The sequence below is a fragment of the Abrus precatorius genome, unplaced genomic scaffold, assembly GCF_003935025.1.
Source record: "Abrus precatorius isolate BTA unplaced genomic scaffold, Abrus_2018 Scaffold3, whole genome shotgun sequence".
NCBI lineage: Eukaryota > Viridiplantae > Streptophyta > Magnoliopsida > Fabales > Fabaceae > Abrus > Abrus precatorius.
Genome location: NW_020874373.1, coordinates 25,349,222 through 25,421,310, shown reverse-complemented (window position 1 = coordinate 25,421,310; position 72,089 = coordinate 25,349,222). Strand labels below are relative to the sequence as shown.

General features: G+C 28.1%; 3 protein-coding genes and 1 pseudogene across 5 annotated transcripts; 2 read left to right on the top strand and 2 right to left on the bottom strand.

Annotated features, from left to right (window-relative positions):
* The first annotated feature begins 4,206 nt into the window (after positions 1–4,206).
* LOC113863178 (E3 ubiquitin-protein ligase PRT1-like) lies at positions 4,207–7,944 on the top strand. 3 transcript variants are annotated; one of them, XM_027496647.1, is made up of 7 exons: positions 4,207–4,339; positions 4,891–4,919; positions 5,005–5,184; positions 6,063–6,434; positions 6,546–6,749; positions 6,940–7,034; positions 7,623–7,944. In XM_027496647.1, the coding sequence occupies exons 1-7, from the start codon at positions 4,260–4,262 to the stop codon at positions 7,932–7,934; spliced, it is 1,272 nt and encodes a 423-aa protein (XP_027352448.1). In that variant the 5' UTR covers positions 4,207–4,259; the 3' UTR covers positions 7,935–7,944. The 3 variants fall into 3 exon arrangements, with proteins under 3 accessions (XP_027352448.1, XP_027352450.1, XP_027352451.1); XM_027496650.1 differs by having other exon boundaries at positions 4,236–4,339; positions 5,084–5,184; positions 6,546–6,729; positions 6,938–7,034; XM_027496649.1 differs by having other exon boundaries at positions 4,217–4,339; positions 4,891–5,184; positions 6,546–6,729; positions 6,938–7,034.
* A 22,885-nt stretch (positions 7,945–30,829) lies between these two features.
* LOC113863524 (cyclin-dependent kinase inhibitor 4-like) lies at positions 30,830–33,867 on the top strand. Its single transcript, XM_027497129.1, has 3 exons — positions 30,830–31,355; positions 33,090–33,281; positions 33,439–33,867. Exons 1-3 carry the CDS (start codon positions 30,958–30,960, stop codon positions 33,506–33,508), a joined length of 660 nt encoding a protein of 219 aa, XP_027352930.1. The 5' UTR covers positions 30,830–30,957; the 3' UTR covers positions 33,509–33,867.
* Positions 33,868–41,032: 7,165 nt separating this feature from the next.
* On the bottom strand, positions 41,033–44,737 carry LOC113862382 (annotated as a pseudogene).
* Positions 44,738–54,406: 9,669 nt separating this feature from the next.
* Positions 54,407–58,228, bottom strand: LOC113863205 (cytochrome b5-like). Its single transcript, XM_027496700.1, has 3 exons — positions 58,139–58,228; positions 55,057–55,123; positions 54,407–54,663 (listed from the first exon to the last, which is right to left on the bottom strand). The coding sequence occupies exons 1-3, from the start codon at positions 58,223–58,225 to the stop codon at positions 54,407–54,409; spliced, it is 411 nt and encodes a 136-aa protein (XP_027352501.1). The 5' UTR covers positions 58,226–58,228.
* Between the last annotated feature and the right edge of the window lie 13,861 nt (positions 58,229–72,089).

Sequence of the window (72,089 nt, the reverse complement as noted above, 5' to 3'; positions counted from 1 at the left end):
TTTACAACAGTGGCTGCAAGTAGAGCTCCTAATACAAAATTTCTATATGATAATTACATCAAAACTTTAGATTCACACTAAAACCTACACTGCTAAAACTAAATACATATCCCAAAATCTTCGGTCCAGACTATTCTTTAGCCAGACTCCCCAACAGGTAAATTAGACAATTGACTTGTCACTCCTGCTCACGTACCATAGTACGATCATGGCAGCATACACGTAACAACACAAACAAATACAAAGGTGAGTTTATATAAATAAAAATCATAATTACAGAATATGAGTACATCAAAATCATCAATACAATTTATATAATTCACAACAATCAGCATAATAACTTCAATCAATTTATGCAGCATGTCCAGCCCATTCCCAGCCCATCTAATGCAAATACAGCAATTCAGTTTCCATCTCGTTTCACAACCTAATTAATCCAGAGGAACTGTTCTGGTCTAGAAGCGACTCATCCCGGTATCTAGATCCAGATAAGCACAGTTCAACGATTTATGTAGCTATGGAATAATGAAAATGAATGTGGTACAGCACAACTAAATCTATATGGTACAGCAGAATCAAATCTAATTTCAGTTTCAGCGATACAACAATGTATTCATTTTCATCCAGTATTGACAACACACCCATACATATATTATCACAGCAAAACTAAGCATTTCGATATACAACACACAGTAAAATTAAGCATTTTGCAGTATTATTTAAACATTCTAACACTTATCGCATAATAAAATTAAGTCACTTAAAATATTATTTAAGTATCTTTGCGTATTTAACATCCTCGGCATGGACAACACAACATTACAACACATCATGTTCTATCACAACTTTCTAAATCATTATCATACAACAGAGAAATATACTTAACCATATATATTTTGGGTTTTATCCTAAAACTTGTTCGTATAATAGTTGGTCCTCAGCTAATACGAAATTATCTATCTCAGGAACCAAAACAACTTAGATAAGCAACTAAGAAATCTATTCAATTATACTACTCTGGATTTTAATCTAGAATCTGACTGTTCAGCGACTTACTCTCGGCTATGACAGGACTAACTTCTCAATTAACTCCGTAATTGTTAAACGAATAACTCAGCTTAGATAAGCTCCCTTACCTGGAGTAAGTTCCAAGATCTTGTTTCTCATGAGTTCCCAAAGAGATAACTCAAGGGTTTGAGTACGAGATACAGCTCGAACAGTTCAGATCTACTCAAAATGACATGTATAAGTCTCTTGAGAAAGAGAAAGCAGGAAACAAGAGTAAAGACGAAGAACTAAGCTCCAGAAACTCACCTAGATCTTGCTGAGATAGAAGATCTCACTTCAATCGGGAAGAAATTCGACTTCGAGAAGATTTTCTCTAAGAAGAAAAAGTGAGAGAACAGAAAGAAACGAAAGAGAGAAGCTATTTGGTGAGAAAATGACCGTTTCTGGCGCTGAGACCCTTTAAATACCCCTACAGATCCGCGCGCACTCACCTGAGCGACATAATTCTTGCTTGAGCTAGCTTCTCTCTCGTCTGGGCGAGCTCACCCTTGCTTAGGCGAGAAAACCAAACAGTGGAACCTCTCAGATTTCTGCAATTCTTGCTTGAGCGAGGAACATCTCGCTTAAGCGACCAGTGTTCTCACTTGAACGATATCGGGTCCAGAGAGCCACGCAGTTTCCTGCTACTCCTCGCCTGAGCGAGTTTCTCTCGCTTGAGCGAGGGTGCCTTTCGCCTAAGTGAGATCCTTTCTCGCTTGGGCGAGGGGACAGTTGGAGTGATCCTATTTTGTCTCACTTGAGCGAGACACTCAGCATCCTAAACTCTCAATTCTTTCTAAAATGAAACAACATAAGTACTTGGCTATAATTCTTAAGTTATCACACGTACAACATGCTTAAAACTCAATTCCTAACTCACACTACCAACCACTTTCAACAACACCATCATACATCACTGCGAATACATTGTTACCCATCCAGCAATTATACAGCTTCCTCATAATCTAAGCATATACAACATTATTTAACAATAATACTTGTGTAAAACGTTTGATATCTAATCAAAACTTTCGGTACTAGTCTTATTCAACGATTTACCATATGGCTCTACAATTCACAACTTCCTCCGGTAACTGCACAACTTATCCATTCATAATCCAGCATATGGAATTACATATTGTCCAAATACATGTATCATGAATTAATAGGAATAATTCATTTATAAATATGTTGGTCTGACAACCATTATTATCGCTATACCTTTTATCAAACTAAAACAACCACAAGAAGATTTGTTAAGTAGTTTTTTTCTCGATTCAAAACAAAAACTCAATGAAATGAAATATGAGCAACATAACGAACAATCTAAATTGGTAATTATTATTTGTATATTCTTATAAATTCATTTTTTTTAATAGGAATGAGCCTCATGAATGATTTTTGTTTCTTATTATATTAGTGTGTGTCCATTTATTTAAGGGCATGAACTCAATTTTTGAAATTATAGAAAAGTGTTGGTTCAATTGTATGAATCAATAAAATTACTAGTCAACATTTTAAACATCTATTAACTTAGGTGACTAATAGTAACTAGTCAAGTGTATGAGATTAGTCTTTTCAACAATTTTAATATTTTATCATAACCTAACCATTGATAAGATACAACGTATAGGAATCATTGATCAAGAGGAATACCTTTGAATGTATTTGAAATATATTCCAACATATCAAAGAGAAGAAATACCAAAAAGATCGATTATTGTATTTTAACTATTTTGTGTCCCACAAATTACAAATTGGTTGTTGCCTTATTAAGAAGTGGCAAATGCAACAGCTAACATTTGAGCCTTCATGAAGCATTGAAAGAGGTATAATTTGCAGAAATGTAGAATTTGAAAACATCAAAGAAAAAGGTATTAGCGACAGAACCAAATACTATGGAGTAAGGGTAAGACCACAACACGCTGAGACGAGCTGCATTTGGTAGTTGATCGCAAGCAGCGTGTGTACTAAGTCGAAGAGTCTTTAATACCTGAGTGAGTAATTAATAATAAAACATATTTACTCAGCATTCTAAAACAAATTATTTATAATACATGCTATAAATTCATACTCATAGAAAGAAATAAAATAATAATTCATTAGTAGTGAATAAAATTATAAAAATATAAAGTACAAATTTTATAATCTATAATAGAATATTAATAAATAATATATATATATATATATATCAACAAAATATTTGATTAAATTATAGAAAAGATTTAATTATCAAATTATGTGTAAATATTTTGTAATTTTAATATTATAATGGCATTGTAAAATTATAATATTTATTTATATGCATGAATAAATTAATAAATTATAGTTAACAAAATAAAAAAGTTTAAGAATGAAAAAAAAATTAATATTAAAAATTAATTTTATTTTGATAAAAATATACATAACTTATAATTGATTTACTTGATGTTTTTTAGTCAAAATGAAAAACCATATAAAATCTGAATATTTTAATAAAATAGCATTCCATGCATAACAATCTTAAATTTAAATATTTTAAAAAAATCATAAACTTTTATTTATAATTGTAAATATATATTTTTAATCTATACTTTGAAATTTAATCTTTTTGATATATATATATATATATATATATATATATATATATATATATATATATAGATGGGGAAAAATCCTTATAATTTTTACAACATTGATGCGCACTTTATTCTTAGGTAATACTGTGTTCATTTTGTTTATCTGTATAGAATGGGAAATTTAATTATTTTTTCAGAATTAATTGCTAATCTTCCTAATCTATCCTTTGTTAGTTGGTGTTCTTTTGATCCTTGAACTATTAAAATAGTATAATATTTTATATGGTCAAAAACATATTAGTAAAAGAATAAAAAATAATATTGTCTTAAACTTTTATATCAATGAAAATAGGAACAAAATTTTATGTTTTGTACAGATAAATTAAAACATGTGTAGTATAATATTATTTTCTTTTATCAATCGTATGATAATCATCACCCAATTATTTCAATTATAAGGATAAGAAAAAGAAACATCACAATTTCAATGTGTGTCCACACCATTCAAAATATGTAATGAATTTATAATTGATAAAAAAAATTTAACTAGACATTTTCATTTTCCAATATAAATATATATTCTTTCACGGCTTCTATGGTTGCAATCCTAAATTTTGTGGCATTCTCTCTCTGCGTTGTAGAACATTTTAGAAAATGGAGAACATCGAAGTTAGAAACTTTGTGGACAACGAATATGAAGAAATCCCCGATTCCTTTACTTGTTGCGTTTGTCTGTAAGTCTCTTTCAATTGCTAACATTTGTTTTCTTGTGGAATTCCTTTGCCATGAAAGAGAAACACCCTTCGCTCGTTGATTATCGAGGTTCAATTTTGTTATTGAATTCTTATTCATATTTCAGAAGGACCGTAAGGGATGCCCTTATTTTACAGAAAAACAAATTAGAAATTTATTCATCAATTAAGTTGAAATGATGCGAACAATTCAAAACTTTTCCTTTTTCTTTTGTTATGATCTAACGTTTGTGTACAACTATACATGCATTGTATATCTAAAATCTTAATTGAATTCACAATTCATTGAACATGTTGCAAATGCAATTAGAAAAGGAATAAATCAAAGTAGTGATTCATCAAAAAAAATTTTCAAATTTGTATTCGGAAAATAAAAATTTGACTTCAGACCCCAAAACATTCTTCTGATACAAGTTGCTTATTCTCAAGCTTTGAAATTTTTTTTTCTATTGTTTAAAGTTTCTTTATGAGCAGCCATATAGTTTTTTGAACAAAATGTATTTATGGACTTTGACTTTACTTTTGTTATGCAGGGATATGCTATACAAGCCAATTGTGCTATGTAAGGAAGCATTATTTTCTACAAATACATATGAATATTATATTAGTGTGATAAATTCTCACTCATTCTCCCTCTCTATTTACAGCTTGTGGTCACATGTGTTGTTTCTGGTGTGTCTATAAATCAATGAATTGTTTGCGTGAGTCTCAATGTCCAATATGTAGACATCAATACTATCACTTTCCAACAGTCTGCCAAATGCTTCACTTTTTGCTTCTTAAGATTTTTTCTGTTGCTTACAAAAGAAGGGAAAATCAAATTCTTGGTGTGTCCCTTTCTCCAATATCTTATGCATGAACTTATTAAATATATACGTGATATATTCCTTTAACAGTTATTATTTTGTAAAAAGATTTTATTTTGAGATAATTTTTGTTCATATGTTGTTCTGTTTGCTGATATTTTTAAATAAAAATTATTTTTACATTCACTTTATCAAAAAAAGAGATATTTACATCAATATGTGATGTTTAATTGTTTTAAGCATTGAATACAATGGTGTTTTTAAACTCACAATTGTAGTCTATTAATGTTGATTCATTTAAGGTGTGTGCTCAATAAATGTTAACATGATTTTTATGATTGGCTACTTGTGTCAAGTCCATTCTCTTTAAGGGTGATGCTGGCTCAATTTAGGATCCCTTGCTCAATTTTCCTATATTTCAATGTTAAGATTCGAACGGGCATACAAAGTAAAATATAATTATAATAATTAGGATAAATATAAAATCATGAATTTATATCACATAGCTAGTATAAATAATCTCTTCTGCTATGTAATTCTATCTTGTGTCTCTTGTTTCTCTACTGTCAACAATATATAATGAGTACATATGCATAGTATATAGCAATCACATAGAAGTATCACCAATGTTTCTTGGACTAAAGTAAAATAACGTGAATAAGTTTTTGTATCTCTATTTTGAAATGTGTTATAGTATTTTATAGATATTTGAAACTTTATTACTTAATTTGTTTTATGGTATTTTAATTATTAGTACTCTTAGTATAGTTGAGAATGTAACTTTATCCTTACTTCCTTGATATCACTTTCTATTAAATTTGTATTTTTCATAGAGTAATATTTTTGTTTAGTTTTTAGGCTGATTTTGACTATATTTCTTCGTGCACGTCTTGCTTTAGAGGAAGAAAAGAAATCAGGCCTCTACTCCCCTCAATTTGATCCTAATACATGTGAATCACAAGCTAAATTTGGTCATGCCAGTATCCCTTCGTCCTCCTCTATTATGAATTCGGCACACAACTCATGCAATGTGAGAACTTCAGAATGTACGAAACAATCAGAGTCCTTTGCCCATAAAGAAGATGAAAGCATCATCAATTATGAGCACTCTTCTGATGGAAAGCCTAACAACATTATTGAGACTTCTATGGAAGGAAAAAATTTGCTTCAGGAAGAGTTTTCTCTGCAACAGAAAATATCAATTGTAGATGTGATGTGTACGACGTGCAACCAATTACTCTTTCATCCTGTAGTTCTTAATTGTGGTCATGGTACTCAATGCATTTAAATTTTCTTTTAATTATAATTGATAGAATCCATTATAGAAAACTTAATTGGTATATTAATTGTTTTTTTTTTTTAATTTTCATCATTTCGTACAGTACACTGTGAAACTTGTGTCATTAAAATAGCTGATGAGATGCTTAGATGTCAAGTTTGTCAAAGTCCACATCCAAGAGGATTTCCAAAAGTGTGTTTGGAGTTTGATCACTTTTTGGAGGAACAGTTTCCTATAGAATATGGACAACGAAAAGATGCTACAGAATTAAGGCAAATCGAAGTCAATCCAAAGGCCCCTTCTTCTTGTATGTATATTTTCCTATATTCTTGTACAAGATTAATAATATCTTCAAGCATTTGTGTATATGACTTATCTTTCATCTTAAGAATATTTTATATAGTTTGACCTATTGAAGTATAGATAGTTTAATCCTCACGCTTATTTGTTCTATTATTTGTATATGCTTCTAGTTATTGAGAATTTTTTTCTTTTAGGTTCATTGGATGATGGTAACAAGGGAGAAAATATAGATCGGTGGTCAAATCTTAAATCAAAGGTTCACATTGGAATTGGTTGTGATTATTGCGGGGTAAATGCTCTAGTGCATTATATCTTGTATTTGTGTTTATATGTTGCTTTGTCTTCAAATTCTTTTAATTTTTGCATATGCTTTATATATATTGTGGGAGAAGGGGGAGTGATTGCTGGGTTTGGTTGATCAGAGTGCAAACGAAAATAAATATTGTTACAGTAAGTCATACACTTAATCAAATTTATCTATTTTATTAACCTAGATAGGTAGCAATTATTATATATGGTTACTTGTCTTTTTTTTTAACTGTAAGTGTTAACAAGTAATTGAGCTTCGACTCTCACATGTCTAGAAAGAAAATTATAAACTATTCTAGTTTAAACTTGTAATTGTAACTTCCTGATTTGCAACATACTGCCAACTTACTAATGCATAATCATATGATTTGAGACAGTCACCTACAATAACTTAACGATGTGACAAATATTCATCTTATTACTAGTTTTATTATTAATATTTTTATGTTATAAAAACTTTCACATGTAATTGCATTGTATTAAAAGTTGTGTATTACTTCAAAGCGATAATTAATATTATCATTCCTACAATTTTTGTAGTGTGGTGATGTTTGACTTGTTTGTACAGATGTTTCCAATACTTGGAGATAGATATAGATGCATTGAATGCAGAGAGAAGATGGGTTTTGATCTTTGTGGTGATTGTTATAAATCTCGCTCCAAGCTTCCAGGTCGATTTAATCAACAACACACCTCAGAGCATACGTTCAAGCATATACAACCAAATATGGTTTATAATATACTGATGAGACTAGCCACAGGGCAATTACCGAGCAGTTCTGTTGACATGGATTTATTAGAAAATTTAGAAATTACTGATAGAATACTTTTGGTTGATGATGATGAAGATAACCAAAATGATTCTGAAGACAGCAATTGAAAGGTTGAGCACACAAAATGTTCGGGTCTTATATTGTGGTTTTGGTGAAAGGTTTAAATAGATATGAGATAAGCACTTAAGGCAATGCCTCAAGGAAGTTTCCTAGTCAATTGGCTAGAAATTCTCAAATCCACAAGGTCTATGTGATTTTCTTAATTTATGTCAAATTGCATTATTTTTATGTTCTAAAGTGAACGTCTCTAAGATGTGGCAATCTATGACGATTTCCAATCATTGTATTAGATGCAGACAATAACAAAATGTATTAATTTTAATATTAATAATAATATACCATATAATAGCAGCATTATCCCTCTATCATTGGAACCCTATTTGAGGCAAGACGAAACATAGAATCAAAATTGAAAAATGTAACAATGCTTGTAGGAACATGTTTTTCTCTCTTGAATGAATACACTTAAGTCTGAATGGTGACCAGTTAGAATCTATTGAATATATCTTAAAAAATTAATTGTTTAAAAAAATGTATATAAAAAATGTGGGAAAACATGATTGAGTAATCTAATGTCAAATCAAATAAAATTTAGTTTTCACTTTTTTTAATAATAACACCCTTTTTATTGTATTTTCTAATAATTTAATTTTAAAATACATTAAACACTTCTAAAATAGTGATGTTCCATGCACTTGATTTTCAGTATTACTGTAAATAACTTTTATTTTGTTCTTCATATTTTTATTTTCTTCGTGTGCACAAAACATTTTTTTATATAAATTTTGTATATTTAAGAAAAATATTTAATTCAACAGTTAAATTAACGAATTTCAATATTTATGAATTATTTGTAGAACAACTTAATCCGAGTTTGTATATATGCATCTATATGATGTTTTGCAATGGCTTTGATGTATTTAAGAACTTTTAATATAATGATTGAATTGATAAAATTTAATGTTTTATAAATAATTATTAATTGGAGTAACTCTTGTTAGAGTTACTCTTGAATCTTGATACAGTTAGGCATTGTTATTAACCTAACAAAAAAGTACATAATTTGAAAATAGTGTAACAATTTCAGATAGATACAAATGGTTCACGAATTTGTTTGATTAAAATGAGCATTGTCAACTTATTAAAGCAGCTAAGTTTTGGTTTGTTAAATTTGAGTTGCTAGTATCTGAATCTAACTACTTGTTTGACACTATTTTTTATTCTGTCTTTTAAAAAGGAATATAAGCTCTAACAATTCTACCTTTATCACCTTGCATTTTAAACTCTAAACCTAATCAATTAATATATAGAATATTTTCATCATTTGAAATTTTTATAAAAATTAAAAATAATTTTTATAAATGTGGAGAAAGAGAGGAACACATTCATGATGTGTCTTTTCTATTCTTATAATACCTACCATCCATAATGAGATTATATGGTTACAATATATTCATCTCACTCTCACCTGAGAAGAACTTTCTCACCTAATACATGGCCCATATATATAATATTAAATATAATCTAAACGTAAAATTGTTTATTAATAATATGTATTATGAATATTTACTAAATAAAATAATTCTTTGTAATCAATATATTATAGTTAAAATATTATTTATTAAAATTATAATAAAATATTAATAAAATAAAATAAAATAATCCCAAAATAGAGGATTTAAAATGTGAGATCTAAATAAAAAATATCATATAACATCTTTCATAATAAAAACATAAATGTTTTACTATATTTTGTTTTTATATGGCCGGCAAAACTTCCCCTCTAAGTTCTTAACATTCATCAGGATTCAGATTATATTACATTAATTAGAAAAAATCTTTTATAATTTTATTTTGAATCATCAACTTCTTTTTCCTTTCTTCTTCGTTTGGCTATGAAGGTAAAAAAGTTAAATGAATTGAAAAATTAAACAAAAAGAATTCTTGGCTAAGGATATATATAACACATCGAGTAGTTTTAATAACAAAGTAAAAGTTGGTACTTCCCTTCAAAGTGATTACAATGTTTGTCAAAATTAATCTCAATAATATATTTTACTTTAAAATATTTGCTATTTTAAATAAGAGAAAACAAGTTGTATTTAAATTATTTATCCAAATATGCATTTTATCAGCATGATCACTAAATTATGTTACTTTTCAAAAGCAACAAACTTTTCTTATCAAGGAACTCGGGTTGAGTTGTTTGCTCAGATAGTACTGTTAATTTGGGTTATTTGGCTTAACATAGGCTGAGCTACATTGAATAGCAAGCTAATGCAAGTTGAGTTTAAAAAGCGTAGAACAATTCAATCCAGTAGCGAGTTTATGCAAATAACACCACTTTATGATACTTTAAAAAAAAAACACTTATTTTATTACGTATTAAAGATAAATGATTTTTATATATTAGTTTTTCATTTCCCACAAATGAATTCATTTAATATATATTGCCTAGAATTATAAAAAAAATAAAAAATTAAGCTACAACATTCATAATTTCATATTAGATTTTGTTTCTAACAAAAAAAATTAAAGATAAAAAGAAGACGAACATATGTGCAAAACAATGTAAAATATTCAAATGTAAAACACCAAGTTAATAACAATCAATGATATAGAGCATAACCTCGAAAATAATATAAAAAATTTTAAAATTACTGGTATAACAACAATATACATGTGTTCACAGATTCACATCTTCATGTAACAGATATAAGAAAAGTCATCACATGCACACATTGACAATTGACATCAAAAATCTCAAAAAAATTCTAAAATTACAGTTCTATATTTAGATGTAGAGAATAATGCTTTAAAATAGGAAAATATATTAAAATATTGGTAGCTTATTTAATACATTATAAAGATTGAAAAATCATAAAAATTAAGAATTTGACATGATTATAGAACCAATTAAATATAATATACTAATAAATATTAAATTAATTATCATATATATATATATCTCGATAAAAGTGTAATCCACATATACAATATTGTGTAAAAAAAATATAAATATACAAAAGTATACATATTTTAAATGTATGACACTGGAATTAATGTAGAAGAGTAAAAGTCATATAAATATTAAAAATAAATTTGTTATAATTAACAAAAGAAAGGATAATAAAAAAGAGTATTTCAAAAATAATACGAAATTTGAGAAAAATAAATATAAAAGTAATGAAGTTTGTAATTTCTAACACACAAAATGCATTTTTAGCGTGAAACTAAATATATGTAATTACTAAATATTTTGATTGAGTACTTCAAATAATGATTAAGTATTATGAATTTTATAAAATTAAACATAAGTAATTATGATAAGTTTATATAAAATAATATAGAAAAATTTTATAAAAAATAAATATAATTATTATAAGAAATTTGAATGTTTATGAAATGTAATAATGTTTTTATAAATATAAAAATAGATATTTATGAAAAATATGAAAGTTTATATTAAGTAATAAAAAAGGAGGAGAATGAATCTCTAATGACAGTAACCAAATGATTATATTTATAGGTTTCCTTAATTATGTATGTTATTAATAATCTTTATGTTGTATTTGTGGTCATGCTGTGTCCAGTAGGAGTTAAGGCTCCTTTTCTCTTGTATTCTGCAGCATCTTACTTAGAGCTTAATGATGACCCTTCATTTGATGGACTAGATGATTACAAAAAGAAGCAAGTGGTGAAACAGATTTATATGTAAAATTATGTTGTTTAAGACTTTTCCACTTAGACCTTCATTTTTCCTTTGATTTGTAATATCCTTCAATAATTTAAGAAAATTTAGGAGCTTTGTATAATACTACTTACTTCTGGACATGACTACTCATATAAATTAGAATTATGTTTTTTCGGTCTCTAAAGTTTACATACCAATAATAAAATGATATAACAACATAGCAATAGAGATGAAATTATTAATAGTAATAGAGACATTTCAGTATAGATTTTCGTACAAGGAACTGAGCATAGAGACAGAGTAGTTGTTAAGTTCTTAGAGAAGTGTTCGATGGTAATGATAAAGTAATTGATAATAATTACCGGCCATGATAGTGTTAGAAGAATAAAGAAAGATAGGAATAAGTAGATGAAATATTTTAAGAATTAAGTACCAAAATGTTTGATGAGTAACAATCTTATGGACAAAAATATGGGTGAATGCAGAGGCTTAAGCTAAAAATATTGAAAGAGAGGTAGCTGAAGTACTAAAGGAAAAAGCAGAAAAGGAAGCTTAATAGAAAACATTTGTGGAGGAGCTAATTGATAATTATGTATTTTAACATGTTTTTATAGTCTATGTATTTATATTTGACTATTATTGTATTTAAGTTTTACATTAATTTATATATTAATTGTGCAGTCTAATATTAAATAATATAATTAAATTTTTTAATATATTTTGAGTCTAAAATAAATAAAAAATAAGATTTTATTATAGTTAACATGTTCATACTTTAACAGCTAATATAAGAATGTTTCGAGCCATATACACGATCATATTTATGATCTTATACAATCTGTTTACCTATGAGAAATCTAATTATAAAAACATATTAGGGTTTTGAAACCCTTTAAAAATAACTTAATTGCAGCAACTTAGACATTTATTTTAAATCTCTCATACCTCACACTCATCCTTTTTACATCTCTCACGTTAATTTGGTTAGTAGTTTGGTTACAAAATGCTACTAAATTGATAGAGAAACTCTTTCCTTGGATCATCAATACTAAGATTCTAACGTGAAAGTCATTCTAACATAGACTTTCATTGTTTACTGCAAATGTGATCGTGTTAGATATAATTTTATAATAAAGGTAAATTTTGGGATGTTAAGAGAAATGAGAGAGTATTTTATACTTTTTTATATATAGAACAGTCTATTAATTTTAATAATAAAATTATTGATATGTTTAAAAAATATATAAATATCATTTAATATTTTAATATAATTTTAAAAATATTTAATATCTCTCAAATTTAAAAACATCATAATATAAAGCTTTTATAAATTGAATAATAATAAAGGAATTCAGTACAGTTGTAGTAAGGATAAAAAGCAGTAAAATTTCAATTGGCTAACGTGAGAAAGTTGTAATCTTTGACATATTAAAATCCACATGTATGATAATAACATCATGAAAAATAAAGTCAAAACTAAATCCTGTTGTAGTACCACTCCTGCCAGTTCCGAACACCCTCTTAACCCTGCATTGCATTCAATGCAAGGACCGAAGAAACGCCATGATTGAAGTGTAGGTACAAATTTGGCTAAACGTCTTTAAAGTTAAATTATAATTAAAATAATATTAAATTAATTTTAATAATATATCACTAAACACACAAATTCATTTTAATTTATAATTTTAAGATCAAGTATCAATAAATATAGTTCTAAATTAAACACTTGAAAATAATTATCAACTATAATAATACTACTTCATTCAGACAAAATTTAACTTCAATAAAAAATAATTTAAATAATCTCTATGATGTTTTATAAATTTAAAAGATATTATATATCTTCTCAATTATTAATTTAAGGAAAATATATAATACACTCTAAGTTTATGAAACCGTAATAAGAGCCAAATATTTATAGTTTAGAAAAAAATTAATAATAAATTTATATTAAAATATGTATTTTTATTTCAAATATATATAAAAGTTATTTTTTCACGGTCAAAACAAACCTGTACTTGGTTGTCACACGCTGTATGTCTTACATGTTCATTCGGATACATGGCTTCATGTACGTTGGCTGAATGCTCAAAAGGAAATTTCTGGCAATTACCATACACTATGGCAGACATGAATACAATACTGAAAGTTTAAACTTTAATGTAACAGTCTTGAGCGACTTTCCGCAAGTCAAACCATCTGCTACTATATGGATATATAATAGTCGATATCATTATTTATTCAATTTAAAATTTTGTAACTATTTAAGAAGTTGCTATTTGATAAGATAACGATTTTAGGTAGGAGTGTTTTATGGATTGGATTTATGAAAAATTAATTTAAATTTATTTTAAATCTTATTTTATGGTTTGGATTTTAAATTAGTTTATTTTAAAAAAAAATCAATTTAAAACTGAATTTAAAATTTAAATTTGATTTAAAATTAGTTTTAAATCCAGTTTTGATCAAAATTAATTTTAAATTTGATTTTAGTTAAAAACCAGTTTTATTTTTATAAATATCAACTATTTTAAGGGAAAAAAAACTCTAAAAAATAATCATATCATAAAATAAATTTTTCTTAACTTAAACAAGTTGAAATCTTAATAATTTTACCACTCAAAAAAGTTTCAGTCACAATACTATGTTTAATCATGAATCTAAATATATGATAGCAGTATTACACTTTTTTTTTTTTTGTTAATTGTCAAAGACTATACATAATGACCAAATGTCAAAGATTTCATACTACTACGAGTAAATCATAAACTTGTAAATGATTTGTTAATACTCGTTTTAAAATTTAAATTTAGCTTAAAATCAATTTTAATAATATATTTTTTTAGAATAAAAAGATTTATGAATATATATATATATATATATATATATATATTTATATAATATATATTATTATTATATGATATTATTAAAAATTAATATATTTTAAATTATTATAAATTTATCTTTTCATAAAATAATTAAAAATATAAATTTTAAATATATTTAATAAAAAATATATTCTGTATATATAATAAATACTTACAAGATAGATAATATAATATTTATTTATTTTCATTTTATTAACACACGATTTCATATCTATTATGATATACATACATGTATAAGTATTACATTTTAAAAATAGAGGAAATGAATTAGATAAAAGAGCATGAAACTAAATATCTGTATTTTTAAAGAAGGGACCTAAACAGCAGTGGTGAATGAAAAGAAGAACAGCGTTACAAAATACATTACTTTTAGAAATATGACTGTGATCCAACTGTTAAAGATGAAAACTGATTTTTAATAAATTAAATTTAGTTTTCTAAAACATGTCTCAACCAAAATAAAAATGGGTTAGATATCTAATTTTTTTTAAAATTATATTTTTAAATTTGGTTTATTTAAGTTATGGATTGAATTATTAAATCTAGATTTTTTGCACACCTTTAATTTTAAGAATATTTTATGATTGAGAAAGATCATATAATGAGTATCTTATATATTCCTATAATATTGTTTAAACAATTATACTATTTTACGAAAAAAAATCAAAGCATAAATACATTTAATATTTTTAATGAAATTCCCATAGAAGTTTTTCATTAATGTGTTGAAAATAAAAGTATTAATATATACCATTCATATATCAAATGCCAATAAAATATATTATTATTTATTAGAATAAATCTTAAAAGTAAAACCTATGTTAATAATTTGATTTTTTTTAAAAATTATATTAATAAATGTATTTTAATAATTAATAATTTTATTGGTTAATGAAGGACAACTTTTTTACAGTGATGTTTTAAGTTTCTAAAATATTAAATATATTTATTGACGCGTTCTATGTGTTTTTTCAAGTCAAGATAATTTATTAAAATTCAGGAAAGAAAGCCGAAGCCAACTAAACCAAAATTTCGCAAGGACTTCAGTTTTTCTCAAGGTCTTAAATCGAATGAAAAGGCAGTAATGCAATATAACACGAATAATAGACTATATATGAAAATCAGTACGAAATGACGTGGCATAACAATATAGTTTAATAAAAAATAGTTTTAAATTAAGTAGCCAAGTAATTGTTATATATGCCCAACAAATTACCAGTATTTAAAACTATTAAACCATTAATATTAAATTACCATAAATTAGAAAAATAAAGAAAGATTTTCTAACTTATATGTTATTATTTCGCGTTTCATTGATTTTAGAAAATAAATAAAAACTTTTAGCTGAAAATTTGTTACTCAACTCTTTGCACCTTAGCGTGTGCCATAAAACTTAATTTAAAATTTTGAGTAATTGTCCTTATTATGTCTTCATCAAATGCTATTAGTGTAACACTTTTTTTTAATTTAAACTCCGCTGCAACTGGGTAGATATATTAAATAAGAGATATTCGCATGAGAAAATTATTTGCAATGTTAATTTGAAGGTATAGTAATTATTTAAAACTAGTTAAAAACAATTTTGATTTTGTTTGGAATTATTTATAATTGCTGATAAAATCTTATAGCTTGACAAATTAGAAGTTGTCAATATCTATTTAGTTTATTTAATTAAAAAAAAAAATAGAGTGAGAGATTGAGAACGAATTATTTCTTTAATGTTCACTTTACTCACTTTCTTGAAGCATCAAGGAGAAGTTTAAAGCCATTCTTAGAGTATCATTTAAAGCTCAAGGAGGAGGAGTTTGCCATTGTGCCACCTATTTTTCTCCTTCTTATTTTTGTGTTTCACACTACAAGGTACAAGGAAGAGGGAGTGTTTTTCATATTTTTGTAGTTCTTTAAACTTCAAATGGGGTCTTACCCTGAAGACTCCTTATGGATAGCTGTAAGAAGTGTCAAATCGTTAGTTTGGAGTTGTTTTAAACTTATTATCTCCTTCATAATCATATATGTTTATGGATGGATGGTTGTTTAAAAATATGATCTTGTGTGATTTGGTTGTTTCAATGAATGTCTTTTTATATTCTAAAGTGTGTTACCACACAGTGTTGCTGTTTGATGTATTCGATGATGAGTATAAGTATGTTGTAATGTGAATGACTAAATCCACACATAAAAGTGTAGAGATGCCATTTTTCTATGTGAAAAATAGTTATTTTCATGAAAAAGAAAAAGTTTGAGAAAATATTACTATAAAATATTTGAAAAAAATTACTAAGAATAAAGGGTAATTTAAACTTTTCTGGATGAAGAGTTGTAAAAAATTAGATAGATAGGAAGGTACATATACTATATTGAAACATTATTTTCGCTACCATAAAGTAATATCTTATAAATGAAAAGTATGATTTATAGCCAAATGTATGAGAAAATAACCTTTTATGCACCTACGATATTATGACAAAGTATTTTACGTAAAATTGTGCATGTTAGTTAATAATTTATTTAAGAAAAACATGACATACATTTGTTCGATAAATTATTATTATTATTATTATTATAAAAAATTTGTGAAAAAAGTTTAAAAATTTATGTAAGTATACATAAATAGGTACATATAAGTTTATGGAATATTTTGAAGGAGATATGTGATTTTATGACTTTTACTTCAAATAAAGTATTTTTCCACACAAATCTATAACTTTCAAAAAATAAGAGATAGACATATGGATGTGGGGTCTTAAGAGACTCAATGAGAATAGTAATATATGTGATGGGTCTTACATGAGGTAAGCAATGCATCCTGGGGAGGATGGCCAAGTGTTCATGTGACTTGCACCGAATGGTATAGTAAAAACTAATATATTAAAGAGACAATAGATGTAATATGGTTGATGAAACATGTATCATGTATGATGTGGTCGTGAAAACTACAATTTGGTAAAATTGTGGAATGTTGGGTGTTTAGGCTCTAGGGTTAACCTGGGTATTGCATAGGAGTAATGTTTCAATGGCACACGGGTTGGGCTCCTACAAAGGTTATGTTCCACACATGCTAACCTTCAACATAATCGTGCTAATTACAAAGCAATTACATAATCTTCGTTCAAGTTATATTGGTAACACAATTGTATTAAAACTGAATCAAACCTGTGATTAAATAATAATAAAAATAAGTAAATAAATATAATACTAATAAATTTGTGAAGTATGCAAAATCATATTATTTCATTAGATAAATATGTTGTTAGACCTGTGCAAAATCATGCCTACAAGTATAAAGTGTGTTAAAAATCATCAATGTAAAATTTGAAGCCTAAATTTTAAGATAATTAAAAATTTATCATTTTAAAATAAACTTTATTTTTTAATATATTTATATTTGAATAATTTTTAAAAAAACAAAGAATTCTTTATAAAAGAATTTATTTGTAGTATACATGAGAGTAAAACTTAACTACCATTATTACTTATTTTAAAAAATCATAACATTAATAATTCATTATATGTTGGGAGTGCATGAAATATGAAGAGGTTTGTCAAGAAATAACTCAGCGTTACTTTTTTTATGTAAGTATTTATAAAAATAATTAATTAAAATTAACCTAAGTTTAATTGTTTCTAAAAAATATTTAACTTCTTTAAAATTTAAGATATATAAATTAATTTTAATTTACAAAAAAAATTACTCATTTATCTCTTTTTCTTTCTCTTGTTAATACTTCTTTGAAAGTTTAGCTAAACTAGTTATGAATTTTAGAATTTTTTTAACTTAAAAAAAAGTTATGTTTTCTTACCTACGTATTCAAATTGTTTAATTAGTAATAATATATTCATTGAATTGGAAATTAAAGTAGCCCTTGTGTAGCACAAAAGGTGAATTAAGATAAAGTTCTCATCATATGCTTTTTCAAACCCTTTTCTTTATTTTTTTCATTTTTATTTGATTAATGAACTTAGGGGTTGCACTATTTTTTTTAACAAGGTTTTTCAAATAACATTTTAATTAAAATTTACGATTATGATAAATCTTAAACTGACTAATTGATAATTTTCTCAAACTACTCTTAAGTGTTTGTTTTTGCAAAGTTTTTAATAAATAAAAAAAACATAATTCTACTCCCTTATATTTTCCCATGTGCCTTCACTATTTAATGGCATTATGCATATTTAAGAACTAATTGAATTGATTAAATATACTTAAGAATTATCCGTGTATTTTTTATCATTAGAAATTTTAAATAAATAATGTTATACTTTTGAGTAATTTAACTATTCACTTGAAATGAAATCAAACGGATTTTGACTTCTGAGTTCAAATAACGTTCGAAAGCTCTCAAATTGATATTCATAACATTTATTATTTTAAATCTTAACTTATAATTGCTGCATTTTTAAATGTAATATATGATAAACATTCTATTTTTATTAAATTCTTTGTATGCTATATGTTGAACCAGCACTTTAAAAAAAATAAAAATTTATTTTAACTGTTTATTTCTCGTATTTTAGCACTTTGAATATTTTAGATTATAAGTACATAATTTTTACTTTGTCACTATATAGGGGTCTTCATAAACAATAAATTATAGCCATTAAAAAAAATTATATAGACGGTGGAGATTAGAGAAAGAAAGAATCCGAAGAAAAAGCGTGATGGCGCGAAAGAACCATTGAATGTTGTTTTGTCTGCGCGCGCTGGAACTAACACGTGGACTTGGTTTTTCGTGAAAACAAAAAGAAAAGTTGAACTCTGGTTTTCTGTAACCATCGAAACGGGTACTATCATGCTTTGTTAAAAGATAAAAAAGCAGCAGTAATACTATATCTTCTTCTTTTTTTTACATGAATTTTAAAATATTATATACTGAAAGTAAAATTCTGAAAAGAATTATGAAAATATAAGAAATTTTTTATTATAATTTTTTATTTTTAGAACTCAAAAATTGCTAATTTTATCTCTTAAATTAAAAATTTTATATAAAATTATTAGTAACAATTTTTGAGTTTTCAAAAGTAAATAATTACCGTTAATAATTTTCTTTGCATCTCTATAATTTTTATCAAAATATCGTATTTGAGTAAATAAAATTTTTAAATCTCATATAAAAAATTCATATTTTTATTTAACTGAAAGATATGTACATGTTTTTAAAAAATTATTTTTTTATTTTTATCTTCTTTCTATTTTATCAAAATCCTTATAATTGACATAAAATTATTTTACGTTAATCTAAAATTTAAATATATAATTATAGAAAATAATAATTTATTTAATTTGAATAAAATATTTTTATAATATAAATTTTTAGTATATAATTAAAATATATTTTTTATCCTTATAATAGTAATTTTTAAAATATATTTAATATTATTAATAAAATATTTCATTTTATAATTTTAAATAAAAATATGTTATATATAATTTTATAAAATTATATTATTTTTTGAAATTTAATATGCTAATAACATAAAATGTTAGAATTTTTAATAAAAATTTATTATTTATTAATTACTTATCATTTATATTAAGACACACGTTAAAGGATTGAGTTTTTATTATAGGCCTATAAATATAATTAAAATATTAATAAAAATACGATATTTTTAATATATGTCTAATAGAACATAATAAAAATTTGTATATAATATTTTGATTAAAATAATAAAATATCACAAAATTTAATATAGTATGATATTAAAAATTATATTTTTTACTAAAAAAGTGTCTTTTTAAATTTTTTAACATGATAAAAAAATAAAAATATGAGTTTTTGGAGGGTGATGATTGGGAGAGTACTAGCGATCACCTCATTCACCGTTTCAGCGATGTCATCATTGGCCTTGGGACTAGCACCATCATTAGCACTGTAAGAGAAAAGTCAATAATGGCGCGGGAATTTAGGGTTCGAGGACTGTTTCAATATATATATTTTTTTTAGACGTGTCTTTATCGTTATGCAATAAAAACTGCCGTAAAAAAGGTTATGCAATAAAATTTCATTATTATTAATTTGTTTATTAACACACATTAAAAAAATCACATTTTATAACAGTGTTTTTAAAAATGTTTCAACATGTTGGTTTAAAAAACAAAAATATATTTTTAATTAAATTATCACTATTTTTGTTGATGTTGATTTTAGAGAAATCTCATACAAATTTAAAATTGTTTTTTCAGATGAATGTTAAGAAATTTTATATTTAAGATTATAATATTTTTATTTTTTTACAAAAAATATTTATTATATATTATATATATAATAATTTTATTTTAAATAATATTTTTTTAAAAATTAATTTTTATCTAACTCAAATTGCAATTAATATGTATTAAAATATAAAAATTTAATAAAATTTAATAATTTTATAATATATTTATTTTAAAAAATCTTATAATATGAAAAATTAATTAAATATTAATAATTAATGACTATTAATAATCATAAATTTTAAAGTAAGACGTAAAAATAAACTCTAAAATTAAAAAAGTTAAAGGAAAAATATTAAGATCATATATTTAAGTACAATAAAACATAATTTGTATGTACCTTTAAAATAATTTAAAAAATTATAAAAAAAATATTATAAAACTATTAATGTATGATATATATCTTAAAAATAAAATTTAAATTAGTTTTTATAAAATTATAAAATAAAATATCATAATATAATATAAACATTGAAAGATGTAAAAATTAAAATTTTTAAAGATTCTAAAATTAAATATCATACACTAATAGAAATTAGATAAATTATAATGTGTATATTTATGAAAATTTTGAAAAATTATATATAGTAATCAAAAAGTTAAATAATAATTTTTATTTTTAAAATTTAAATATAATTAACTAAAAAGTAGTTAAAACTATCAAAAAAAATCGCACATCATTTTTATTCTTTGTTATTCAATTTTAGTTTTAAATAATACACGTAACTAAATATAAAAAAAAAAAATTCACTGAATATTTCACTTTCAAATAATGTTATAGAAGTTAATTTTAAGTAAAAATATCAATTTTCAGCATTATTTTTGTTATATTTTTCTCTCTTTTTTCTATAATTTTTAGCATTATTTTTTAACAATTAAAATAATAAATTTTAATAAAAGACTATTTATGATATTAAACATATAAAAATAATACATTTTAATAAAACTTATTCATTCTCTTTATTTTATATTATTATTTGTCTTTTAAGATAATGCATACTTATCATAATAATAGGTGTGCATTATCATTAACTAAAAAATTTATCACATGGCAGGACAACATTTCATATTATAGTTTTTATCCAACAAGATAGATATTAAATGTTTATAATAATATTATTATATTATATTATATTAATATTTAATAGATTAAAAAATATATTAATATTTCATATCATATCGTTTTACCAATAATTTAGATTTAATATATTAATAATATAAAGTTATTGTCTTTACCAAATAATTTAAATTTTATTAAATGAAAATAATATACTAACAAAGGATAACATATCGCTAAATCATTAAAAAATGACAATATTTTAGTATATGTTTCCCAATAATTTGACAGGGATGGAATGAAGTTCTATATTATAAATGTAAGTTGTTTCTAAATGTGCACATAAATTTTCATTAATTAATATTTTTATATTTTAAAAATTTTAAATTATAATTACTTTCAGAATTTTTTATGTTATTATTCTTTTTTCTCAATTTTTAACTTTAATTGGTTTGATTATTTTGTATTAAGATTTTCTTTTACATGTAAAATTAACTTTTAACGTTGTTTAAACTATTTGCACTCTTTTAATTATTTAATTGAATTAATCATCTCATATTTTTAAATTAGTTCTTATTTTATATTTTTCAGTTCTATTTGAATTAAAAATGTTAATATATTATGCAGAATACTTCTAGTTCGGTATCAAATTTTCATCTGGGGAATAAAATGGGGTTGTTGTCATCCCTTTCAAAAATTATAATTATTAGATTGAATAATCATAATTTTCTAAAATATCATACTTTGATAACTAAGATCGGTCATTGATACTTCGAGTATTTTTGGAATTTATAAATTTTTTAAAAAAATATCATTTTTTATAATTCTTTTAAAATTTATTTTAATAATTTTTTATTAATTTGTTAAAAATATAGTTTTTAAAATATATTTTAATACATTTTATTATAAAAATATACAGTAAATTCTCATCTAATAAAAGTTATTGAAGAAATACTTAACCACATTACATGATTTTATTTTTCTACATCAGATTCTTCTTTCTTGGAAAGATATGAATAGGAACAAAATCTTCTAAAGAGAGACCAGAAGATAGATTAAAAAATCATACTTCCCATCTCACAAGTTTCATATAATAAAAAAAAAATACAAAATGACCTTTTTTTTTTTTGCTAATATATAAAATGACCTTTAATTTTATATGTATTTTTTTCTTAAATAGTTAATATATAAATCTACTTTTAGTCTTTTGTAATTATTTAAATACATTACAAATAATAATGAATAGTTTTTCTTACGATAGTGAGAAACAAAAATATATTAAAAATTATATCTTGAAGGATAAAAATAAGTACGAGCATCATGATAAGAGATAAATGCTTATAGAAACATCCTCTTAAACTTTAATTTTGACCAAGTCATCTATCACTTTATTTATATCCTTAAAAATATGGAATATGCTACCATCACAATTATTATAAAGTAAGTTAACAATCTCTTAAATGAATATTGAGTGAATATATAAGTTAAAATTTATCTCTCCATAAAAAAGGTTGACCATATCTAAACAATCACTCCTACAAATTACATGTTTATAACAACAATTTTAAGTATGGTATAATTTTTGTTCAAAATTATGAGTTATGCCAAAAAAAAAAAAACATATTTTGTACTTGTAAAATGAGAAAAACTTAAAAATCATTTTCCTAACAATACACTAAGAACCTCCCTAGCTCCCATGTGACAATGAGGGATCCAAGAGCTACTATTAGTAATTTATTTAGAGAAAAAGTAAAAAATTTGGCCATTGATACATGCATTTATCAAATGATATATCAATAAGTCCATGACTTATCATCAAGGGTCCTATTATTTTGTCATTTTCAAGACCATCACAAAGTTGTCAACATCAAACTTGCATTATCAAGAAACAACATCATGTAAATCCATATCTTAAGATCCCTTTGACCGAAGAAGGAAGCTTCAAGGCTTTGGATTCATAACCTCAATCTTTTAGCGTGAAAACAATCACAGGCACAATGAAAAAAAATCTTCATAAGGAGAGGAATTTCATGGACATGCAAGAGAACATGTTGCATTTGAAACGTTTGTGATTTGTGGGTACAATATTGTGTCTACACAAACATATGAGGAGGGCACAGAAATGTAGGACCAAAGTGTCATATCTTGTGAAGACTCTTTACTTCATAAATTGTAATGTAAATTGTTATATTTTTCTTTCTTATTTGCAGCCTCATGTAAAGAGATTATTTTAAAAAATATTAAAAATCTTTAATTTTATGATTATTTCATAAATATATTAAAAAAAATTTGGTGAATAATCTCAAAAAGTTGTAGGAGCCATTGAGTCATACATCCAAAAACTTAACTTAAGAATCAGCACGTGGAATACTGGAGATGAGGATGCTATTACCTAACAGATCATCTTATCAAAAGAATGGGTTCTAATCCAAAATGAATATCAAATTCATCCTAAATTTCATTAACAACTTTAATAATACTTTTTCAACAATATAAGTTATTGTTTGCATTAAATAATAACAAATACTTTCACAATATTGTCTAAAAAAATAAAAAATACTAAAAAATAATTAATACAATTTTTTAGTAATTTAATTAGGATATTATTATCAATATTGTTATATTAAATTTGTTAAAAGAGGCTTAAATTATTCACTTTTTTAGTAATAACTTGTTATGGTTACTTTTATTTTAAAATCTTGTAATCCTTAGAGATTTCAAATCAATGGATGACTTTTTTTTAGCATAATTATTCTTTTGGTTCCCTACAAGATTGTTTGATTACAGTCTTCCAATTTTTAATTACACAATTTTAATTTTTTTTTATTGAGTAAATTTTATCCATTAGTTCAGTTTTCATCCAAAGCTTTGTTGCATGAAGCTCGTCCAATGTCCCCTTCACCAGCACACAGCTGGATCGTCATTAAATCTTCTTCAACCAGCAACTTCAACTCCCTCCTTCTTATTCAATATCCTCGTAACATAACATTTTCCTATCCATACCTCTCTTTCCTTCGTAGTTTTTGCTTCATACGTGCCATGATAAAAAAATATTTGGTTTAATTTCGAAGCAAGACCCAAAAATTGAAGATTAGAATATAATAACTGTGCACATCGTCAAGAGTGAGGGTTTTATATTATTTTATAAAAAAAATAATTAAGACTTTCAAAATGGTTCTCCAGTTAAAGCATAAACAGATTAAACGTTTAAATTAAGCAGTTAATAAAAAAGTTTGTCCTCAGTATAAGACTGGTGGAATAAATTAGATAAATAATTATGTATCTAAATATTGTCATTCATAGTTACTTATTATGATATAGAGTGGTGTAAAACAGCTTAAGATAAATGACACTTACAATCTCTTATTGGGACCACTTTTAGTTTTTGTCATAAAAGTATTAAAATATAATAATTAAATAATAATTTTTTATTTTAAATGACATGTTAGAAGCGCTATAAATATAAAATATGTTATTTTAAGATTTTTAAAATAATTTATTTTTGTTCTTAATTATGGAGATTTTGAGAAGTGTATAAGAAAGAAAATGAAGAAAAAAAATGTTAAAATTCAAAAATTTCAAAAGGTAGGATGACAATAAAATATTTTTAAGAAATTTTAAAACAATGTTGTTTAGTATCTAGAATAGAGTCAATATATTATATAATATGATAAATCATCATTCTATTATTATATTTTAATAATTTTTTTACAATAAAAATTAAAATAATTGATAACTTTTAATCTCAATACTAATGTTTAAAAATAAAATATAAAAAATAAATTTGAGTGACACTATATATTTTAGAGATTAAAGTAAATATTTATTTAATAATTGAATATTTTGTTATATAACTTTTTATAAACTTTTTCAGGAGTCAGAATCAATAGAGAGGCATGACATTCTGTCTCAAGCATTTGGTGTACTTGAGTATCCTAGTTGTGTTAGAGTTGTAAGATTTTGTATCATCTAAATATTTGCATTTGAGGAATTACCATTAACTTCATATATATCATTTATCAAGTGGCAAAATATGAAGTATTAGGTAGTGCATTTGATGCAGATTATTGCACAGTTAATAAGCTTTTCTTCCATTTATGTCAGTTTAAACATTGTTCATACTTAATACCATTTCACCACCCTTTATACATACATCAATGTAACTGCTTTACATCATTGCTCCTAAAATGCCCCACTTGCCAGAACTTGGCCTTTAATTGTAATTGGATATATCATGTAATAGTTAGAAAGACAATTTCACACCAATAGCTTTTCTAGAGATTCTAGAAGTATCTAAATATTATTTATTTATTTATTTACATTGTTTCATACTTTGAATTCTTAATAAATATTATTATTAATTTATTGTCTAGGGTGACTATGATTATATGTTGTATTTGAACATCTCAAATTAGCTTGTTCGAAGAGGAAGAGTGTATCATACACTGGTTGGCAACATCCTATAAACTATGACTCTTCCTCCAAAATATGCTAAGGTCTCAATTGAGGTAGTTTAGCAAATGAAGAAGGGTTTGCATTGCTCATACCTAACGATGAAGTAAACCTTCTTTGCTTTAGAGATGTAATAGTTACATTTATTGCTTGATTATTGTGCCTAATAACTTTACAACCAAAGGCATGTATGTAAATTTCTTTATAATTTTAGACAATATGTATAATTTATAAATATTAATCTAAAAGTAATGATTTCATATTGCATTATCATCAAGTAAAGAGATAAGAAATAAACAGGCTACACTAAGGAGTCTATTGTTGGTTTAAGCAATAAGAGTTTAATTTCTAATTCAAACCTTAAAGTGTTAGTATAGACCCAAGGTGCTCCATGCTTCCACATGATAAAAAATTTTGTGAGAAGTGATCAGGCTATTGATCAAGCTTTCATTCATATGTTTGTTGAGCATTGGAAAAAGAGTATTATGATACAATTGAGAAGAAACATCATGAAGATTATACGTCACTAGGGGTTGAGTGTCTTCACTATTTGTCTACTATATATTTTTTTTATTAATAAGGTTATTTTATTTTCATGTTCTTCCGATACATTTTATTTGTTGATTTGTACTATAAGGTATCTATATGAAACTTACTTGCATGACATTGATAAGGTAAGTATGTTTTCATTTATATTTTTGTATGAGCTGGATGAGACGCTCTAACACCAACATATAGTTGAAATGTTGAAGTATCATACAGTGAAAAATCACTTGATTTTAACACCTTATAATGTTAGGTAAGTTGTTTCTATTCCTATGCATATTTCATTCCTATTGTTTGTTTCCAATTTTCTTTTTGTAATTAACTTAAAGTTATTAAACTAATGATAGGTAACATTGAGTGTTAATTGCCATCAACACTTCTGATGAACATTGTATTATATTAGCTAGCAGTTTAAGAATCGGACAAATATGCACAACTTATTTAATAAGTAAGTATATAATTTAATGTCTAATATATATGAATGTGCTTGAATTGTAACATATCTCTTTGATTTATTTTGTTAGCGCCACTATTGTTTATTGAGTAGAGAGTCAAAGATGCATTAAACAAAATGAGTCATTGTACATGTATATTTTGCAAATAATCTTTTAAAATGCTAATTATTACAATATTGATAATATTATTATTTAATATTTTACATTTTTTTCTTCTACAAAGTGTCTTAAACAAACAAATAGTGATGACCATAAATGTTATGTATTTTTCTTCATTGAAGATACTTTGTAGCATAGACAAACTATGATCCTAATTAACTTAAGAGTCTATATCCTCCTTTTTGACTCAATAATTTTGTTTTACTTAAACTATGTCATATTCTCCATTTAACTTGATTTTGTGTATTTGTTATATGTTTAGTATTTTCCAAAGTTTCAATTCTCAATGTTTGCTGATAACATAATTCAGCAAGTTCAGAGGGAGTAGTGTATATATCTCTATCATAAATTTTTTAAGGACAAACTCAGTATAAAAGATTTTCATTGATTTTTTTTTTTATATGAGTACAATGTATAATCTTAAATACATTTGCAAGTGTATACATGGTTGGTACATTATTCATTATTACTCCTTAACATAATTATATTAATTTTCTCCTCTTTTGTATTATTATGAAATTTTTGGATATTGAATTGTTTTTAATTTGATTTAATTATTTATTGTGATATTTAAGTTTCTTTATTAGGTGTACTTGTGATATTGAAATATTTTTAACTGTATTTAATTATTCATTATGATATTACTTGATTTATTAAGAGTAACAATTTTTTTAAATTTAAAATCAATAAATAAACTACTAAATTTTTTCAAAACTTAGAAAAAGAACTTTACTTTGAAGAGCAGTTCACGTAAAATCATTTTCAGAAGTATAATTTAGAGAGTAATTCTAAAATTTAATATTAAACTAGTCTCTAAACACTTTTAAGAGAAGTTATTGAGACGTTCTCTAAAATTCTAACACACTTATATAATATGACGTATTAGAAGAGTTTAAAACGCTCTTTAAGTTAAAGCAAAATCACTCTCCCATCTCCTTATCATAAAATATATTTAAACACTACTCATATTATATTATGTTATTTATTCTTAATTTAATTTTTCATAAACTTTACAATTTTCTTACAATTAAAATTTATTTATATTTAAATTGCATTTATCTTATTTTAAAATAAAATAGAATTACTCAAATATTGGATTGCTATTAATATAAAAGTTCTTTTAGTTCTGAACATTTAACTCAAACATTCATCCTAGATTAAAAGAATTTGCAGTATATTTAAATTATTAAAAAAAGCCCTAAATTGAGATGAATTCGAAGTTAGATTAAAAAAATATATATTTAAGTAATAATCAAATAAGATTTGCCTAAATTACGCATATAATATGTAAATTATAATAAATTTTAATTTTTTTTTTCATTTTAGCTTTATATAATCATCTCTCCGTTTATATATTAATACATTTTTATACATAAAGCGTATACATAACGATATTATTTTAAACAATAAATGTTAAAATTATTTTTATTTAATTTTATAATTATGAATAACATGTATTAAAATTATAACTGTTTAGAAAAATTATATTAATTTTAAAATAATATTTTTATTCTATAGTGTTAATTATTTTAATTAAATATCAATTATCAATATATATTAACTATAAATTTATGAAATAAAAATCCTAAAAGTAAAGTCTAAATTAATAAATAAAAAAATTAAAATTACGTATATAAGTACAATAAAACTATATGTGAATTTGTTTGAAAAAGAATATAAGAGAGAATATTTTACAACAATATAAGTTTTGAGAATAAAAAATAGATGAATGAAGGTAATAAATTTTATAATTTTAAATAAATTTTTTTATATGATATTACATATAAATAATTATTGAAAATTTTGACTTAGAGTATTATAAATAATTTATTAAGTATTATGAATTTTATAGATGTAAATATATGTAGTCATAATTAATTTAACATTTTGTGGTCATAATCAATTTAAAATTTTATATAAAATAATAAGATAAATTATATATATATATATATATATATATATATATAAATATTAATAGAAAATTTAAAAGTTTATACAAGATAATGACAAAAATTTTATAAATATAAACATGGTTATTTACAAAATTTTTAAATTTTTTATAAAGTAATAAAAAAAGTAAGTAACAATTTTTATCTCCTAAGTTTATAATATAATTAACAAAAATTGATAAAAAATAAAATAATTATTTCAAAAAAATATAATTTACACTTCATTTTAAACTAATTTTAATATTAAAAATTACATATAACTACTTATAAAAAAAGTAAACACTTTACTTTCTACACATTAGATTTTAATTTATAACATAGAAGTGGATTAAATTCTTTTAATTATAATGTTTATTTTTTTAGTTAAAAAAATAGTTGTATCTTTTAGTGTAATTTTTTTATTTTAATAATATATAATTCAAATAAATTTATGCACAAATTATAATTATATTTAAAAATTTAAAATTAAATTTACACAAGTTTAAACTAAACGAATTCTTAATACCTGCACCGTAATTGCACACTCGGATATCAAAATGATATATAAAAAGTGTGTTAAGTATAATTTAAATTTTAAAAGATATAAATGTAATTTGACAATAAAAATTTGTAAGAAACTAACAAAAAAATATGAAAAAGTTTTTATCTAGAACTAGCACAGACTTCATTAAAGAAAAAGGAGCTTCAGAAAAGAATTATTGAAAGTTGATAAAGGCAATACTCATTGAACTTATAAAAAGAATAAAAAAGAATGGGATACGCTTTTTGTTTGTAACTGAAAAATAAAAAGGATCAAAAGTGCAACCAAAAATACAAATTTTGCAGTCGAAATAAAGCACTTTAGTAAATTCCATTCAAAATTAACTAACTTTTGGTGCCCAAAAATAAGGCCAACTTTACATGTTATTTAACCAAGAAAAACTGTAAAAAGAAATTTGAATAACTAATCAACAACACATTTTCACTCAAAGCGATCACGCATCTGTCTCCATTTATTTTGCTTTTACTTAATAATATAATCAATCAATGATTCATGACTTAATTATTTAATTATAAAATTTTATCTAGATAAAATAGTTTAGAATTTTTAATTATATTGGACTGTTTAAATTACTGTTTAAAAAATAAATATGTTTTATCTATATATATATATATATATACTGGTAAATATTTCTTGCATTCTTTTAGTATTTTTTTAATTAAAGTAAACTTTTTAAAATGAATGAATCAAAATTATATAAAAAGTATGTATAATTAATTTAAAGTATCAAAAAGTAAATCAATTTTATTTATGAACAATATCATAAAAAATGAAGAATCAAATTTTGAATTAATAGAAATAGAAAAATAGAAAGTGTTTTTATTTACAAGATATATGAAAGTGTTTTGAAATTTTGTAAAGAAATAAAAAAGAAATATATAGATAGAGAGACACGTGTACACTGCCCTAAAACCCCAAAGTCGAACCCTAATAAACTGGACAATCTTCTCCCCCACAGACAAATTTCCCCCTTCCCTCCTTTCTCTCTCTCTCCCTTTCAGTTCATTTCAACACACTCTTCAGTTTTCGCACACCCCACCCCAACACTTTTCTTTCCTTTTTTTCTCTTTTATTTTTTGATTTTCCCCAAAACCTAACAAAGAAACAAACAGCACATGGGCAAGTACATGAAGAAATCCAAAATCGCCGGCGATGTCGCTGCTGTGATCATGGAGGCACCGCCGCCCCACTCTCCCCTCGGGGTTCGCACCAGGGCCAAGACCCTTGCCCTTCAAAACTCTCCTCCACTTTCCTCGCCGCAAAATCCTGACTCCTCTGCCTACCTCCAGCTCCGCAGCCGCCGCCTCCTTAAGCTCCCTCCGCCGCAGCTGCCGGAAAAGCCTCGCAAGTTCTCTGGCGATAGTGCTGTCTCCAATTCCAGGCTCGGACAGAGGTTTGCCAAAACTGCGTCGTCTCACAGCGCTGAAAAGTTAGGACCTTTCTGCGCGGAAGAGGATAACGCTGAGTGCTCTTTTGGCGAAAATTTCTTAGAGGTTGAAGGCAGAGAAGATAGGTATACATACATATTATATAATTCTCACTTTCTTCCTCTTTTCTTACTTTTTTATTATTTTGTAATTTTTTTTTCCTGTTTGTTTCTGCTTCATGCATTTGTGTAGAGTAAATATTTTTTGTTTTTGCATGTAAGTGTTTATCTCTGTGTGTGTTTTTTATTCTGGAGGCACATTGAAGAGTAGAAGTTTTATTCATATTTCACTCCCAAAAGTCACAACTCTTTAGCATCTTTCTTCTAGTTTTTTTTCATATTATTTAATTTTTTTGTTGAACTATGCATGCTCTTATTTTCTGAATTTTTTCTGTTAATGCATTTTTACTTTCATGTGATTGTTCTGATTTTTATGTTGCTAAAATTGTTACGGTTTTAGTGGAGCCGAGGTAATGGGGATAGAAGAGGGTTTAAAATTTTTTATTTTGATACATGATGCCCTGTTTTTCAACTTGTGTCTTTGAAGGCATATTATAAAAAATTTAATAAATAGTAAATTTTTAATAAAAAGTTATTCTTATCGAAAGGGTATGTGTAGAAAAATGTTATGAGATATCCTCTCTCAAAAGTAACAACTGTTTTGCTACTTGTTTATATATATATATATATATATATATATATATGTATTGTTGTTATTATTAATTATTTTTATACCTTTGTGAAGTCTTAGTCCTGGAATTTTTTGGTTATGTATTTTTATTTTCCTGTAATTGCTTTTATTTCTTGCTCTGTCAAAATCTGGGTACTGAGATAAAGGTCTGTTATGACAAAGGGTCGCTCAGATTTGAGACTTCTGTATGTGACTTGTGATAGGTTCTGCAACATGCATGCTCCTCTGGATGGTTATTTACTGCAAGTTGCATTTTTCTGCTGTATTTATATTTGCATGCTACACTTTAATTCGACTTCCTCATGTGAAATATTTATAAATTTATTATTAGAAATCCTGTTTATTGTAATTATCTATTTACATAATTAATGGTTCTAACCAATAATGCAGAGAGTTGATAAAATTTCAATCTTTTTCCAAGTAAATAGAACCAACAAATTGGAAAAAAGGTTCTTTAACTTGATTTTAGAAAATGGAAGAACATTTATTGTCTTTGCAGATCTAATTGTGGACTAATTTTGATTTAACAATTTTCATGGAGTTATATTTTTAGGCCATTTGTTATGTCTAGTCATATTTCCATCAAGATTATGATGAACTTAAAATCTGAGTAATTCGAAATGTTTCACTTCAAAATGCTTAGCGCTTCGTAATTGTCAAGTTGAAAATATTTGGACTTTAGTAACAGGAGCAGCCATAACTCTTATGACTCGTGTTAGCAACGATGTGTCATTTACATGGGATGGGGCCTAGTTGCAGATCGATGTTTTTTGGATTCCTATTTGGGTTTGCGGTGAAGTGAGAAAGATTTGGGCGTCTCTTTCTTTGTATTTTTTTAGTCCTTGAGCCCACTGAGTCAGAACTTGTCTCATTAAATGCCAGTTACCTTTTTGGAGTAGCAATTTGTCTCTAGTTCCATAGTGAACTGAAGAGATTGTGGAGGAAATATTATCTTTTTTTTTCCTCAATTATTTTGCTGTCAGCAGTTAGCATGCTGGCTCTGGTGCAGAAACGTTTGAGAACCAGCCAGTATATGTATTTATAAATTATAAATGACTGCTATTTTCTTTTTCTCCCTATTAGACTATTTTCTACTAATCTATTTTTATTTTAATTTTGTTCTTTAACAGAAGCACCAGGGAAAGCACACCTTGTAGTTTAATAAGGGATTCAAATGCAATTCATACTCCTGGTTCAACCACAAGGCAAAGAACGCACCAAATAATCCGTGAACACATACAAAGAAATATTCCAACGGCTTATGAGATGGAGGAGTTCTTTGCTTATGCAGAGAAGCAGCAACAAGCAATATTTATGGACAAGTGTGCATTCCTTTATCCCATTGTGTGTGTATATATATATATATATATATAAATATATATATTATTTTATTTTTTCTTTTTTACCTATAGGGTATTTTTATTTGAAAATTTCCCCATTTATTAATTTAATTATGTCTATATTGTCTGTATTTTTCAGGTACAATTTCGACATTGTCAATGAAGTACCTCTGGCAGGACGGTACGAATGGGTCCCAGTACTTCACTAGGATAAGCTATAGTCATATGGATTTCAAGCAGAGCTATTAGACTTGGAATATGACGACTAGCGGCTTTCACTAACATTTAGATTGCTCAAGGCTAAGGTTCATGTTTAACAAGCTACAAGGGAAAGGATCTGTTTAGAATTTTCTAATATCATTATCTGGGTAGGTTAGAGTTAAGTGTCTTTCCAATTTGTAGGGGGTATATGAATGAATATATCTAGTTTTTAGGTTCATCTTTTCTGTAATTTCATTACCTCCTCTGTCTATAATTGGTAGGGATTAGTCGTGATGTTAATGTAGAGAGCGTACTGGCTGATGTCGTCAAGCTGGAGATTTGGCATATTAAAATTTTAACCTTGATTACCATTATACTGTTCTTTGCTTCACAGGGAATGACCCTACTGTCAGCTAGTGAATCAAAAGTTTCATGACAACCAGCCATACCCACACAAGACTACAAAATAGTTTTCTTTCTTAAATATAGTAAACGGACAACTTATTTTGAAATATGTGTTTCACTTGAGTCACCCAAAATGCAAAGGACAGTGCACTAAGAAAATAAATGGCTGTTGTCTAGTCAGGAATGACAAATTTGTCAAGATAGTGGCATTACACAAAATATTTTTGGATAGGCCTTTTCGTTTTTAGTAAAATCAATATTTAAATTATTTTTCAATATTTTTTAGTTTTAAATTTTAATGTTTTATATTAAATCGAAGATATTTTTTCAATTTTAAGATTATTGTAATATTTGTCAATTTAATTTAAATTTTAAATTTTAATGCATCATATAAATAAAGATAAATTAATTTTAATTTTGTCTTATTAAATGTAATAAAATAATAATCTTTTTAATTTTTAAATTTCATTCAATCTTAAATAGTATATAGTATTATAGTATATCCTTTTAAAAGTATAATATTGTATACAAAACTTCCTAGGACATGTGAAATATTTAAGTAATCTTTTTATTAAATTTATTTTGAAGTGATACCGTGGTTGTTTACGACAGTTTTGAGGTGCTTTGTCATAAGAACAATTTAGTAAACTCAATATTTAACATAAAAGATGATAAATTCAAATTCATTTGTGTGTGCATTGCATAACCATACAGAAGAAAGACTTATAAAGCAATTTATACAAACAGAGTCTACCTGCATGTAGAGTTTAACTTTGTCATATCATACAAAGCATACACTATAATGCTATGAAGTTAATTCCAGTTAAATTAATCTATTTATTTTCATAATTTCTTTACATTTCTAATTAAATTCTCAGTTTAAAAAATTTAATTAATTTTTTTATAATTTTAAAATGTTTTAATTGCATTTTCAATTATTATTATTGTTATATCTTTATTAAATACAATCACACAATATTTTCAATTTACTAACTAATTTTTTATAAGTATTTTTTTCTCTAAATTCCTGAATCTTATAATTCCTATATTGATGCTTACATATTCAATATGCTACAATTAAAATATGATAATCCAGAAAATACCAAGAAAGAAAAAAGAGATTTTAAATCACTCTTAAAATCTTAAAGACTCTTAAAATTTACTTATATATAAAAAAAATAAATTAAAGTTTGGATTCTAACTGCGTGACTTCAAGTTTTTATATCAATTTTATATGAATATTTTATTATAACAAATAAATAAAAGATAAAAACTAAATTTACTTTGAACTTATCACTCTTAGTATGTGAAATACAAATGACTAACAATAATTCAACGTTAAAAATATAACCTAGTAATAATATGATTTAGGAATTTGAAAAATACTTATAAAAAATAATTATAAAAATATTAGAATGGAGAAAAAAGACAGGTCATCAAATTATAAAAATATTATGACATCGATATTATATATATATATATATATAATATTCATTATTAAATATTTAATTAAAAATATAACATTATAAGAAGTTAATTAAAATATTTTAAATTATGAGGACCAAATTAAAAATAAAAAAAATAAGAGCTAACAAATTAATTTAACCATTATTACTTGATATAAACATATATAATAAATAAATACTCAAGTAGTAATATGCTTTCAATTTAGGAAGCACCTAGAAGAAATTATAAGAAAATAATTTGAATTTATAAAAAGTTTATAATTTTTTTTACTTTAATTTTAAAATAATAAATCTCATGTTAGTTAATTAATTACAAGGTAAAGAACTTAAGCAAGAAGACCGTGAATTTAAATTGTCAAAACTTTTTAGACAAATAGGTAAAACTTAAGCCATTTATTAATATCAAAAACAAATTTAAGTCTACTCTCTCCTTCAATCTTGAGTTGGATTCGAGGAGAGTTGCTTTTTGTGTAACACTCTTAATTTTACTTTTATTTGTATTATATTTTATGATATTTGGTTGTGCATATTGCTTGCATATAAAAGAGTTTGGATTGTGATAATTGTAGAGAATCTCGTTCAAACAAAATATGTCTCATTTCAGCAAGACAAAATTTTCTAAGATTAGGCATTCTGAAGATTTCTCACTCAAGCGAGAAAGGATAATATCGCTTCAACTGTCATCTTATCCAGGTGAGGAGTCGTAAAAAAAAAAAGGAAGAGTTCTCTATACCCATTCTCACTCAGGTGAGAATACCCTCGCTCAAACAAGAATATCAAAAAAATTGAAGAAAAATTATTGTCTAGTTTTTTCGCTCAGGTGAGAAATGGATCACTTAGGCAAGAATTATGTTGGTCAAGCGAGAACTTGCTAGTTTTGAGGGGTATTTAAGAAAATTTCTATTCTAAAACTTGCATTGCAATCCAAAAAAACATTTCTAACTTTTCTCTCTGAATACTCTTTTCCCTTTTCTCTCAGAGAAAACTCCTGAGCTCCAAACTTGTTTCGAATATGAATTCAAACATCAATTCTAGTAAATCTCTAGTAAGTTTCTTTGAGTTTTGTTCTTCAATATCACCTCTATTTTCCTCTATTTTTTTTCTCTTCTCAAAGTACTCTCTTTCATGATACTTAAGAAGATCTTGATCTTTTGGATGATCTCTTCCATCAACCTCTTCATAAAACTATAACTTTGAGGTAATGAGAGCTCTATTCTATTACTGAAAACATGATATATTTTTGTACTTATGAACGTGTAATAATATGATTTTGTAGATATTATTGAAAGTATTTTGAGCTCGTGTAAATGATTATATGTATTTTAGTTTGAAAATATGTGTTTGAATGAGATTGTTGATGATTTATTTAAATTGATTAAGTGTGCGTTTTCCTTGTTCTTGATGACATAAATTATATGTTATACTAAGAAATTACTTTTTGGACTGAGTATGGAGGTGTTTGACCTTCAGCATGATTAATTGAAGTATGATATGAAAAGTATATTTGAGTATAATAGAAAAATGATAAGAATGAAATTATATTCTTATGAAAGTGATCAATTTATGACATGATGAGAAATGAAAAAGAATGAAGTGATTATGAGAAATGAAAGGTAATAAGAATATGTATGGATAGTACAGAGATACATTGAGAATGTAGAAGATGAAAGCGATTATAGAAATTTTAAAGAAATAAAGGTGATGGATGTTTTTCTTCAATTTGAGATTAAATTATGAGAGTAAAAGCATTACATGCCTCACTCTCGTTTCCTAACCTAAATTATCAAGTCTTTTTGTAGACAAATAAGTCATTCAAACTTAAAATTATACTTTTTCTCAAACTTAGAACAAATCCACAATTAAATTATAATATATTTTAGTAAGTTTTTTTTATATAACTTTTCAAAATAAACTCTTTATTTTATTTTAAAAAATAATTTAAATTTATGACATAAATCTTTGTACAAATAAAAACTTATTGAGTAAACACTTAATTTAAATTGTTTACCCAAACACTATTTGCAAATGTTAATAGATTCTTTACTTTAGATATCATATCATCTTAAGAAGAAAAAATATTAAATTTATTAATTTTTTTTGAAGGATAAATTACATTTTAAATTCTTAAGGTTTAATAAATTATTGCTTAACACCTTTTTTTTTACATTATAATAATTTTTAAATCAATAATTACATAAAAAATTAAGAGTAATTTGTTAAATTGAAAAGGGTATGTGGTATTATGTTATAACAAAAGTCAAGGAAATTTATGTTAGGTAAAAAAAGAACTATGAAGTGAAATTTTGTTAAATCTCAGAAGAAGATGTAAATACATTTTGCCTATTTTTTAAATATGTATCTAAATTAAGAGTTTAAACATAATAATTATTTCTTCTCCATATTACCTATATGATTTAGATCAACCAACCCTTTCCATTATTTCTAATATTTTTTAAAGAACAAATTATCATGAATAGTCTTGTTATGCCTACATCAATCTTGTTTTTAAAAATAATATTAGTTTCATCAATGAGAATATTAAAGTTCTTGCTCTCACCAATTCACTTATCAATATTTTACAACTTTATAAGTGTATGTGAATGATATAATTCTAGCCGAAAATAACAAAGCTGAAATTGATTGAATCAAGCATGCCTTCGACAAAACTTTCAAGATCAAAGACTTAGGAAATATGAGATATTTTCTTAGAATAGAGGTAGCTTGAAGTAAACAAGGGATAATAATGAATCAAAGAAAATATACTTTAGAATTGTTATCAAAAGTAGGGTTCCTAGCATGTAAACAAACAAATACTCCAATTAATAATGTTAGTAAACTATCATGTGAAGGAGGAGAGTGATTCTCAAATGTACTTACATATAAATAACTAATATGCAAATTTGAGTATCTCACAACCACTCAACTAGACATAACCTTTTATGTATTATAACTCTCTCAATTACTTGCCAAATCATCAACAAATCATTACTAAGCTGCTCTTCTGAGTATTAAGTATTAAGGTATAGCAAAGGTGTACTAAGCCTCGATTTTTTTTTTTCCAGTAACACTATTATTCAACTCAAGGGTTATTATAATAGTGACTGGGATAGTTATGGGGATTCAAGATGGTTATAACAAGCCTCAATGTTTATCTTGGAAGTTCTCTCATATCATGAAAATAAATAAAGCATAACACAAGAAAACAATATGAAAAAGCTCTTGTGAAGTTAAATACAGGGCAATGACAACTATTTCTTACGAAATTCAGTGACTTACTTATCTTTTGCAAGACCTCAAAGTTCCTTTTGAGAAGTCCACACTCTTATATTGTGACAATAATTTTGTTAAACATATTATCCAACCCTAATTTCCATAAATAAATGAAACATATAAAAATAGATTGTTACATTATGAGAGAGAAACTTAAAATAGATTTAATTTATTTATTCCTAATTTTCTTAGTTGATCAATAGACAAAGTTGTCGATTAGGTTAAGTAGTAGTTTTATGTCAGATTGTTGCTCATCGAAAAGGGGAGACCCATTCTTGAGTCTTTAATCATTTTTTTCTATTTGTCCCAAGTTTGTAAACATATGCTCCTCATCTTGCAAGGAGATGTCAAAGAATGTTGATAATAGGCTTCTAGAAGGAAGCTAGTTCATCGTTAAGTTAGTTATTATTTTTCATTCTTTTTTGTTATCTCTTAATTTTTTTTAATTCTTTTGTATATCTGAATTTTTTACTGATTTCTAGAATTCCTCCAAACCTTTTTGATATAGGGGGTGGAGAAGTTTGTACATAAAGAGACATTTATTTCTATGATTTTTAATATCATCATCATTCACATATTGCTTACTATTTGTGCTGTTTCACTTTTTTTTTTGTCAGCATGGGTGTATTATGTTGACTTGTTTTACCAAGGTAGAAAAAACTGTTGAATTTATTAAAGGAATTTATTTTCTCAGATGAAATTTAATAAAATTATTAAAAATAAATAAATAAATAGAGTCCCTCCTTCCAAATTCCTTCAAATCCAGTGAAAAATAACATAATCGAACTTAAAATAGAGAAATTGAAAACAAAAATGTAGTTGAAGGATATACTTCCTAGTCTGAGTTTTGACTAATTTCATCGACCTTACGTGAATGAGACTTATCAAATAGACACATCCTAAATTCTACAAAGTTTTACTGGGACCGAAAATTTCTGTCACAGTAAATGGGAGAAAGGTTATTATGGAGTTATGGTAAGAACCACAAAACCAAAAGTGTAAAAAACAAAGGATAGAGGCAGAATGAATCTCAGCATATACTTTTTATTTTCAGAATATCCTTAGGATCTTTCAACTGAAATTGGATATTTGTCACATGTGATTTTGTTTGAGACGTCGTTCTCAAGTACAAATATAACTATCTACACAATCGTTGTCACTCTTTATAACTAGTTCAAATCGGAGTCCCTAACGAATTTCAATTTTTAGCACTAATTATCCTCTATTTCATGACCAGAAAAAAGAAAAAGAAAACCTCTATTTTGCGTGGCTTGATTATTATTTTTAATTGGATTTTATCAAACCCGTTTATAATTGACTTAAACGAGAATGTTACATTTCTTTAAATTGATGATCTTCAAACTCCACAAATCTGCAACGTCAAGAAATTGACTGTATTTGTAATTGCCATTATTTTAATAACAGTAGCAGCTTTATCTTCTTAAATCCATACCGTTATCATAATGAAGCAGCTTACCATATCATACTAGCATCGAGCCACCGGGTGTAAGCTAGTTATGAGGTAAACAATTTACAAATAGTTTCACAAGACCTAATTCTACCATCATGCCTACTGTATATACTCGATGATTCCAAACTATTTGTACGTGACACTATTCTTGCTCATGCCCTTTCGAAGGTATATAACATATTGAAGTACCTTAAACCCAGTCCATCAAAAAGTTTGTTAACACAAGCAATGAACTTCTCAAGTTACATTACTCAACCAAATGGTAAAATATATGCTACACCAATTAACGGCATACAGGATGATTAGTACATAAGACTAAGGGAAATGAGAGAAGGAATTTCTGTTTATGAGATCTAAGTCTATATTAGGACCCATGAAACCTAAGGCAAGGAACATAATAAAACACTGGAAGTAACCACACACAATATAAAGAATGTCTCATCAAGAAAATTTATACAACAGATTTTTCAAGGGATTAATGCATGAATCTGAAATGGAGCTTCAATGTATAGAACATAGGTGATATACAATAGTCATTTGCCACCATAGTAAATACTAAATTTTCACAAAAAATGGCAAAACTATGAATTGGTGTATTTCTAATCAATATTGAAACTGAGGATTTGTAAACAACATCGTAGTCAAAATCGAGATTTTACGTAGGATCGGAGAGGAAAATTGAATATATACATATAAAATAGTATAAATAAGAAGAAAATAAAAACATTAATTCAAACCACAATATTTTAAAAAATGAATATTAAGAACATGTCCAACATAAATATATTTCAAAGTTCCAAACCAAATACAAAATCAATATTCAAACTTTAAATATCTATTTTATTATATCTAAAATATTTTGATAATAAAAAAAGTCATCATCTCCTTTATCATCTAAGTTGTCTATATTAGGAACATCACTAACACCAACATCTTGATTTGAACCTTGGTCTTAAATCTAAGTTCTCATCTTCATCAAGAGCATCAACCTGAATGTCCTCATCTTCCAAATTGTCTTCTAGGCCCAAATCTTCATGATTTCCTTTATCATTATTTTTCACTATCCACTCATTGTCAGATGGAATATCATCTACATTTATGTGAAGATCCTTCACTCTCCTAGCTGTCTTCTTCTTGGCCAATTTTGAATTTGCTATAACAAATACCACATCAATCATTGTATTTTGCTTCAAATAGTTTCTTCTTTTAGTATGCACCTAAACAAATAATAATATATTAAATTATAATTTAAGATAAAAAATAGTTGGCTAGCCTAGTACATAATTTTAGAAAAAAGAATTTCTACTTACTATTTCAAAAGTACTTTAGTTACATTCACATCCAAAAGAACTACATGTCAAGTTTAGTATTCGAATAACAAATCTTTGAAACTCAGGATGCTCATCTTCATGAGACATCCACCAATCAGTTGGCAGACGCATATCAATAGTTTTTCTAGTCAAGTGACTATCAAAATTACGAGTTTGCTTTCTAAATGAATCAAGTTGACAATCAATTTTACATTGTTCATCTTGATCAAGCACCATACTTGTCAAACAATGATGTAGTCCACACTTAACTTTAAGATTAGCCTTAAATTTAGGACTATAGTGCATTCTTGGATTAAGAAAATAGCTTGTAGCATGCAAAGCCCTATGCAGCTGTTTATCCCATCTTTCATCTATGATATTCTATATAGGTACATAACTGATAAAGAGAAAACAACAAAGATTTAATATACAATACAACATAGATCACAAAATAGAGACTAATTTAATTTGATAGTAGTTATAGTTATTTACCTTTTCTTAACACCATTGAAAGCAATTTCAATATTCTCTTTAGCTTGATTCATTACCTCATAAATAAACTCCATAGTTTCCTCATTTGAATCAATCATTCGAAAAACTTTGATAAGAGAAAATGCAACCTTCAAACAAGTGATTATATCCTTCCAAAACTCTATCCAAAATCAATTCTTCTATAACTTTTCCATCCTTTGTCTTAGCAAACTTAGAAGACTTCCATTCATTAGATGTGAACATTCTTATCAAAGCAGCTCTATTTTCTTAAAGGCACCATAGAGTCAAATAAGATGTAGCAAAATAAGTAATTCTTGGCCTTACCAAATCTTTGCCTTTGGTGAAATGTTGCAATAGAGAAATAAGACCCGTCCTTAAATAGATGTAGGTTGTAATTTTTCTACCTTTTAGAATTATCTCTTCATGAATCTGTATCTTCTTCTGAAAGTCCTCCAACATTAAATCAATGTAATGTGCTGCACAAGTGGTCCAATACAAGTGTTTCCATTTTTGCATCAACATCTCCCTTGCAACTTTATAATTTGCTGCATTACCAGTCACAACTTGGACTACGTTTTTCTCACCAATTTCTTCAACATCATCAATTATTTTAAATATTTTATTAGTTGTTTTTTCTATAAGAGATGCATCAATAGACTTAAAAAAAATAGTTCCTTTAGGACTATTTACCAAGAAGTTCAATATTGTTCTCCTCCTCTTATCAGTCTAGCTATCAGTCATTAATGTGCATTCAATAGTATTCCATTCAGCTCTATGTTCTTTTAATCTCTCCTTTTTTAACTCTATTTCCTTTTTCAAATACTTGACTCTAATTTCATGATAGCTTGGTGGTTTAAATCCAGGACCATGACTAGCAATTAAATCACATATAATAGAAAATTCATCATTTCTTGCCACATTGAATGGTATCACATTATTATAAAAAAAACCTTCCAATAGCTTGACAAACCTCCTCTCTTCTAATTTTGTTGAATATGTTGTTCACTGTTGCTTGGGTGCTCCTTTTCCAAAAAATATTTCCTCCTTCAGCACCTTATTTTCACTTGATTTTCTTTTGCTTCCACTACTTGTATCTAAAGTCTTTCTTAGTAGAACAATTAGCAAAGGAATTTGATTTTTTATTCAAAATTTCTTGCATGCTTATGAGTAAATTCCACATTTTCTTTTTGACCCTATCTGGAACAGATTTGCATGCTCGAACATCTTTGGCTGTCCAAGTGATGCTTCAATCGATAAGTACCTCCACTTACAAGTTTTTTGACAATATTTGCATTGAATTTTTCTTGTACCTTAAATTGTAATCCCATCTTGCCATGCTACATTACTTTTATTTTTTGGTGCATTCTTTGGTAATGACTTAGAGGGAGGAACTTAACTACTGGTTAAAGCCATTTTATCTAATGTAGCAGACAACAGTAGCACATAAAATAGAAAGTAGAGCACAAAAGCAAAAAATGAAGAAAATCTCAGTCAGACACAGTAGCCCAAAGATGATGAAGATGAAGAAGAAAAAAATAGAGCACAACTAGAAAATCCTAGACCAAATCACAGAAAAAATCATGTCGCCAGAGCTAAGCCCAGTTGCCAGAGCCAAATTGTAGTCGCCAAAAAACACAGAGAAGTCGCACAGCAGAGTCAAAGGAAGAAGTTTGCACAATAGAGACGTAAAGTCTCACAGAATAGTGTGAAGAAGAAAGGAAGAAGTCGTAGTGTGGAGTTTTTGGGATTTTAGAGTTCCAACTCCTTTAATGAAGTCAAGTCGGGTCGGGTCAGGTTGTGGGCAGTGGCCCAAAATATCTTATTCTCTGGCGCATCCGGATCATGCATTTTCAACGATTTTATGGCTCAACAAGAATGATCTCACCGAACCTACCATTTCGTGTTTCTGGCATTGATTGAGCACGTAGGCGTGGCTGGAGATTCTACGATTCGAAACACGATTTTGACTATCTTGGTAAATAGCATTGAATGCAATGATATCATCCCAAAACTTTGGGAAGAAAAATATCAAATATATTTTTTAACAATTTCCATAATGCTCAATATTTCAAGACTTCCTCTAATGATCTGGTTGATTAGAGGAGCCAAAAAAATATTATTTCAGGCTCCAGGAAACTACAATGTAAAGAGAAGTGATATTGATAGAAGTATACTAGATTACTTGGCATGGTAAGGATTATACTAGCTACAAGCTATTTAGACAACTTATTAAAAGATGCAAAACCTTTTTCAACCACTTTGGTAAAATTAGCAGATTCTTCCGTTGCAACAATCTTTCGTAGTCTTTCTTGAAGAGTTCGTACTATATCCTCTATCTTGCGGAGCTTTCTCCATCTATAGGCAGTTTAAAGACCAAAGCCACCATATACAACAATATAGGAAGCCCATACATAAAGGTAAGTTTTTGCACGCTCTTTGATTTTTAGATATTATTTTTCCAATGAATCTTTGAAGTCCATAGCAGAAAGGCCATTGACTACTTGATCCTTCTCATGTTTCTGGATAAGAGGTGCAGAACTTGTTGATTTTTGGTTTTCATGTTTAGGCTGATTTGCCATGTCCTCTACTTGTAAAGTTTTAGATGTTGATTATTTAAAGAAACTGCACAACCGTTTACATCTTTAAGTATGACATATTTGAGAAGACAGAAGACAAGACCATTTGCCTCATAGCATAAGAGCATGAGTATACAAGCAAAAGGAGAAAATATTTAATGTTGCGCTTTCTAATCAAGAGTAAACTCACAAGAACATCAAAGTGAAGGCCAATCAAACCAGCCCACCCTATTAATCCCTGGCCCATATGGGTTGATAAATTCACATTTTACTATATTTTTAGCTTAGTTTTTATTAGTAAATAAGTAGTTAAATATTAAATAAACTTGAAAATACCATAAAAATTGCATTGATATTCATAATTGTGTAAATAGTTTAGAATTTTAGATTTTATTCGAATTCTGGACAATTATGCTCAAGAAGAGTTGAAGATTGAAGTGAATAAAGTAGAGGAATTGAGCTTAAAAGATCAAGAATCAAGTGATATGTGCTGGGCATAATAACTTTGGGTGCATAGAGTTAACATTTTGAAGAAGAAAATCCATGAAGATCAATTGCGTAACAACTCTAAGTGCTCAAAGTTATCACGCCAGCAATAGAATTCATGAAGGGTCTTGCGCGTAAACACTCTTGCTAATGAAAGTAGCTATGCCCAGGGCTAATTCGTCAAGAAACCTTGCGCGTAAACACTCTTGCTATTGAAAGTAGCTACGTGCAAGGAAAATTCACATAGAACACATGCTCGTGGACACTCTTGCTATTGAAAGTGTTTACGCAAAATAATGAAATTTTGGAAACTGCTTTTAAGTGTTAACTTTGGACGTTTGAAGTTCTTACTTCAGCCTTAGAAGCTTCAGGAAGGCTTTCCACATTATTACTCTCAGCTTTTAAAGTGTCAACGTGGAAAGAGGAGGGAAAAAATATAAATAGTAGTTAAGAGTTTACATTTGGGAGCTTTTTGGTCATTTTTCACTTTCCAACTATTTTAACTTCCAAGGAGAGTTAGAGAGAGGGATTGGGAACGACTGTCAAGCTTCATTTCTAGAGGAATCAGGTGAAGATTGGGTCTTGGAAGATGTTCTTTTGTTCCTTATTCTCTTCTTCTCTTGCTTTTCCTTCTCTCATTGTAATGTTATTCTAAACCTCTTTTTTAGGGATTTGTGGATCTGAAATGGATGTATTGATTTGATTTTTAACTCTGAACTTTGAGTGTTTGATTGGATTGAGTAGTTAATTCTGTCACTAAATGATGACTCATATTTTGTTCCCACATTTATAATCTTATTGCATCATTTAGATGTCCTTTCATTCCCTTATTTCTTCCATTTAGTGTGTTTTTGCGTTTCTCACATTAATTAGGAATTTTTGTAAATATTTATTTTTTTTTCACGTTTCTATTCTGACATTTGTTTACTAATTTAGCCATAACTTTTTCTGTAGATATCCTTTTGGCTGATTCCTTTTGCATTGAATTCCTTACTTTCGGGGCTTCAATTTGGACATATAGATTGAGCTGTTTGGAGTTCAGAGCTATTTTCTACGAATTTTATAAGTTTAGACTTTTAGTTTGACTTTTGTATTGATTTTGTATTGCTTGTGTTTTTGCGGTTTTGTTATATTTATTTTTGGCCCAACCTTGGCCCATTCTTCTTTTTTTTAGAACTACTATTTATAGAGGTCAGGGGCTGATTTGGAAGGGCACTTAATTCATTTTTTTGGTTTTTCAGTTTTGTAAACTTTTCCGCTTCCAATAAACCTCTCATTTTTTTTACCTATTCTTCCATTCCCTTGCATCTTTTAGAATTCCGTTGCAACTGGATCTGCATTTACAATTGAAAGATATTTAAGATTCTGCAATTTTGATTTGTTTCCTTCCGCATTTCACTCTTAATTACGTCATCAAGTTTCAGATCACACTTGCTCAAGACGTTTATGATTGCTTCGAGTTTGTTTTCTGACCATACATTTTTGCGATTGCATAGGAAGTATAATTCGATTGAGTTATGCCTCCTTGTCTTGATTGTATAACAAACAATTGATTAATTAATTGTTATGCATAAGTGATTTAAGCAAATTCAGTATAATCAATTCACGTTTGTGTTTGTGTTCTGGATCTTGGATTATGTGTTTGTGTTTTCAGTTTTCATTCTCGGTTTATCATTCTAAATTTTAAATCTCATTTTCGGTTTAGTTGCAATTGATTTTACTTGCATCGTAATTTACATTCATTGTTAATTCGATTTGCATTTGTTGTTCACGATTTAATTCTTTGCAAGTTTCGTTTGAATTGATCACAAACTCCCCCAAACATACAACTTTTTCTTCTGCATAATTGATATTGAAACAATGTGTTTTTGCATTCTTGTGAGAGATGACCTAGGTTGCTCCCTAAACTGCATGTTTGTTTGAGGAATCTAGCTTAGTTTTGATACCAGTACGACATGGATGTCACTAAAGCAAATCTTTGAATGAAAGTTCAATTGATTAATAAAAGAGGAGCCTTTACCAATGAAAATTAGATTTTTTTCTCATATCTGAATTGATTACCAAAATTATTGAATTCTTAGGGATAAGTGATCTTATTTTTGCAATCTTAAGGTTATAATTCGTAATGCAACATTGAATTAAATTTCGCCTAAGGAATTAGGGTGATTTAGTTGAATGTTAGGATCAATGAGTTAAGGAATTAACCTTTGACTAATAGTATGTGAAACTGATTGTTAATCAATCAAATGCTTGAATGTTCAGAGGCATAATTGAATTGATACTAATATTTTGGTGAAATAAATTCCTAACTCTCATTCATTCATATTTTATCTCAACCCAAATTTCGTAATTCTGTTTTACAACACTTTTATTGCTTCCTATTATTGTTATGCTTTACTTTTACATGTTGCAAATCATTCTAATGAACTGTTTGTCTTAACTAATTGTCAAATTGTGAAGTGGTAATTGAAAACAAGATCCCTGTGGATGATACTTAGAACTCATATTGATTCTCAAATTTTATTACATGCTACAATTACCTAGAACACTTGCTAGTTAGTAAATTTATGTGAGCATATACTGTTGTATTCGAAGCGTAACAAGTTTTTGGCGCCGTTGTGGGTCAGCTTCGCCAAAGGTAAAGCTATTTTAGAAAATACCTCAATGAATTTCCTATAATAGCCCACTAGTCCTAGAAAATTATAGATCTCTGTCATATTCATCGGTCTCAGCTATCAGGCCACTGCTCCCACTTTCGCAGAATCTACCATAATTCTGTCTTTAGACACTACATGCCCCAAAAATTGAATTTGTGACAACCAAAACTTGCACTTTGAGAATTTCGCATACAATTGCCTCTCCCTCAGAAATTGCAAAACAATCCTTAAGTGCTTGACATGCTCTTCTTGAGTCTTTGAATAAATTAGGATATTATCAATGAGCACCACCACAAACTTATCCAAAAACTCATGGAAGATTCATGTAGTCCATGAACATAGCAGGTGCATTAGTCACTCCAAACAGCATCAACAAGTACTTGTAGTGACCTTACCACATCCGGAAAGCCGTCTTAGGTACATCCTCATCCTCATCCTTCACCCTGATCTGATGATACTTTGATCTCAAGTCAATCTTCAAAAACACTGCAGCTCCCCGCAACTGATCCATTGGGTCATCAATCCTCGGGAGAGGGTATTTGTTCTTTATTGTCACATTGTTCAGTTGCCTGTAATCAACACACATCCTCATGCTCCCATCTTTCTTTTTCACCAAGAGAACTAGTGCTCCCCAAGGTGACACACTAGGTCTCACAAACCGTTTCTACAATAAGTCTTCCACCTGCTTCTTGACTTCTGCCAACTCCACTAATGACATCCTATATAGTGCCACAGAAATCGGGCTTACTCCCGGAATGAGGTTAATCGTGAATTTTATCTCCCTCTCTAGCAGCAACTCAGAAACATTTTTAGGGAAGACTTCCAAGAACTCCCTCACCATCGGAATATACTCTGACTCCACTCCACTTTCGGCCTTCATTGAGAACATGACCATAAAGGCCTTAGCATTTATCGTGTTCTCCCACGCACCTAGAATCAAAAGTCTAGGTATTTCTGACATCAATATCCAAAGATCAACGTCTTCTCTCTGTAATCCAGCAGCACATGGTTGGCATCTAGCCAATTCATTTCCAAAATCACATCCAATTGAGAAAGAGGCAAACATATTAAGTCTACCTCAAAGTCCCTTCCATGCATCATCACGGAACACCCCAAACACACCTAAAAGGTCACAATCAGCTTACCTATAAGGGTACTCACCACAATATTGCATGGTAATCTCGTCACATATAAACCCAAAAACTTCACACAATACATGGAAATTACACATCCAATAATCTGTCTTTAATTACACATTTACCTTTGATCAGCTCCTCAGACTATGAGACTTCTGCCCTACTCATAGCAAACACTCTTCCAGGAATGCTCGGCTTCAGTCCCATGCTCAGCTTTGTGCTATCTCTCAACTCAGGCCTCTGAGCTATGCTCGTACTACCACTCTTCTTAGCATCCCAGCACACATTAGTAGTGTACCCCAATTTTTCACAGTTACTACAATTAGTCTATGGCTGTGGGCAGTCTCTTAGCACGTGTGGCCCTCCACACCTGAAGCATCTGATTGGCCCTCTGAAAGAGCCCAAACCTGAGCCACTACCATTGCTTCTCTCCTGTGATGAAGTCCTTTTGGACTGTGAGTGAGTGAAGCTCGAATACAGCCTCTTAAAGAACCTAGGGGGTCTTCTATCTTGCCTCATTTGACCACTTTCCCTAGTGTTTGCAGTGTTGCCCTTCGAGTTGGCTTCAAATATTCTACACTTGCTTACTAAGGTAGGCAAATCAGTCAGATAAAACACACTGACTGCAGTACGAATCTCTGGCTTCAACCCATGCTCAAACTGAGCACACGAGTCTCCCTCTCCATTCTCATACTGATAGTGAGACCAGTACTTCATTAACTCTTGAAATTTTACCGCGTATTCTCCCATCGTCATGCTTCCTTACTTTAAGTCAAGGAATTTCTGAGCCTTCTGCTTCTTCAGATCCCCCAATACCCCAGTCCAGTTTGGATGAAATGCTCTGATACCAAAATTGTAACACCTTAATTTAATTTCTAAATAAATTAATTTTGTAATAAAATGGGAATAATAAAAATTTTATTTCAACTGTTTCTAATACATGGTTTTAGTAAAGTATTTCAAAATAAGGATGAATTACAAATTTGAATCAATTCATTACAACAGGACTTAATACATTTCAGTTCCAAAAATAATTTTCTAAGTCCAATAGCAGTATCATCCATCCCCAGTCACTGAGCTTAGGGTTGATCGTCTTAGTCACCTGAAAAATAAATATAAGTGAGTACTCTACTCTATCACACACAAGCACAAAGACTTACCTCACACATTATACACCTTACTAATATAATTCAAGCATGCTTCAACAAACATGAAATAATACTTTCAAAAATGCATTCCAATTCACATACAATTGTGCTCATTACACCATCAAGTAATCCACACACACGTGCGCTCACTGCATGTAGTCACGCTCATTATGGCACTGTGATCACAGTTTCCTGACACCCTCAACCTCAGGGACTTACTCAATTTCGTATCATGGATGATCGCTGGATAGCCTTCACTCCATAAATATAACGTGTGCAGTACTGAGTGTCAAACAAATGTGTTAGTCAGAGGCCGAGTTAGAAGGAGAATATGTGGCCTGTGGTGCACCCACGTTCATTGTTGGTGTCACCACTACCCCTTCTTCCCCAAAGTATTTCTACCGCACCTATCTTCAGCACTCCCAGTGTATCGCTGAACCATTCATAGTTTCCAACCAATTCACAATCACAATCACACTCACATTTTCATGCCATTTCCGCACAAATTTATTCACATTCCCAATCACATCATAGTATTCATTTTCATCAAATGGCATGTCCACACATTTTAACCACATTGTAATCAACCATTTCACCACACATCATGCACAATATTAGTCACACTTTACTCCACATAAAATTCCCATTACACTCTAATCATAGTCAAACCATTCCCTCACACACATCAACCAACAACTACCATATTTCATCATCTAACATTATAAATGAAATTCAACCCAAAGATATAGTGTAGAGTCTCCCCTTACCTTGGATTGAAGACCCACCATACAATCAACAATATAATAGTTCCCTACACAAATTTTCGCCATAAGCACATGGAAAACTCCATGAAAAATTGAGAAAATGAAAGAAAGGGAGAAAAATTGACCTTCAATCTAGCTCACAAATGACTTTGGACGCAATTTAATTGGTAAGAATGGGTTGAAAATTGAGACAATAGAGAGAGGGCTCGAAGAGAGATGTAGGAAATGAATTTCCCAAACCCTAAACCTCTTAAATACCCTATAGGTTGCGACAGTCTCGCTACAGCGAGATATTTCTTGTTTCAGCGAGGCATCTCTTGTTGCACCTTAAAATCAAAACCCCTGATCACGAGGATTAGACATTGTCCTATGTGTATTTCAATCCCTAAGAACACTGTAGGGCTGGTTGTTGGAAGAAATTGTTAAAGTTTAGTTCCTCTTTAATTGTCCTTGGAGTTTGACTGGTGATTTTAACTACATTCTCTTTAATTTTGAGAAAGTTGAGGGGAGGGGGGGAAGGGTAGCTCCACTAATCCTAGGACCTTAGCTAGTTTTGCTAATTGCCTCTTTCAGTGTGGCCTTTTTGATTTGGGTTTCAAGTATAACCCTTTCACTTGGCATAAATGAAACCTTAAAGAGAGGTTGGACAGAGTTGTTTCTAATGAATCTTCATGTCTATCCTTTCTTAATAGTTTTGTAATCCATGTTCCCCTCCTAAAATATAACCACTCTGACCTTTGGTGTTAAAATTAGAGATACTCAATCCCTTACTCAGAATAAAAGAAGATCAAATTCCTTATTCCTTGGCTATTCCACCTTGACTTCCCTGTCCAAGTGAAGAATTCCTGGTTGTTGTCGAACTCTTGGGCTGACAATGTAGCTAATATTAGAGTGAACATCTCTGACCGGAACAAGTATGTTTTTGGGAATATTTTCCATCAGAAAAAATGCCTACTCTATATAATTGAAGGTATTTCCAAAAAATTAGGTTTTGGTTTTAACCCTTTCCTTATTAATTTAATGAAAACTCTTTGGAAGGATTATCAACTCATTCTCGATTAAGAAGAAGCTTTTTGGTATGACCATTATAGGGCTATTTGGGTGTCTCTGGAGGATAGGAATACCAGATTTTTTCATAGAGCTGCCATAGGTAGAAGGACCAAAAATAGGATTAAAGCCCTTAAAGATGATAGTTAGAATTGGGTCTATGATTCTTCTGAGCTAGAATCTCTGGTTGCTAATTATTTTGATACTCTTTACTCTAATCCTAATCCTTGGAGTTTCAGATTGGCTACCCTTAACTCATTTCCCCTTTTATCAGATTCTACTCAGTTATTTCTCTCTCTAGATGTCTCCACATAAGAAGTCTAGTCTACACTGTTTAGCATTAGTAATTTTAAGTCCCTAGGACCTGATGGGCTTCATTTTTTAAAAACCAAAGGCACATTTTGGATCAACATATTTATAATTTTGTTCTAACTATTTTTTAGAACCCTAGGAAAATTAGGGATGTTAATGAGACCTGCATCACCCTAATTCCCAAAACTAATAACCCCGAGTTAATCAAAGAGTTCAGACCCATCCCTCTATGTAATGTTAGTTATAAAATTATAACTAAAATTATAGCTAATACATTATGGCTATGTTTGGGAGTTGTGTTTAGGAGAGGAGGGAGGGGTTACAAGGATTTAACCCCTTTTTCAGAGTTACTTAATTAAGAAGAGAAAGGTTTGGAGGTTTTTCTAAACCCTCTAAAATCCTCCGAACGCTAGAGTTTTGAATTCCCTTGTTCTGGGAGGTTTTCTTTCTTCCACTCTTTTATATTCTTTCACGATTAAGATTTTAATTTTTTTTAAATGTTAATTTTTCAAGTGAGAATGTTTTTAAAAATTTATAAAAATAAAAATTATTTTAAAATTATTAATTTTTAGAGAAATAATTTTTTTTTAAAATAAGATATAAAATACAATAATATTATTTATATAATTAAACTCTCATCACTCTCCTCTCTCAATATTAAACATCCAAATAAGGTAGGAGTTTAACCTCCTTCCCTCTTCAAACTCCCAAACAAAGCTTAAGGGAATCCTTGCCCATCTTATTTATGCCAACTAATGCAGTTTTGTTCATGGCAGACATGGAATTGATGATGCTTTAATTTTTCAATGAATTATTCACTCTTTCCATAACCTTAAGTGCATAAATGATTACATGATTGTCAAATTTGATTTAGAGAAAACCTATGACAATTTTAGGTGAAATTTTATCATTAATACTTTAGGTAGGGTTGACCTTAACCATGATATGGTTAATCTCATTAATTACTATATTACTTCCCTTTCTATGGAAATAAATTGGAATAATGGCATTATTAGAACCTTAAGCCTACTAGAGGTATTTGTCAAGGGACCCAATTTTCCTTATCTTTTTGTTCTTTGCATAGAGAGAGTCACTCATCTCATCTAGGACAATATTATTAAGAATGAGAGAGTTCTCTTCTATTTTAGGTGCCATGACATAGGTATTTTCCACCTTTTTGCTAACGACATTATCCTAGTTCAAGATTAATAAAATTTTGACAATACAAGAATGAGAACAACACAACATTCGCATTTAATAAGAATAATATTGAAATTTAAAGTAACAAATTAATATAGTGAGATGTAAAATATTAAAAAATAACTTACAGAAATAGATTTTATATTGATATTGATGAGACTAGTACAAAATATTAAAAGAAAGATTACAAAAGATTCAGAAAAGTTTAGAGAATTTTAAAGGATATTGAGCTCGAGAAATTGATGATGATCCCTTCTTCGTGGTAATGACTTTTATAGAAAAATATTTTCTCTATAAAGAGATTCTTTCTTGTCTTATCTTTATTAACACTATTCCTGCTTATTTAATAATAATAATAATAATAATAATAATAATAGTAATAATAATAATAATAAACTGCCCTCTAAAATCTCAAATACAATATATACCTTCTAATTAGTAGATAATCTAACGGCTTACATTGACTAATCTTAATCTTCTTCTTCTTTTTTTTTATTTATGAAAGGGGCTGTAATATTTGTAAATTTTATTTTTAATTATTAAATCATCATCTTATAATTATTTTTTTGTTTTAAAATATTATACTGAAAACTGTGGAAAATTATTTTTATATCAATTTTAATCTTTCATGTACAAATTCTTAAAAGTAGAAAACAAAATGAAAATAAGCGATAATTTTATAATTAAAAGTGAAAATAATTTTTGTCTAAAACTAAAGAGTTAGTAAAACTTTTATATTCTATACAAATTTATAGTTGATTATTGATTAGCAACTTTGTGGAGTGAATTTTTAAAAACTGGACTTTAATGTGGCTTATTCATAAAATATGAGGCGTTTTGTAAATATAAAATTATCGAGTTTTGTGCTACAAATGCAAGATAGTTAAAATGTTGAGTAATTTACAACGAGGTATTTTTGCATTTCAAAATTTAAAATCCTTCTTTTGAAAAGTAAAATTTATTAGGTATTCAGATTCGGTACAATTAACTACTGGACCTTTAAAGAGCACAAAACTAGCCCAGTAGCTTATTAATAACGGTAGAGAAAAACCATTTAGAAAAAAAATGGTATATCCTATGTTGATTCCGTATAATTGAAATTTGGTAGATCAAAACAAGCTTAATGTTAATTGAACAAGATTAAAGGGTTCATGCAGGCTCAATGACTATGTTGATTTGGTGTAGGAACGAAAACCAATCGCCAAACCCAAGATAAAGAGGGGAACTAGAAACTGGAGCATCTTGATCATGAAATTATTTGGTGTCTTTTCCACATTATTCATTTGAGGTTGTGTTGGTGGATTGTGTTGACCCTGAGCAGGGATGGTTGACATATCAACGTCTCCAACATAGAAACCATCTAACATGGCCTTAGCATTGTTACTATGACCAACATCCTCAAAATCAATAGTTGCATCTTTCCCTGCAAACAAGACACTTTTTGAGCTATCTAAAGGCATTGGAAAACATCTAACTCTTGTGAGTGAGTTCATGATGGATGTTTAAATTTATAACATATTTGCATGTGTTTTTAATTTCTCCATTTTAGTTAAGTTTTTGTTTTGATATTTTTTAAACAAATTTATTTGACTTCGATCCTTAAAATTTTATTAGTTTTTTTTTTCAGTTCTCTTGCTAGTGAAGTTAAAATAAAATAAAATTGACATTTGATAGTTTTTGAGTAGATTGCATCAGTCAAAGTAACAAAAAATTTCATTAAATATAAAGACTAAAAATAATTATTAAGAGAGAGTACCAAAAAAATTTGTGAAAATATATAAACTAAAAAATGTATTTAAACTTTAATTAAATATACCTGTGGAAGATAACAAGACATCATCTCCACCAGGATGGTCATCTAAGAACTTTGTGACATTATAAACCTGTTACAAAATAAGGTAATTCAGAAAGAAAGAAAAATCATTAAAAGATGCTAACTCGATATGAAAGCTTATTAAAAGTTTAATAGTATCACATATGAATAGAAATCAGTACTTCATGAACTACAATTTGTTTGATTGTGTGTGCTTTTATATACAGGCCTTCGAATGTTGCAGTGCTTTGAATTCGAGAAGCTTCATATGCTTTGAATAACAGTGCTAGGGGAAATGTACAACATAAAAACACTTGAAATTGTTTAAAAAATATCCACGTTGCAATTTTTACTTAAATTAATTTATTCTTGTCATAATCAAAATTTATATCATTTATATCATTTCTAAACTAATAACAGTAATATAGATATCAAATTTAAGAAACATACAATTTATGTATGTTGCTTAAAAAAATAACAATAGAAAAAACATGTGTATATTAGCCGCGTAAAATTACTAAAGAATAGTAGATATAGATTAAGATGTACATTTATTAATTCAATTTTATGAGATTGAAGAACAAAATCAATCAGACATTAGAGTTACAGCGAGTTTATGAATTACGAATACAATCTACTAAAATAGGCGAAGGACTAGCACCATAAGTTCTATAGATATTAAGCAAAATACTCAACCATTCCACTCTAAACGAGAATTTTGAATATTTTAATATAAATCAAACGAGGAAACATTTAATTTTGATCTTGAAACATGCACAACGGTTAAATAAGTATTACAAATTTTAATTTTGAAATGTTAATTTTTAGAATTAACAATCATCATCTTTGACATTAAAAAACATTAAAAATAAGTAAAAGAATATTAATTTATCATGTTAACTGACACATAAAAATAAAAATTTATGTGAACTACAATAGATATCATATTTGTGTGTTGTATAATGCTTTATTTTTATCTCTTAAATTAACTCTTTATGTTGTAATTAACTATGTCCTACACTAACTTCATTTTTATTGATTTCTCTCTTTAAATTCAAACACAACATTAAAATCCATGAGTACTGTGTCATTGCTTCAACATCACTAATCTAAATAACATTCCTCCCTCTAACTTTCTTTGACTTATTTTGGGTCAAATTTCACCCTTGTTGAATGTTTTTTCTTCTTCTTCCATTCACAATCACACTCAAAATACATGATTCAAAATGTCTAAAGAATGAAAACAATGGTTGGGTTTACTGTGTTGAAGCTGAATTAGTTTTTTGTAGATTTGCATTGATGGGTTCATTTGAACTTTCTAGTTGAAACTTTGTTCATCACCTTTACTTAAACTAGGTTAATACTTAGATGTTTGACATAGCTGTGGACTCATGTTTGTCTAGTTGTAAGATTAATTATTCATGCATAATGAATCCATTATTTAGCTACTGTAGAGATGAATAACCCTGAAGGAACTTACACAATTTGAGAAGAAGTTAGGATTCAACTTGAAATTTTGAGAAGAAATTTACCCTATAAAAAGTTACAAAACAATGTCATTTGAATTGCCTGAGTATTTCTACATGTCCCTCAACGTGATAAATCAATAATATGTTATTTATTTTTAATGTCTTTAAAGTGATTAATGTTTGTTATTTTCAAGGATTAGATTTTCAAATTTACAATTTTGAAAACCAATTTCAGTCACATTACAAGTTTCATGAACTAAAGTGAAATTTTATCCTGAATTAAATACTATCATGATTAAATAAGTTTTAACATTTTATTATATTTATATTCAGTCATTTATTTTTTAAACATTATATCTCATGATTTAAGTTTTTATATTTTATTAATTTTATACATTATATTATAATCATATCGTTTTCTTTTATGATTTTTAAAGTTTAATAAATTCCGATAACTATGTAATATATCCAATATGTCTCATCTCTGATTCCTAAGACTAGCTATGTACCATTTATCATGCCACTAAAAAAGATGCTCTTATGTAGGTTTACAATTAAAATGTCCACAGTTAAATTGAACACCAATGTGTAGGACTGGTGAATCATAACAAATGCAGCCAACACAACGTAATTCTTGTAGGATATATATTTTATAACTATGGAGATTGACTGGGTGAACCTAAACAATAAGTACAAAAAGTAAAAAGTTAGTTTTTTTAAAATGTGTCTTGAATGACACATTAAAAATTTATACATAGTAAATTCTTATTAAAAATAATAAAATATTATAAAATTTAATACATTAATAATATTCAATGTCATAATTTTTTTAAAAAGATACTATTTAATTTTTTTTTAACATATGCTCTAAGACACATGTTTAGAAAAACCGATTTAAAGAAATCTTGTCACACATGCATGAACCCACTGTATAAGATAGTAAGTTAATGGAAGAGCGGGCCATCAAGAAAATGATTATTGCAGATAAACGCTCCTTAAAAAAAAATCTTAACTGATTCTATCATTTTTATTTTATTTTATGAATTGTTCATTTTTAAAATCTTGTGTCACATCTATTTGTTAAGTGCAAAAATTGCATGTAAAGGGGATTAATTGTTCCTCAATCTTTTGACTCTATATATGAACATGTACCTCATTAAGTTTATGGATCCGAAATCTCCATTTTTACAAAAAACGTTCTTAAGAACAATTTCAAAAGAGATAATGAAAATTTGAACCATTATATCCATATGTTCTGTAGATAATCACTTAAGATACTGCATGCAGGGAATAGAAGATTGCCATTACCTTTCAAAGGTAATAGGGATCCTAATGCCCAAAATAAGGTTGTCGAAACAAGCAAAATTAACGCACCACACAAAAATCCAAAAGGATCAAACATGTGGGAAAATGGTTCATCGTACACTGGTATTGTGTCATTCAAGACCGGATTCCAACCCCACACAGAATGTGAATCTCATCAGATCCAATTGAAACATTGCATGATTCCATACCAGGTAAGTTTTCCTTAAAGAATCAAATAGAAGACACGAAATCGATTGTAAAATCAAAAACAAATTTGCATTCATGAATGCATTGATCGTATTCGTTGTTACCTTGCCATCAATGATAAGCCAACAGTCTTTGGAGTTGTTGTGCTCAGATACTTCGGCCAAAGTGTAGACCTTGTTCTCCCCACCCATTTGTCTAATTAGAGCAACATAATATTGTGTTATGAAGAAATCGTTGAATATAAAAAAAATTGCGATATTAATTTGTTATTCAGAGGTTAAAAGGATTTGAATGCGAGGAACTTGGAGGTCGATGAGAATGGTTAGTTTGTTACTAAATTCTCGAGGGGGAGGGATCGTTGTGTCACCAATTGCCTAGCCATCTTTAGGAAATTTTATAAACGTATGCAAACACTTTTTATCATACGCAATTATACATCATTTTGATTTTTATTATGCTCTCTATTTTGAAAATTGATATGGTTAAGAATGACAAATGCGATTTTTTTTTCTTCTTTAACGAATTTGATAGTAAGTACTTTGAAGAGATCGGAAAAAGAAATAAAGGTAAAAAAAATTATTACATAAGATTAAGGAAAAGGTTAAGACTTGCTTCCTTAACTAATTAAATATTTACTTTTATATTATAAATTTAAGTACTTTTTAAATAAGAATATTTTTTTAAAAAAAATTCACCACAAGTCATATGATTTATTTAGCATTAATATGTATTTTTATTAAAATAAATAAATCCTTTTTATTGAAAAATATAAATTTGTTAAAATTAAATAAATTTGATCATACAAAATAAAAACATAAAAAATATATCTTCCAAATAATAAATAGAAAGAACCTGTGCATCGTTAGTTGTTTATAAAATAAAAAATCAAATAAATGATATAAAAAAATTCTAAAAGATACTTGATTAATTATTTAAGAATGATAAATATTTTAATATTTGATTTAGATAATGAAAGAATAAATAAAACAGTTTATAACTCACCTTTTAGTCTTTGGTGTTATTTCAATTTATGTCACTTATTAACGTATGATATGTGTCATATTTTGGTGTTATTCTTTTTTATTTTGCTTTACACACGTTAAAAATCGATGTATAAGTATTATTTATTACACATTTTGGTGTTGCATATTAACTTGAATTACCATTCAATCTGATTTCGTTCGAGATAACTCAATCGTGATATAATACAATTGTACCATCATGATCTAATATTTTTGACAAATGACACTTTAATCATGCACAGTCAAACATGATGCACACACGTCCAACTAACACACCTAAAGTGTGCAAAACGATAAAATCCCTAAAAGATCCATATATAAGGAGATAATTCTCATAACTCAAGTACATGTTCTACCACATTCTACCCTAATCTTGAGCAACTTTCTTTAACTAAAGCGTTTTAGTGTTTCCTGCAAAAATACCCATCACTGGAGCTTGCTTCCAACCAATAACCACCGTCAACCACCACCAGAGATATCCAGTACCAGAGGAACCTTATCTTGATTGTTTAGCATGCATCATTAAAACTGTCTATAGGAACGATAAAGTTATCTCAACTCCTCTACCATGAAACAATCACCTTATCAGCATGTTCAAAGAGCCTAGAAGAACATGTTGAAGAAACTTTTCCCATGGAAACCTAATCCATTACCAAACACAAGAAAACTCAACCCACATCGTGAATCTCCCTTAGTCACTAACCACAAATTGTGCCACCAAATCATCCTACCATATCAGCACAAAGAAACAACAAATAACAAAGGGGCCACGACCAGCACAAAAAACAAACTTTTACTAGAACAAGTGTAGGAGCTTAAGAGAGCTTCAACTCTAATGCTTTCACCTCTACATCCTAATTAGGTGAACCCTCACCACAATGCCCGATTGACATATTGATACTTTATGTAATAAAATGTTATTTCTTGGGGCACCCAAAAGTGTTATATGTAGATCATTTTGACGAACCCTCAAAGGAAAGGCTTTGAACTAGTTTCGAGCACTTCCCCCCACTTTTATTCATAGTTGTTTATTTGAGCTTAACTTTTGCTGTGAACATTACACACACTATGTAGAATCAAGTAAAAGGACCAAGAGACGATCAAAAGTTTTCTTTCGCGCTTCTATAAAGAAGCAGCCTTAGTCCTTAACTTGCCTAAAGTAATCCAGCTACACTTTGTAGTGGAATCCATCAAGAAAGGAAGCTTATTCGCAATCTCCTTATCGAAGCATGAGCCCAAAACAATGATCGAATTGGAGACCAAGGTAGCCAAGTATGTTAGAATGGAAATCTAAGTTTCTAATGCTAGGTTAGATCTTAATGATACAAACAGAGTGCCTAAAAGGGCAAAATAAACTTGAAGAAGAGGTAGAAAATTTAAGCCCAGGGGATATTTTATAGATATGTCCAACTTAATACGACCCCAAGCCATATTTGAAGGGCATAATGAAGGTTGAGTTTGCCTTAGTTCCTAGACCACCACCCTTCAAAAAGTGCACTTAGAAGGACCATTCCAAGTGTTATCCTTTCGTGACGGGTTCAACTACACCACTGATGAATGTATCCAGCTCAAAGATGCAATAAAAAAACTCATTAGAGGGGGCAAACTGCAGAAGTACCTACATCATGACGAGTGACACAAACCTACTAAGACCAAGGGACGCTATTGATATCATTTGAAATCATACAAAGAGCACTACAGTTGCAGAAGAACTAAAAGCCCTACCCGAAGTTGCAAGTGGATGATCAATGTCATACTCGATTAAACAAAAAGCAATTTAAATGCAATAAATAGGAGACAAACCTAGGTCGTTCTCCCAAGAACCACTATCACAAATGTTAAAAACGAAACAGAAAATTGGAGACAGTTTTGATTGCAAGAAAGAATGTAATTAAAAAATTATAACACAGAATTTCAATAAATCAAAAACGATCTACTTACGACTTTTGTTACGCAAAATAGATTTGGTTATGAAATAAATCTCAACCCAAGTGCATTCAAATTAAATAACACACATCTTTAATATGAATTAATAGATTATTCTATGAAATTATTCTTCCATCACAATTATAAATACAAACATAAGTTTAAGGACAATTATCGTGAAAAAAAAATTACAGGAAGAAAGAGAAGAAACAAGAACTCAAATTAACTCCAAATTGAAAGGATGACAAAAATATAAAAAGGAAGAAAGTCAAAAAGATTTGTAATTCCTCCAACATCTCCTTCTTTTATAAAGGCCAACTCTAAACTAAACCTAATCCAATAAGTTAAAGAAGTAAAGTAGACCACAAAGTCTAATTCAACTCCAATCTTAATTAAAAACTACAAATGAAAACTTAATTTTCCTAACAACATTAGGGGCTAACTTAAAATGCTTGTAACTTATATCTTAGAACTTTAAATCTAGCGAATGATGTGTCAAATTAAAATTCTTTGAGTTAGCTTTCTAACACAACAAGAATCACTGAAAAAATTCACCTGAATAAACATTTATGACCAAATTAGTGAGCAAAGGTCAAAAGTATTAAAATTCAAGAAATAGATAGAATTACTAATTAAGGCCCAAATAGGCTCGAACAAATAAAAATAGTCTAAAATAGTGAAGTAATCATAATAATAGTGTCAAGAGCTAGTGTTAAGTATACTAAGGTATCAATATAATATGATTCATTAAACAATTCCATACTTAGAACATTTTCACTCTTGGGCAAAAAGAGAAAGACAAAAGACTCGAAACACAAGACATAACTAGCGAGAAAAAAATAAAATGGTAAACTCATCAATGAATAAAGGATGGACTAAGGCAATATACAGGATGCAACACCTAAGGAATTAAAGAATCAAGAAAATCATGGATCTCACTCTTACATCTCAAGCAACTAAGATAAACATCAAATTAAGCACTGAATCAAAAGTGATAGAACCTCACAAGACATGCTCTCTAATCTCTTAAGTGTCTAAATTTGTGTGTAATCCTGAAAATCACCCAAATAAGTTAACAATACCATAGCCTTAACAAGTTTCTAATTTCCATACTTGAACACACGTGCATGGAAAAAGATCAAAAAGACTTTATTAAGGTTGTAATTAATGAGGCCAAGGATATGGTGGATAACATGAAGGGCTATGGCTAAGCTTAGGAATGAAAAAGAGTAATAGGGAACAAGAGCCAATGATCATGGAAGTACAATTAGAAATTCAAGAAAACAAAATGAAATGTTAATCAAAAAATTTAAAGGACAAAATACTACTCATGAAAATCCTGAACTCAATGAAAACAACAACAAAGTGCAGACAAACAACAAAATAGCAACATAACATATGCAAAAAACAAAATATAATGACAGGAAAATGAAAAATCAAGTCTCTTAACAACTTCACACTTAGAACCATACATTATTCTCAATGTGACAAAAAAAAAAAACACAATGAAACACTAATAAGATGAGAATAAGTATGATTTAAGAGTGGTAATAAAAAGAAAAATGAAAACTCCATCAAGACGACTTGGAAATGGTGAGCTATAGTGTAACCTCCTCAACGGTTGCATCTACAAGTGTTGGGTGCTCATGGAATAGTTTGAGGCGATGTCTATTAGTTTAGGGATAGTAAGATGTCAAAACATGATGCACAACTTCATAATTCTGAAGCAAAGCTTGCATGGATCTTTTACAAAAATGAGTACTTTGATCAATGATGATGGCTCTAGGTATGCCAAACCTACAAAAATGTGAGACCTACAAAAATCAACAACTTGAACATCATTAGTATGGGTAGTCTTAGCCTCCATCAATTTAGAGACATAATCCACAACAAACAAAATATAGGAAAAGCCAAAAGAAATAGGAAAGAGGTCCATCAAGTCAATACTCCACACATTAAAAATTTCACAAAACAGCATAAGTTGTAGTGGCATCTCCTATCTCGTAGTAATGACCCTAAACCCTAAACACTCTTCAAGCATCTCTAAAAATGATGGCTAGTAGAATCCTTGATGACACATTATGTATTCACATTTATAATTTTATTTTAATTCCAAAACTTTTCATATGATTTATTTTTAGAGTTTACCCATTTACTTGTAACTGAAATAAATTGGGTTTGTTATGCATAAATACTTTAATTTTGTATTTTCGACTATTATAACATTTGCCTACACTTTTTGACATAATTTTCTCTACATATATCATTTTTGGCTGATTCAGTTGCAATGAATTCTAGACATCTATGGTTTTAAAATTCATATATAGATTACTGGATTTGGATTTATTTTTCATTTTATATTATTTTTTAAGTTAAGACAAATGTGCTAAATTTTGTATACGAAATTTCATTTGGAATCTTTTAATTGAATATTTGTATTTAGGCTTTTAGATACAATTAAGGCCCGAATTTAGGCCATTTAATTTACTTTAATCAGAGCTTATAAATAGACTAATAAGGCTCTAAATTGGGGTTGGACAATTTAATTTTTCTAATTTTCATATATGACTCTAAAACTTCTCTCTCAGTTTTCCTTTTACCTCTTTCTGAATTCTCATCTTCTTCTTATTCACACTTTAATGGTTAGTGTTTTAATGGAAGGCTAAACCTCTTTCAATCCATAGATTCAAGAAGATGTAATTCGATTTGAGTTTTGTATCCATTGCTCAAAGTTTGTTCTCCTTTTCCCTAATTTAAGAATTGTGAATTGTGATTATGATTTACTTTTATGTAGATTAGAATTTTAAATTAGGAAATTGATTGTTATTCTTATTTGATGATTAATTGCGGATTACGTTGAAGGATACTTGATTTAATTTGTAATTTGGTTCAATTAGCTTAAAGGATACTATGACATTCATAATTACATATGTTTGTGAATCTATTCTCTTTTTCATTCAGTAAATTACATTTATGATTTTAATTCAAATGATTTAGTATTCATGAAATCCCCAAACTGTTACTTGTATTATGAAAATCCTAAAATTGAATTTAGCTTATATGAATCTTTGTAAATCGACCTAAGTTGAATGATAATTTCATATTTTGGCCTGCTTTTATAGCCCATATTTGTGTTGGCCTTTATTTCATTTGAGTTTAGCACTAATTTATGTATTAATTTTATAGTTTAGCATAAGAAAGCCATAATTGGGTTTAAGACGCTTATTGGGCCAAAATTGGTTAGAAATTAGAGTTCACAACAGTCAACATGCTCACACCTTAGAAGTAAGCACGAGAATGCTTCCACCATATGCACGGTCATGCTTATAGCCTTGCATGGTCATGCTCATTTGCAGTAAGTCCAATTATGAAGATCTTTAGGTTTTCAAAGCCTATTAAAAGGAGACCTCGGGGCAGCAATTCATCATCCAACTTATACACCACTTTTTGGCTTTTGATACATTTTCATTTGGTACTTGAAGATCGAGAACTCATCTCATCTTTAGTTTGTTATTTCTCTTGATTATGGCTTTATTTATAATTGTTTTAGTATTTTGCTTTAGCATGAGTAACTAAGTCTATAGCTAGGCTATGGAAATCTTGTTCATAAATTTATAAAATTTTGAAGTTTGAATCTATATTTGATTTCTATTTGTAATTAGTGTTTATCTTATTGCGCATAATTATATAACCCTAATTAATTATATCGTCAGGTGACCATACCTTAATTATTTAATGGATATATAAGATAAAACAAGACAAAGTATTAGGTGGCTCAAACTAATCTTTCTCTTCCAATCGTTATCAAATTAATAAGTTCATAAGTGTTTTATTCTTTCTTGAATTATTATCTTGCATGACCATTGTGGATGTTAGTTTAGAGAAAAGAATGTTAATATTCCATGATCATTGGGTATTGATAATAATTGTATGAATGATTGGTAATCACAAAGAAATTGAACTTAGAATTAAACAGAAAAATAACATAAAGGATTAAATGAGTTAGACATATGCTCTAGGTTCATCTCCTATAAGTTTAACTAAGACATGTGCTCTGTTACTTACAGGAATTTTGGTGCAATGTTTCTCATTTAAGCGAGATAGGTCTCGTTCAAGGGAGACATAGTTTTCTAAAAAAAAGGCATTTTAGAGTACTCTCGCTTAAGCGAGATAAGATAAAGTTGTCTCAATTGTCCTCTCGCCCAGGCGAAAAAGGGGTCTCGCTTAAGCTAGAAATAGCTCGCTCAGGCGAAAAGTCATAGGAAAACAGGGAGCTCTTTGCACTCATTCTTGCTTAAGCAAGAATATTTCTCACTCAAGTGAGAATATTAGAAAATTGGGTAAAACCATTATCTGGTTTTCTCGCCTAAGCGAGGAGGGACTCGCATAAGCGAGAATTAACTTCGCTCAAGTGAGAATGCATGTGTTTGAAGGATATTTAAGGAAGTTCACGTTGAGAAATTTTATTTTTCACTAAAACCACCTCTTCATCTCTATTTTCTTTGTTCTCTCCCTCTCCCTTACTAGATAAAGCCTTCTATAACTCTGAAACTCTCTCAGATTTGGGCTCGAACATCTATTCCATTCAAATCCAAGTAAGTTTCTTAGAATTTGCTTCTCCAACTTCATTCCTATTTCTCAGTTTTCTCTTAATCTAAACTTTTATTGAAACACCCCAAATTTTTCTCATTTCATAAATAATTTTGTAGTATGTTAACCTCATTTAATTAAAAGTAAGTAGTACAAAAAGACTTGAGAACTAGAATTTTTTCTTAGTAAAATTTACCGAAACAAGTTCGATCCGTAAATAATTGAGTAATATAAAAAAGAAATAAAAATTTTATTTAACATTTTAGAATATCTAAAATATTTTTATGAATTATAAGAAATGTAGGAAGATCCAAAAATGGAAAATAAATAAAATTTAAAAATTTAACTAAAATGACCAAAATACTCCTAGAAACACCTAGAATGGAGGCCCATTTTGGACAAGCAAATGAAGGAGATAAATTATGAAATTTTTATGATAAATGGCCCATGTGTAGAGGTTATGGACGTGCAAGTTTGGAGCCGAAAGAGCAAGTATAGAAATTACCCAAAAATCACCCAAAAAGAGGCCCAAAAACTAAGTGTATATGAAAGAAAGTGGGCTAGGAATGGTAGTAAGGAGCCATGTGACCCTTTAGAGCCATGTGAGACTAATCATGATTAAGGGATAAGGTCATTTATGGTTTAATCCCAGCTGGATGAGCATATTCCATAAGAACCAATGAAATTAATCCAAAACAACAAGATAAGTATTCTAGAAGATAAGGCTAATGATGAATAACTTATGGACTAATCCTCATCCAGTGGATCTAATTGGACCATGACCATGGCCATTGGATTTGAACTAAATAAGTTTCAAAAATTAATTGGAATGGTTGAAATGGAACTAGAAAAGTTAAAATCTAACTAGAATTACAAAACTATCATGAAAGGGGCAATTTTGGACATTTACAAATGTGCACATGAGTAAGCTTGTAGAAAAAGCCAGAAAGGAACTAAAATTGAAAATCAAGACTTGTGTGAGAGAGGGTGGAACCGTGAGATGCATGGGAGTGGGCCAACATGAAGAGATTTTCTATATAAAGTCATGCATAAAGGAGAAAAAGACCCTTCATTCTAATTTTCGTGCAACAAAGAGCTCTTTACTTCTTCTTCATCTCTATTCTCTCTATACACATCCAAGTTCATCTCAAACACTTTACTTGAACCCCACAAGTTAGATCACCCAATACCCCACCATAAGGATCTTGAATCAAGCCTTTAACCCCACCAAAAACATCAAGATACCCCACTAGATCCACAAAGCCCCCAACTTTCTTTTTGTATACTATTTGGCACTTGAGGAAGTAGGAGGCCAAGGAAGGAGATACTCACTTCCAAGAGGTGAAATAAAGCAAAAGGGAAGAGGAGAAGGATCACCCAAAGATCAAGGTAAGATCAACCCAAAAACACCAAGTAAGGGGGGAGGATACTTTTCATAATCAAGGGGAATACCTTGTTTAAATGGTTTTGAGTCAAGGGGAGCCTTAACCCTTTTGGTTGTGATTGAAGTTGTGTGTTTTGATGAACCAATGATTAAAATTTTGATTGAAATATATAAATGCATGAAAATTACTAAGAACCACAAAGTGTTGATGATGACTTTGCTTGTTATGTGGTTGGTTGTATGAAAATCTTACATGTTTCATTTTGTGATTTATTCTTATGATGATATCTAAGTTTGATTCATGATCTTCTTTTGATTGAAATTATTTTGGAGTCAAAATAAATTTCTAAAATATTTTTGAAAAAAAAAATTATGAAAGAAACTTCTGAAAGGAAATGGATTAAAAATGGAAAGTGACTATGATGAAGACCCTTGGACTTTTGGACATATTTGGACCTATGGACTACATGAACAAATGATGAGAACAAGCTTTAAAATAATAAATTTGAAAGATTGAACCTAAAAAAATAGGAAGATACTATAGACTTGGACCAAAAATATCTTAGATATGCAAGATCCTTGTCCACATGTGTGGTAGGACCAAGAGAATAATTTGAACCATATTTGGACATGAATTAATGACCTTGAACACATGGAAGACATAATGGACAATTTGATGCTTACCAAATTGGAGACAAGGACCTTTTCTCAATTAATATAAAATATAAGGATTAAAGTGTAAATAATGTAAAATATGAGAAAATCTTTAAAAGTGATTTTTTAGTATTTTATTCATGAAGATAGTAAAATTTATATTATTTTCCCGCTGGGTTTATTTTATTTGGGTTTATATTTAATTAGTTATGATTTTTATAAATTTCTATTGCATGAAAATGGTATTCTGGAGCAGTATATCTTGACTTTTTTTCGTCTTACTGTGTATTTGGAGCGTTATTTTATTGACATTTTTCTACAAAAATATACTTCTCAATGGAAGTATACTCACTGGTTTTACTTGATTTGAAATTGAAATAAAATAGTTATGAATTATTGAATATTCGGTTATGTGTAAATGTTTTCTAAGAAATGCATAATTTAAATCATTTTCTTCTTATAATTCAAGTGTAATTGTATTTTATTTATATTTTTATATTAAAATATAATTTATGAGGAAAATATGCTCACTGAGGTTGATCAATTTGGAATTAAAATGAATTACTTATGATTTTCTCAAGGTGCTGTTGTATGAGGGTAACATTTTGTGCATGCTACTGAGAAATCTCCTTTCGTTTTAAAATGTATAAGTGGCGTTATTTTATTGTTATTTTTTTGTAAAAATAGAGACTATAATAGAAATATCCTCACTGGTTTGATGAATTTTGTTCTTAAAATAAAATAGTTATGACTTTTCTAATTAGATGATTCTGATAAGTGTGTTAGTGTGAGTAATAGAGAATGTTTAGGGCTTAATCTGGAATCTGGAAGTTATAAATTTTTAATGATATTTTTCCGTGAAACTAGATAAACAAATTAAAAGGATGCCACTAATTTCATGGGTTTTGGTGATGAATTGAATGATTTATGATTTTTCCAATATGTTGTTGTTAAATTATGCTATTCTATGACATGTACTGAGAAACTAAAGCACAAGTTGATGTCTGGGAATATTTTTATTTTTGAAGTATTTTTACATGAACATAGACATGTTAATGGGAATAATCTCACTGGTCTCATGTGTTTTAGATGAGAATTGAATTTATTATGAATTTTACAATATGCTGGTTGTTTAGTGAAATGATTTGAGAACATTAGAGGTAAGCTGAGACTTCATTAATTCTTTGGAAGCTTTTGTATTTTGGATGAAATTTTATTTTACAGTAGATATTTAAAGTAAGAAAACCTTAGTGATTTCATGATGTTTGGACTCGTATCGAATTAATTATGAATTTTACAAGTTAGTTCATGAAATCTGAAAAATTTTGATTGTTAGCCATGTCCATGTAATTGATTGTTCTCTTAAAATAGAAATGTTATAATGTGCATGTTGGACAATCAATGGCTATGATATTATTTGTATTTATGATTGTAAAAGAGGTTGAATACGCCACGATACAGGCGAGGAGCAAATAGTGTTGGTATTTAGAAAGTGCCCAAGACTTACAAGAGACCAAGTCTAGCTAACTTGTGTCGTAGGTAGTGGGAACTTTGCTAGCCTATCCTGACAGGCATTAAAGCATACCAAGATTGATTTGAGTGTGGGCTGCTGGTAGTGATCATAAAGTAAGAATTATGCAATTATGTTCTGTCTCCGGTGAAGGGAGAAGATGTTCCTATGACACTAACTGGATTGCAGACACAGAACTCTCAATCTCAACCTGAAAATAAAATGTTGGATAATTAAATTAATTATTCCATGGAGGACTCGAAAATAAAAGATACTAAATGATTATTGCTTAATGCTTAAATGTTATTTTGTTCATTTAAGCAAACATATTGTGTAATGCTTGGTATTATTGATGTCTAATTGATGTTTTGTTCATTTAAACATGAGTATTGTCTATTAGATTGTTTATGAATATTTGTACTCACCCCTATCTTTTTCTATGATGTGTCCAAAATGTATATGGATGCAGAATGAATGAAGGTGCACCAATTACTCCTGCACGTACCATGAACTTTAGTATGGGGACTGGAGAGTGGAGTTTCAATGACTCCAACCAGACCATCATGTTTCAAGGCTTTATTATCTTAACTATATCTACTGTTAATAATTCCTATATTAGTCCTACTATTATACAGGGAGAAGCTAGAGTGGAGGTCCCTTTTCCTCTCTGCCATGCAGCTGCATACCTTGGCATTGATCTCGACCCTCCTCCAGGGAGATTGGATGAATAAGGAAGGAGTCAAGAGGAGAGGAGGAGTTTAGTTTATCTATGTATTATGTGCAATATACTATCCTAGACTGTTATCCTTCCTTGTAATGTTCCATAGTTAAATAATTTTGAGAGTAATCTAGACGGTATGTAATATTATATTATGTACTCTAAATATTGTGTTTGAGGACATAAATATAATATGCATGTATATGTGTATATATTTGAAATTGAGTAGTTATTAAACACTTTAATTTATTCCTTATTCACCACAAGAAATGGGATGACATTGAGAAATACTTATTGAAAATAAGGACGTCTCATTTATGCTTTGTAATACTCAAGGAAACCTTGACATGTAAGACGATATCCTCCATCGAGAACATTGTACCTCTTTCTTGGTCTTTAAGAAAACTCAATTTGAGAAACCTATTATTACGTACGGGGATTTGATTTGAACCCTATGTCTCATTTATGTAATTTAACTTAGAAAATTAAACTAATTAATTCTAAATAGCAAAGTTATAAGATTTTCTTGAAATTATAGTGTAAAAAAAAATTTATGGAGAGAAAACCTCATTTTGAACCTTAACTCTAGTATTCTTGTTTTGGGTAATGGAATCCTAATGATTCTTAAGATTTTAGTACTAAGAATGGAATTTTGGGTATGAGAAACCAATAACTTATTTCAAAAATTATCTAAATAAAATTTTATAGTAAAAATTATGAGTAACTAAGTTTCTGAGAAATTTTTAAGATTTTACTATTATTTATGTATGTGCAAGTAATATTAAACTATTTTTCTGCATGAAATATATATTAGAAGATACTAAACTTTAAGATAGGCAATTTTACTAATATCGAGAAAGTGTGTAAATTAAATTATACGCCTGGTTGACTTTGAAGGTGTCTGACCTTTGGCACATTGTATTGATCTGTGTGATGTGAAATTATTTGATGATTTTTTTTGTGTTCGACTGATATAATACACTAAATAGGAATGTTGTCTAATGATTGATGCATGTTGAAATTGGTGGATTTATATTATTGATGAAAATTGTTTACCGTTCTTAAATGAAGAAATAGTATTATGTATAAAAGTGGAATTGTTAGATGTGTGATTATTATACGTGAGTCATAATAGATTGATGGATGAGATTATGATATAGGTATTGTAATATATCGAAGGGTATACTTATAATACATGTATTGTAATGCATTGGCTTATATGATCATAACTCATGTATTATGACACACTAATCTATTAAAAGTATATGGAAATGGGTGAGAATGTTTGATAAATGCTGAAAAAGAGAGTGATATCAGAAATTTTGAGAATATATATACATAGTCACAAAGATACACTCGGGGTGTGGAAGATACGGACGATTTTGAAAATTTAGGAGAAATGAGGGTGGTAAATACTTTTCTATGATTGTACATAATTAATGAAAGTAGAGGGAAAAACATCACAGGTCTCATACTCATTTTTTGACTTAAACTCCTAACTACACTTTTGCTAAAAAGGGCCAGGTTGGTACACGTTGTATCTGCGTGCGGCAACTAACTAGTAACTATCCATACTATGAAGACCTTAAAGGATCCTAAGGGCAATGATTATGATATTGTGATGGATATGACAAAGTCTAGTAATTGTGTGATTATAATATGTGTGTTGTAGCACATCGATTGCTATTGTTATGTATATATGTTATAATACATCGACAGATGCGATTAGGACACATGTATTGTGACATATTGATTGATATGATATAATACATATATTATGACACACAGATCAAGGTCTAACATCCTCTTATCAAAATAGTGCACATATTGTATCATTTGCTTTTGAAAGTTGGACTAAGATCTAGGGGCCTCTTTTCCTTCTAGTCATACTAGATGCCCAAGCACAAACACTAGTTCCCCTATGCATCAATAAAAAAATGGCAAAGATAATCCTTATGTTACCTCAACTAGGTACGACATAGGTTATTAGCTCCCTACCCACATTCCTATAAGAAGCAACAACCACTCCCCTTACCCCTCGATCTTGACTAGGAATAAGCGTACCATAAGAATCTCGATTTGAAGCACAAACTCTACATCTATGCCACCCACATGATAACTTAAAGACATAACTACTTTCACCCTAACTTTCAATCCTTTTCCTCCCCCCAACCATTCCCATGTCCTAGGCATAAAATATTATATAATTGTAAAATCATTAATGCACAACTATTTTCTATTTAAACTAAGA

What these genes read in the sequence shown, in the direction of transcription:
- LOC113863524 (XM_027497129.1), top strand. Translation starts at nt 30,958, where the DNA reads ATGGGCAAGTACATGAAGAAATCCAAAATCGCCGGCGATGTCGCTGCT. An exon ending in GTTGAAGGCAGAGAAGATAG is followed by an intron (nt 31,356 to 33,089) that starts GTATACATACAT and finishes GTTCTTTAACAG; the next exon opens with AAGCACCAGGGAAAGCACAC. An exon ending in CAAGCAATATTTATGGACAA is followed by an intron (nt 33,282 to 33,438) that starts GTGTGCATTCCT and finishes TGTATTTTTCAG; the next exon opens with GTACAATTTCGACATTGTCA.
- LOC113863205 (XM_027496700.1), bottom strand. Translation starts at nt 58,225, where the DNA reads ATGGGTGGGGAGAACAAGGTCTACACTTTGGCCGAAGTATCTGAGCAC. An exon ending in GGCTTATCATTGATGGCAAG is followed by an intron (nt 55,124 to 58,138) that starts GTAACAACGAAT and finishes ATTTTGTAACAG; the next exon opens with GTTTATAATGTCACAAAGTT. An exon ending in TGTCTTGTTATCTTCCACAG is followed by an intron (nt 54,664 to 55,056) that starts GTATATTTAATT and finishes TCTTGTTTGCAG; the next exon opens with GGAAAGATGCAACTATTGAT.
- LOC113863178 (XM_027496647.1), top strand. Translation starts at nt 4,260, where the DNA reads ATGGAGAACATCGAAGTTAGAAACTTTGTGGACAACGAATATGAAGAA. An exon ending in AGTTCTTAATTGTGGTCATG is followed by an intron (nt 6,435 to 6,545) that starts GTACTCAATGCA and finishes CATTTCGTACAG; the next exon opens with TACACTGTGAAACTTGTGTC. An exon ending in TTGGTTGTGATTATTGCGGG is followed by an intron (nt 7,035 to 7,622) that starts GTAAATGCTCTA and finishes TTGTTTGTACAG; the next exon opens with ATGTTTCCAATACTTGGAGA.